The sequence below is a fragment of the Castor canadensis genome, chromosome 15 (genome assembly GCF_047511655.1).
Source record: "Castor canadensis chromosome 15, mCasCan1.hap1v2, whole genome shotgun sequence".
Lineage (NCBI taxonomy): Eukaryota > Metazoa > Chordata > Mammalia > Rodentia > Castoridae > Castor > Castor canadensis.
The window spans coordinates 29,628,667-29,696,540 of NC_133400.1; the positions used below are offsets into that span (position 1 = coordinate 29,628,667).

Genomic DNA, 67,874 nt, shown 5'->3' on the forward strand with positions numbered 1-67,874 from the left:
CCCCATATCTTAAGTTTTCCTCTACCTACCACTACCTGCCCAGGCTAGAGACCAGGCCAACAACACATGGGCCTTTGGGGGGACATTTAAGATCCAAAATATAGCATCTTTAGTGAGTTAGATCTTTGGAACACACTTGAGTGCCAAGTGTGTTTCAGAAATACACATTGTGACAGACACTGTACAAAATAAGTGTCCACCACCTGATTCTCTCTTGTCCCTTGCTGTGAGCACTTTTCCGTGCCCAGAGCTCTTTACAGTTGTGTGGATTAGCCTTGCACAATGACACCTCTGTCCCTCTGCCCATTCCTTTTCTACTGTCAACAGCATTCATCTTCAAAGTCCACTACAGATGGCAAGACCCTGCTCCATGTGGCCATCATGCATCATCTTCCTTCAGGTGGGCTGCTCTCTGGCTAAGTCCCAGGGCAGCCCTCAGCTCTTCACAGCCTTTCTATCACATTGGGTCCTGTTCTCCATTGTCATCCTATTGCAGGAGGATTTGGCCTTTGTCTTCATCTATTCTTCCTCTCAAATAAAGGAAAAGGCTCAGTTTTTTGCACCTTAGGTAATGAGCTCAACACCTTTCAAAGTTAGCTGTGTACCAAAAAGAATTCAAGTATAGATGTAGATAGATGCACATAGCCCATTCTCATTAACCACGGATTCTGCATGTGCAAATTCACTTACATACCAAAGTGTAATTATAACCCAAAATTAATACTGTGACACTTTTGTGGTTATGTGCACCATATGTACAGGGCAGAGACAGGTTGAGTTGTTTGATACCAGGTTCCCATCTTAGGTTAGAGAGGAAATACGCTTTTTGCTTCATTGCTGAAATCACAAGTGTTCTCTTTGTGGTCCATCGAGTGCCACATTTTGGCATTATTTGCTGTTTGAAGCAATTCTTCTATTTAATGAGGCTCTCAAGCACATTGGTGAAGACCTGTCCAGAGTACTCAATGACGGGAGGTTGTGATGTACCCTGTAGAGAAAATTCATGGGCTGGGTCGTGGCTTAAGCGGTCAAGAGCCTGCCTGGCAAGCACAAAGCCCTGAGTTCAAACCCCAGCACCCCTCAAAAAAAGAAAGAAAAGGAAAGAAAATTCATGTGATAGATGAGTCTCCTTCAGATTTGAGTTATAATTCTCCTGGCTGGGGCATCAGTGTTGATGACTCAACAACACAGTGTATCCAAAGACACAGAGGAGATTTGCCTCTCCTGAAGAGTGGTCATGTGGCACCATAGTGTGTGATAAAGTTTTGGAAAACTTGGAAAAGCATCTGTATTTGTGGAGTAATGAGTTGTTGAGTTTTAAAAAATATAATGGGAATAACGGTTTGAGACAGAAGCCAAAGAAATGTACAGTCATATTACCCTAGGCTGGGAAAATGTTAAGTCCATCCCAGTTGGTGCTTTATTATAAGTCAATTCTAGAGGTCACTAATTCTTTGTGAGAAAAGTTTATTACATGAAGTGTCTTTAAATAGGGACCCATCCATAAAACAAAGATGGTTACAACGTTGTGAACAGAGGTTCACAGAAACCTAACTTTGGACTTCTTGCTCAGTATTCATAAATTCAGCATTCACTGAATTTACAGACATAACTACTATGAAGAGCAATGAGAGACTATTATTGTGTGTGAAGAGAGATACATCAAGTTGAAATATATATATATAAAATTATTTATATATAATAAATATTTTAATTTGAGTAACAACTACTTGTCTTCCCTCTACTGCTACCTCTATCTTATCACCATTAGCTACCCAAAGTTTTGCCCTGTGTGTTACAGAAGAGACTGAGACCCTGAGTTTCTATGACCATCATGCACAGCCAAAGGAGTCTATAGTGCTGGCCTTTTACTCACAAAGGCAAACAGAGAAACATAGGTGTTTCCTGGGAAGGGAGTATCACAGACCTTATGCTGCTCTTTTCCCTAGAGATGTCCATTAGTGCCTATGACAATTGGTGGAGTGCTGCTGCCAAAGATACCACAAGAGATTCTGGCTCAAAAAATTTTTGATGCTGTCCCCTACATAGTGGAAATCAACAAGGAAGATTTTGTCTGGCTTCTTCCAATGGTGAAAATGTACTGACCTCTCTTACAGATGGACACCCTCCCCCAATGTCCCATGAGTTCTTTTCTTTCCAAGTCCTACTCTGAGTCCAGACAGCTGTTCCCATTGTCACAAGTGGGCATTTCCATGGAAACATTCTCCAGAATGGCCCAACTTTCCCTTGGGTGGCACAGCCCTGAGCACCCCTCTCCCCAAACTGTCTTTGTGATCACATTAGAGAATCCTGAAATGTTCAAGCTGCAAAGGCCTGTAGAGATAGGAATTGTGACTTGATAAAACAAAAGATGCCTAGAAAAGGGAAGGGGCTGGGAGTTCTAGAGAGTCAGGCCTGAAGCACAGCAGATTTCACCTTGGACTTGGAATCACATGTCTGTTAGCTCTCCACAGGCATTCTCATGGGTTTCAACGGCGATCTTCAGAACAAGTTGTTCCTTCTTGAGTTAAAGCTTACCTTTAAAAGGGAAGAAGGGGCTAGAACTGAGACTCAAGTAGTACAACGACTGTCTAGTAAGTGGGAGGTCCTGAGTTCAAACCCTAGTACTGCCAAAAAAAGTCCAAAAGGGAAGAAGGGTTTTTCCTCTGTCAATCACAAACAGACTGGTTAGACCTTAGTTGAAACAGGAGGCCAGGTTTTACAAAGTAATGTTGTTGTAATAGGGAAAAGATCGAATGGAACCTAAATTCAAATCCAACATGAAAAACTGGGGACCACTCAAGGCTGGTGGAAGCTCAGGGAAGGGACTGTGGTGTGAGAGAGTGGGTTCAAGTGGCTACACCCAGAATTCCTTAGTCCACGCTCATCTACAAGAGAAACAGACTTGTCTTCGTGACAGGAAGCAGAGCTGTAAGTTGAAGTAAGGTCCTCACTGAAATTAGGTCTTTATCCTTCCCTAGGGTCTGGCAGAGAGCTCGAGAGTTATTTCTCCAAATGTTTGTATTCAAAAAGGTTTCAGAAACTTACAAAAATTCATTCATCTCCAACAATTTTGAGTGGGAGATTTATATATCAAAGGGTGGAGAAAGGATTGATAATTGCAAGCTTTGTAAAGTAATTGTTCTAAGAGAGTGTTCAGGGGCCAATAGGGACCAAATTTTGGCTGTAGAAAATAGTAATTTCACCTGCAAGCATTGAGATTTCTCAGGTAGGCATTTTAGGGGGCTGGGGTCCTCCTAGGACATGGCCTTAAGTTGCTGGGGCCATGCTGGAATTGGGCCAGGTCTCTGCGTACAGAGGTTTAGACCGAGTTTGGCACATGCTGAGAGTTCTGCAGCTCTCATTGCAGAAGGATTTCAGAGGATATTGCAGTTGTGTGGTTTATTTTGGTTTCTTCATCACTGAATTCTTTAGGGTATGGCGTGTGTCCCCTGTGAGCCCTCAGTTTCTACACTACCCTGCCCAGTCTGGTGTTCCTCAATGTCCCCGTGTTGGTTGGGGCAAGCATTGTGCCCCATCCTGGTAAATACACACATTACAGGTATCCTCTTTGTACTTACTGAGTTTCCAAATGCAAATCCATCTGTTTCATTGATTTTTTAAAAAAATTAATGAAAGACCCACACCCATCGATGCCCAACAAAGAACCTCCTTCCTCATGGGTTGGTTGATTTTCTTGTTTGATTCTGCCTGTGAATTTTTGGGGACTCACAAATGCCCAACCATTTTTTTAAAACAGATGACAGGCTATCTACCGTCTGCAAACAAACTTGACTGCAGATGGCCATGTCAGTCCTTAGGAAGACTAGCCCCTGTTGTCTAAGAGTGTAAGGAATCACTGGAATTGATTGAAAAACAAAGAAAGACTAAGGGATTGCCACAAATTACAGACAAATTCAGTGGCAAAAAAGAGACTGGGATCGGAATTCTGTCCGCATCTTTCTGCCTTTCCCATTTCATTGCCTTGGCAGTGATTGGCACAGAGCTCAGGATGTTCACTGTCAATAAAGCCTTCTCAACTGGCCAGGGAAGCCATATTGCTCATCAGGTGAGGGCAGTAATTTTCTTCATCTATTTAGAACATCTCTGAGAGTCTCGTTCCAGAAGGAAATGTGGGGGTATGTGTAGAGATTTTCAGTATCTGTGGCTGGATCACGTCCATGTTGGTGTGCAATGCTCCCTCTGAGTATGAGGGCCAGGCTTGTGTTCAAACACTGACCCAAGGCTGTACATGGGGTTTGAGGTAACTCATGAGCTTGCCATAGGGGAGATGGCCCCTTCTGATTGCCATTTAGGGAACCTCACAGGACCTGTTTTTTTCTACCAGCCCTCATGCACCTAGAGAAATGATTCTCTGGACCAGACTTCTCTCCCTGATGTGCTGGAAGGGTTTTCAAATTCAGGGTGTTATAAGAGTGGTATAAACTAGCTGTAGTAGTCCCCTTCCACTGTTTCACTTTCTGTACTTTTAGTTACCTGAGAGCAGTCATAGGTAGAACAAAGAGAAGGGTGAGGAAGAAGATATTCAGTGGGTAGAGAGAGACAACACATTTGTATAACTTTTTAAAATTATAAATTGGTAATTTATATTTGTATAAATTTATGGGGTACTGAGTGATTTTATGGTTTAAAATACATTGCAGAATAATTAAGTCAAATTAATTATCATAGCCCCCCTCCTTAAATATGTTCTCTTGTTTTTTTTTAATGGTGCTAGACAATGAACCTAGGATCTCACACACGTTCAGCAAGTGCTCTATCACTGAATTGTGTCCCAAACCTTACTTTACATATTTTTGCTTTGAGAATACTTAAAGTTTCTTCTCTCTGCAATTTTTAAATGTGCAACATTCTGTATTAACTATGTTCCCTGCACTGTGCAGTAGAACTCAAAGAAAAAGCCATTCTTTCTATGCTTTTTGTGCCCTTTTACTATCACCCCCTTTCTCCTCACCACAGGCTTCTATAACCACTATTTTCCCCTATGCTTTTCTGAGTTCTATTGTTTTAGATTCCATGCATACATTGTATTGTGTGGTTTTTTATTTCTATACCTGACTTATTTCACTTTGCATAATGTTCTTCATTTCCATGTGTGATGTCACAAATGACAGGATTGTTTCCTTTCCTTTCCTTTTTCTTTTTGTGTGGTATTGGGGTTTGAACTGAACCTTGTGTTTGCTAGGCAGGTACTCTGTCACTTAGCCACACCCTGTGCCCTGTTTTGCATTAGCTATTTTTTAGATAAGGTCTTATGCTTTTTGCCTGGGGCCAGCCTCATATTGTGATCCTCCTGCCTATGCCTCCTGCATAGCTAGGATTATAGATGTGCACCATAATACCCAAATTGCTGAGATGAGGTCTCACTAACTTTTTTGCCCAGGATGGTCTGGAACCACAATCCTCCCAATCTCTGTTCCCCAAGTAGTTGGGATTGCAGGTGTGAACCACTGTATCTAACTTCTTTTTTAAAAGTATAAATACTATTCCATTGTATGTACATAGCACACTTTCTTTTTAATTTTTATTTATTTTTAAAATTATGATATTATTGCTGTACTGGGGGTACATTGTGACATTTACAAAAGTTCTTACAATATAATATAGTTGAATTGATCCCCTCCATTGTTCTTTGCTCCCCCATTCCTGGAATAGTTCCAACATGTCTCAGTTTTCCATTTTCACACATGAGTATATAATATTTTCAATATATTCACCCTCCTTCATCTTTTCCTTATAGCTTTCCCCCTCCTATTGGTATCAACCCCCAAATTGGACCTGTTTTACCTTCCTGTTCTTCATTTTTGAAAAAAGATATTTTTGTTTGTTTTAAGATTTTTTTGTTTGTTTACAGGGAGTTTCATTGTGACATTTCTATGTATATGTGTATCATAACTTGAATTGATTCATCCTTTCTATTTTTCTCCTTTCTACCTTAGTCTCTTTCTTATGGTGATTTCAACAGGCTTAAAAATTCTATATTCATTCTTGTATAGAAAATACATCAGCCATATTCACCTTCTTAACTTCTTTCTTTTACTCTCCCTCTCTTGTATGCAATCTCCCCTATGGTAACCTGTTTTTCATATTGCTTGTATTTGTATTGTGTCTATCTCCCACATACAGAGAAAACATGTGACCTGTGTCTTTATGATCCTGGCTAACTTCACTTAACAAGAAGTTAAGTCCTCTAATTAATTCATTTACCTTCAAACCACAACATACCACACTTTCTTTGTGTGTTCTTTTGTTGATGGACACAGAGAGATTCCACAGCTTAGCTTTTGTGAGTAGAACTTCAATGAACATCTGTTCAACTGATTTCAGATTCGTTGGGTAAACATGAGTGGGACTGCTGGATGGATCACATGGCAATTCTGTTTGTAATTTTGTTTGAATCATCTTCATCATGTTTTATTCATACCAATAGCATAAAAGGGATCCCTTTTTCTCATCCTTGCCAACACTTGTTTTTTAAATTTTTCTTTCTTTTTTTTTTAAGAAATAAACCTTATCGGAACTGGAAGAGATGATACATTGCAATTTTTTTTGCAAGTTCCTAATGATTAGTGATGTTGAGTATTTTTTCATGAATTTGCTTTCCATTTGCATGTCTTCTTCTGAGAACTGTCTACTTAGGTTCTTTGCCCATTTTTAATTGGTGATCTGGGGGCTATAGAGTTCATTGAGTTCTTCATATAGTTTGAATATTCACCCCTTTTTACCTGCATGGCTTGCAGTACATTGCTAATTGTTTTCCTTGCTGTTGAGGAAGCTTTTTGGTTTGATGTCATCCCATTTGCCTATTTTCCACTTGTATTATCCATACTTTTGGAGTCAAATACAAAGAATAATTGTTCAGATCAATGTAGTTTTCCTCTTTATTTTCTTCTAGTAGTTTATTTCCTGATCTTACATTTAAGTCTTTAATCCATGTTCTTAATTTTTTTGGCATATGGTATGAGATAAAGGTCCAGTTTTATACTTCTGCATGTGGAAATCCAGTTTTTCCAGCACCATTTATTGAAGAAACTGTTCTTTTTCCATTGCATATCCTTGGTATGTTTGTCAAAAATTTGCCAAGAATTTGACCATATGTACCTAGGTTCCTTTCTGGGCTATTATGTACCAGTGGCCAATGTGTCTATTTTTTTCCCAAAACTATACTGTTTTCATTACTATGTTTTATTAGTGGAGTTTGATACTACTAGCTTGTTCTTTCTTTTATTTTGTTTTGTTTTGGGTGATATGAGGGATTGAGCGCAGGGCCTTGTACTTACTAAGCAGGTGCTCTACCCCTTGAGCTGTGCCCCCAGCCCTTTGTTATTTGTTATTTGTTTTTTTTTTTTTTTGAGATAGGATCTTGCCTGGACTGAGATCCTCCTATTTGTGCTTTCCCATATATGTACCACCTTTCCTAGCCATTGGGTAAGCTGGGTCTTGTGAATTTTTTGCCTGGCCTTGTTTTAAACTGTAATCTTCCCGATCTCCACCTCCCAAGTAGCTGTGATTACAGGTTTGAGCCCTGTGCCCAGCTAGTTATTTTTGCTCATGGTTGTCTAGATTCTTTTTTGGTGCAGTTTCACATTAATTTTAAGGTCATTTTTTCCTATTTTTATGAAGAGTGATATTGGAATTTTGATAGGGATTGCACTGAACCAGTAAATAATCTTGGGTAGTATGGGCATTTTACAATATAATTCTTCCAAACCATTAACATGGTATCTCTTTCCATGTATTTTCTTCTTCAGATTTTCCCAGATTGTTTTATGGTTTTATTGTATAAGAAATATACTGCTCAGCTAAATTTATTGCTATGTAGCTATAATAACTGGATTGTTTTCTTAATTTCTTTATTTTTGAATAATCTATTGCCAGTGTACAGAAATACTACTGATTTTTGTGTGTTGATTTTGCATCCATCAATTTCACCGTATTCATTTATTATTTCAGATAATAGGGGTATTCTGTAGGATTTTTCAATATATAAGATGATGTCATCTGTAAATAGAGGCTGTTTCACATCTGTGTTTTGGTGCCTTTTATTTCTTTTTCTTGCCAATTTGCTCTGGCAAGGGCTTTCAATACTGGATTAAATAGAAGCACTCAGAGTACACATCCTCAATGTTTTTCAATATTGGGTTTAATATTAGTCATGAGTTCTCACATATGACATTTATTATGTTGAGCTACATTCCTTTTATTCCTAATTTGTGAAATATTTTTAATCAAGAGGAAGTTAGCTTTTTTTGTTCCAATGAGATGATAGTACGTTTTTTGTTCTTCAGTCTGCAAAACAATGTATCCCATTTATTAATTCATTTATATTGAGCTATTTTTGCATTACAGAGATAAGATCATATTGGATTATCTTTTTAATGTATCATTCAATTTTATTGGCTTATGTTATATATTTCTCATGTTTGTTCATGAAAGATATTCGCATAATTTTCTTATAATGTCTTGTCTTTAGTACAAGGTAAAACCGTCCTCATAAAAATAATTTGTAAATATTCCCCTTTCTATGATTTTTTTTGGAGTCAATTGTGAAGGATTAACATTAGTTCTTTAAATGTTTGGTATTACTTATCAGTGAAGCCACTGGGTCCTGGGCTTTTCTTTGATGAGACACTTTTTAATCACTGATCCAATTTTCTTACACATTATGGATATGTTCAGGTTATCTATTTCTTCTTGATTCAGACTTGGTAGGTTGTATTGGACTAATAGTTTATCAGTTTTTTCTAGGTTATCCAATTTGTGTGCATGTAACTGTAGTACTCTCTTATGATCCTTTGTATGTCTGTGGTATCTGTTGTAATGTCTTCTTTTTCACTCTTAATTTTTTTCTTTTGAATATTTTGTATTTTTTATTATTCTAGTGGAAGGTTTGCCAATCTGCCTTTTTCAAAACCCAGTTTTTGATTTTGTACTTTCAAAATAGTCTCTCATTCATTTCTTAACTGATTTTTATTATTTTCTTCCTTCTGATAACTTTGGGTTTAGTTTGTTCTAGTTCTTTGACATGTAGCCTTAGGTTGTTTATTAGAGGTCTTTTTCTTTTTTTTCTGGATATAGATGTTATTGCTATAAACTTTCCTCATACAATTGTTTTTGCTGTACCAAATAAGTACAGCATTGGTATGCTGTTTCCATTTTTAATTTGTCTCAACACATTTTCCATTTTACTTTCTTCACTGATTTTTTTGTTTGTTCTGGAGCATGTTGTTTAATTTCCATGAACTTGATGATTTTCCAAGATTCCTACTGCTGTGAATTTCTAGTGTTGTTCCATTGTGATCAGAAAACATCCTTGTTATAATTTTAGTTTTTTTTTGAATTAGCTGATACTTATTTTATATCCTACATGCTGTTCTGGAGAATATTCTGTGGGTGTTTGAAAAGAATGTGTATACTGTTGGTGTTGAATGGGTAGTCTGTATATTTCTGTTAGGTGTACCTAGTCCAAAGTGTTGTTAAAGTCTATTGTTTAAAGTGGGATATTGAAGTTCTTCTCTATTATTTTTTTTTTGCAATCTACTTCTCCCTCAAGATCCTTTTATATATTTAGGCTCTCTGACTTTGAGTGGACATATATTTATAATTGTTATATCTTCTTGATGAATTGGCACCATTATGAATATATAATGTCTTTGTCTTTTTTTATAATTTTGTCTTAAAGTCTATTATATGATAAAGCTATAGCTACCTCTTCTCTCTGTTAGTTCCCATGTATTTATATTATCTCTTTCCATACTTTCTATCTAGGTAAGTTTTTAAAGGTGAGGTAAATTTCTTGTAGGAAGCATATATACTTGAGTCCTTTAAAAAAAATCTCTCAGTCACTCTCTTTTAATTGGAGAGTTCAGTATGTTTCTATTGAAGGTAGTTATAGATAGGCAATAACTTACTAGTGGCATTTTGTTAATTGTTCTCAGGTTGTTTGGTAAATACTTTCTTTCTTTCTTCTTCTCTTGCTATTTTCCCTGTGTCTTTCTGCAGTAGTATTCACAGAAGCCTTTCTATTTCCATTTTGTATTTCTGCTAAAGATTTTTGCCTGTTTCTATAATAATTAGCATTATTACATGTTATACTTATGACAGCCTGTTTCAAGCTGGTAACTTTGATTGTATATAACAACTTTATACTTTTAATGTCCTCTCTCTCACATACATTTTGTTTTTGATGTCAGAGTTCACACTTTTTTATTTATTTATTTATTTTTCTTTTATTATATCACACTTTTTTATAATGATAAACTATTTTTAACTATAGCTGGTGATGTTTATTACTCTAAACTCTCCTCATGTAACTGATAGCCCAAATATATTTTAGTTAACAATTATTAGTAATAATTTTATATTTAACCCTGGGACTAAAATTGACTTATAATTGTCATGACAGTATAGTATATTAAATAGGACTGTTTTATTTCTATCATTGACTTTGGCCTTTCATATATCTCATGTTATTTGTTAATATGTTTTGTTTCAGTTTAAAGAACTGGTTTTGGCAATTCATACACATAAGTAGAAGTGATGAATTTCACAAGATTTTATTTTTCTGGGAAAGCCATTATTTCCCTCTCATTTCTGAAAGATAGCTTTCCCCCATGCAGTATTCTCAGTTGGCAGGATTTTTCTTTTTTCATTCAGTGCACTGAATATATCATCTTACTCCTGCTGTGTGGAGTTTATACTAAGAAATCTGATGATAGTCAGAGTGACAAAATGACAAGTCTTTGTATGGAGTGTTTCTTATCTCTTGATGCATGGTGCTGAGTATCAAACCCAGGGCCTTACATATGTGAGACAAGTGTTCGATCTCTGAGCTACGTCCCTAGCCTTTTCATGGTGTAATCTATCCCAAATTAGGAGAGTTTTGAGCCATAATTTCTTGAAATGCTCTTTTCATCATTTTCCTTTTTTCTTTTCCTATTATGCAAATATTTGGTCTCTTGTTGGGTCCCAGTGTCTCTCTGTCTCTTGTTGTTCCTGATTATAATTTCCCAAATGTATGCCCTACTTTTCTATGAAGTCTTGTACTGTGTTTATATGAATTTTCTAAATCTTAATGGTTTTAGATAAAATTTATAAAATGTGTTGAGTAGCATACTGATTAAAATAAGTTCTCTCATCCATAAAAGTTCTCTCCTCTATAGGGGCATCTGAGTTCCTTTCTAAAATGGTTGAATGGCAGAGGCAAGGTTAAATCCTCCTTCCAGCAAGTTCTGCTTGATTCTGAATAAGCTATTTAATAAGTGGATGACAGAGTCACAGAATGATTAGTTCTTCTTAAAGACACTTCTTGATGAACCAAGAGTGTACTGATGCAGACTGATGGGGCTAATTAATAAATCATTCTTTATTTTCATATTGTTAAATAATTTTGTGGATGAAAAGCTAATGATGTGAAGAAATGATTAGATTATATTACAAAATAGCATATATAATGCTATGCCAATTTTATATACATTAAAGGAATATGTGATAAATATTGAAGATGCTTTCTCTGAGTGATAGGATTATAGTGTTATTTTTAAATTTTTCTGCATTTTCAATATTCTTATATTCAATATTCTCCCTATGGGGAAAAGTTTTTAAATTGCTCCATCAGACCGATAAGAGGCCTGTCCTTTCCCTTCTTAAGAGTCACCCTTCTGTGGACATTATGACCAATACAATCTGCTGAGGTCCCCAGTCTGGGGGTCCATGATTTAGTCCTGAAGGAGCAGGGATTACTGGCTCCAATGATCCAATCAACAGGAAAAGTAGCATTTCCTTGAGGGCTTAGACAGGACATCTTTGGTGATGAGAGGAAGACAGAGGAAAGAAGGGAGATCAGGAGGGAAGCAAGTTCATTTTCCCTTGCCCCTTCTCTTTTCTGCTACCACTTTATCACTGTAAGACCTTAACACTTCCTGGGCTAAGCAGGAAGCAGGATGTGTGAGGTGTCTTAAATGTTAAATATGAGTTTTGTTGTTTCCTGAAACACAAGAGAGAATTTTTTATTTGTGCATTTATTTGTATTTAAAAATCCTCATTTTCAGACAAGCAACTTGGATTTCCTTCACTCTTCTCTGAATAGGCTAGAAAAACACTAGAAATGTTCAAAATGGATGCTGAATGGAAGACACCTATTAGGTTATAGATATTCTTGAAATGAATGAGCGCTTGTGTGTTATCAATGAAACATCCAGTGCATTTGCTGTATGTGTCATGTTCATTTATTCTTTCATTTAATAACTACCTGGCTCAAATTCCAGGTCTACTCTATTAGCTTCCAGCCCATGAAAGTCACTGGGATTTCCTCAAACTCTATTTCTCTCCTGTGCTGATAACTAGGGTTTTCCTCCAGAGCTGGAGTCCTTGATACTATACAGGTATGTGTTTGGTAATAAGCTGTGTATGAATCCGTATCTTCTCAGATGCTGGAGCCCCTACTACATGTATGAGTTTCAGTATCACCCAAGCTTCTCATTGGACCTGTGTCCTGAAATGGTGATAGGAGACCACGAGGATGAGCTCTTCTGAGTGTTTGACTCCATTTATAAAAGGTAACGAATGGCTTTCTGCTGGCTGTGAGGTTGGGGTGGAGGGTCAGTGTTTCAATTGTGGTTTGATGGCCTTGCACAAGCTCCTCCTCTCCTGATCTCAGTTTCCTGATTGCCTATAACAAGACTGAGTTACATTGGGCAGTCCCCACCCTTCCTCCTGCTTTAACATGCATGAAGGAGGACATGTATTCCAACAGAGTCACTCTCAGAATCCTGACCTGTGAAGTCAGTAAGACAGGCATGTGTGTGGGTCACCTGCAGAACTTGCTTCAGGGCAAGAATACCAGTGCTTAATTTGCCAGTCACAAGAACACTTTTCAGTGTGAATGAGAGGAAAGTTAGAATTTGTGCTAACTTTGAATTGAGGGTTCTATCTATCTATTGATTATCTATCTATGTAATTGATCAAACTTAGATATTTTCACTTATATTCAATAATATAATACTTAAAGAAAATCTTTCACAAATGAATACCTTAGCTGTCCAATTGCACATGACTCATGCCCCATTTCTGGGCTGTTCATGATGTACTAGTGCCTCTGGACTTCTCCCAGTTACTTGACTGATTAGGACCTTTGCAGTGTTAATATTTTTCAGACTCTATGAAAATGTGGGTGTGTGTAGGAATTTGAGAAAACACCCAAGAGCCAGCAATCCTGCAAGTCAAAGGTAACTCTGGGTTGTGGCATTTCAGTTCTGATGGGGGAGGGGCAGGCAGGTGGGCAAGGAAAACAAAGGCAGCTATCTCATGGATGGGCTGCATGCTCATTGGTGGGTCCTAGATCAGCTGTCCCCACCAGGATCTTCTTTAAATGCAGATTTTGACTCAGTAGGTGTGGAGAAAGGGCCAAGAGTTCAATTCTAACAAGCTCCCAAATGCTGCTGCTGCTGCTGGCTATAAACCACACTCTGTATAACAAATTTTTTTCTTTTTCCCTATAGAGGGTATATCAGAAGAAGAGAGGAACCTCAGCAAGATGGTGATGAAATTCTGGGCAAGCTTTGCTCAGAATGGTTGAGGGATGGTATGACATGATTTCTGCATAGGGATAGCTTCTAAAATTTTACTGACTAAAACCCTGACTCTGTGGCCATACTGTTCTGACAATGAGAGATCTCTAATAATGAACTGGCTGCCCAAGGAGGTAGAGAGCTCTCTGTCTTTGAAGGTACACAGGCATCATGGCAGTCACAAATCAAGGGATTCCTCCAAATCTCAAAGAAGTGTGGAAATCACACAGAAGCTTTGGGGAATTTTAATTTTGATTCTATTTCCAGGAACCCCAATGGGGAGGAATTTCCCCACTGGCTGGAGTATGACCAAAATGAAGGGTATCTGGAGATGGGTGGCGAAGTCAGTCCAGAGAGAATCCATTAAGCTCTGACTGGGAGGTCCAGCCAGCTTTGGAAGCTTGGAGCTGTCAAGATAGGTGTGTTGTTCTATAGAAGCTGTTTGTAGGCAAAAGAGGAATCTTATTGTGGAGGCTGGAGAATTATGTGCTGGGGGTGAGCAGAGGCAAAGGAGGGGAATGTTTGTACCTGTAGTCTCAATTTGTTGAATAAATGTTCTTTTGGAAACCAAATTAGTGTTGTTTCTTGGGCTGGAGGTGAATCCATCCGCCTCAGAGAGAGAGAAGGATGAAGAGAGAGGTATCATCATAGGAAGATAGCTGGCTCTGCAGGGGGAGGATTGGTGAGTGATTACCCTGAAATCTAAAGGAAGACAAATACACTGGTGGACAGTTAGGTTGTGAACATGAGCTTACTTTCCTTCTCCAGGTGTAAGACTTCATCATATATGTTATGAGAATGATTCTGAGAAGTTTACTAATGTGCTGAAAGCCATGTGGAGGCTAGTATGAGGTACAAAATCCCTGGGAACCACAGACCTAAGTTGGTGCTTACCCAACTTGGCCTCTTCTCTGTGGATGTGTGCCAGGTACTCATGAGTAAGATTGGGCACAGGTGGTAAGAGTGGAGAAGGCCTGTCTTCAGTGGTACACACACAAAGCACTACATAGACCCCTTTTCACAAATGATCAAAATCCTACATCCATTGGGGAAAGAGCAGCAATGTTTATCTCCTTCAGGGATGGTGAAGACCTGTTGAGGATGACGAAAAGGAGAGTTTAAAATTCTATACCTCTTAGTAGGGGACAGGAAGATATCCTAGGTCAAGATCATTCAAGATTATTTACAGCTGGAGAAAGGTAGGATCCCCAAGAAATCCCCATTTCCAATAGTCAGGAGCACAGGGTTCCCCTAAGATTGAGACTAGATCATGACTAGAGAAACCACTCTTGGGGGCCACCATGAGTCTAGAGATACCAGTACTAAGTACTGGAAATATGCTGACGGAGGGTGAAAGTGTGGAGAGAGTCTTTTGTAAAGGGCAATAGCATAGTGCAGGCAAAGTATGTGATAAAATAGCCTAAAAGATAGAAAATAATCATTTAAAGTTCAGTTTCTAGTTTATAAAATTACATGCAATTGATACTATAGGGTTTGAAAATATAATGTAATATTCAGAGGTGGATAAACTAAAAACTTTTTTCCCTAACTTCCAAATACAAGAGAAAATGTGCAATACTTGTCTTTCTGCGTCTAGCTTATTTTGCTTAACATGATGACCTCCAGTTCCATCCATTTTCCTGCAAACAACATGATTTCATTTCCCTCTATGGTGGAATAATACTACATTATACCACATTTTATTAATACATTCTTCTGCTGACTGGCACCTAAGCTGACTATTGTGGATAGTGTTGTCATAAATATGGGTATGCAGGCATTTCTGTTTAAGGCTGATTTCATTTCCTTCAGGTATATACCCAGGAAAGATATAACTGGAGAATGTGGTAGTTCTATTTTTACTTGTTTGAGGAACCTTAATACTGTTTATCATAGTGCAGATACTAATTTGCCTTCCTACCAAAAATGTGTAAGTGTTGTATTTTCTATGCATACTCACCTGTATTTATTAATTTTTGTATTTTTTTGCAGTAATTAGGATTAAATTACTAATTACTCATACAGTGCCTCATACATGCCACACAGTGATCTACCATTTAAGCCATGTCTTAGTCCTTTCATCTATATTTTGTTTTTGAGATAGGGTCCCATTAACTTTTGCCCAGGCTGGCCTCAAACTTGCAATCCTCCTGCCTCCACCTCCTGAGTAGCTGGGATTATAGGAGTGTACCACCATGGCTTAAGTTTTGTGTTCTTGATGATAGCCATTTGGATTGAAGTGAGATGAAATGTCAATGTAGTTTAATGTGCATTTTCCTGATGGCTAGAAGTGTTGAGCACTTTAAAATATATTTATTAGATATTTATACTTCTTTTTGAGAACTGTCCAAATCACTGCCCAATTATTGATTGTATTACTAGTTCTTTTGTTTATTTTTGAGTTCTTTGTATATTCTTGAATTAGCCAGATTTTCTGTTGCCTTGACAGATACATGACAGAAACAACTTAAGGGAAGAAATATTTATTTAGGCTCACAGTTTCAGTGATTTCAGTCCATCATGGCAGGGAGGACATAATGGAGAAAAACAGGTCACATCATGGGAACTGGGAAGAAGAGGGAGAATGCCTACACCATGGGCTTTCTCTTGTCCCTCCTTTTATTCCACCCGGAGCTCCAGGTTATGGGCTGGTGTTGCCCCATTCAGGGTGGGCCATTCTTTCTCAATTAATCCTCTCTGGAAATGTCATAAGAGACATAGAGGTGTGCTTTGCTAATCTCCTAGGTACTTATCAATATAATCAAGTTGAAAATCATGATGGAACATCACAAGTCCACCACTTGTCAACCTGACACTCCCCAAAACATCTCCATAAACCATAAAACTCCACCTCTGCACACAAAGGCTCATGTACATCTCATAATACAAAATGCACTCAGCCTAAGAGTTTTAACATAACATAGTTTTAACAGTTCCAATATTGCTTATTGTTTAAAAGTCTAAGCCTAAAACTAACTCTGAGAATCAGGCAAACTCCTAGCCATGAGCATCTGTAAAGTAAAAAACAAGTTGCATACTTTGAAGAAACAATGGCTCAGAGTACACATTTGCATCCCAAAAGGAAGGAATAGGAGCATAGAAAGGAGGGAGGGATGTGACTAAAACTGGATTAACATCCATCAGAGAAAACATTAAATCCTGCTCCATGTCTGGTATCTATGGCCCATGGAGCTGTAATATGAGCTCTGATGGACTTGGGCAGCCCTACTCTTATGGCCTTATTGTTTGCAGCTCAAATGCCCTATTCCTGGTTGGTTCTACTCACAGCATGCAGCATTCCTTGGCAGATGGCAAGTATTCTTGGCATCTTTAACTTCCTGGGGTCGCCATTGCTTGTTTGGATTCATCCTCACAGCTTTACGCATTACCATCTCATGGGCTGCCTACAAGTGTTCTGATCCTGCCATACCTTGCTTAGTCACCCAGGCCTTCTTTTGAAATCTGTGTGGAAGCCTCCTTGACCCCATAGCTCTTACATTATGTATCTTTACAAAACCAGCATCATGACACCAAGGTCACTGAGCATTCTAGCAATAGGAGGGACCACTTGAACTATGGCTGCAGAGGCCTCTGAGTACCTGGATGGCTAAACTGAGGGAAACACCTTCATAGGCAGCTCTGTGGGAGCAAGGCATGCTAGAGCTCTCTTCTCAAAGTGAAGTCTTTCAAATGCATTAAAATCTTTACACTCTTAAGCCTAAGTATAATGAGTGGGGTCTGGTCAATTCTTAAGATGCCGTCAAGCCATCTCTCCTATTGTTCCTTGTAAAGTACTTGGCTTCTCTCTCTCTCTCTCTCTCTCTCTCTCTCCTTTTAGATATAGATATAGATAGCAGTACTTGGGTTTGAACTCAGGATTTTGTGCTTCATAGGCAGGTGCTCTATTGCTTGAGCCACTCTTCCAGTATGGATTCTTTTTAATGGCTCTAATTTCTTCAGCAGCTACACTATTTTGAACTGAAAATTACATGGGCTTTCCTGATCAAACTGAAAAATTTTTAAGTATTTTTTCTCTTGATTCCCACTGCAAACCTGGCTAAAAGCAGTCAGTAATAATCATGTCACTGCCTGAATGCTAGACTGCCTTTAAATTTCCTCCACCAGATTAATTTAAAGGGGTCACCTTTAAATTTAGACCCCTATACAGCCTCAGGACATGGGCAAAACATAGTCAAGATTTTTTTTAATTTAAAAAATTTTTAATTTAATTTAATTTTTTGCCAGAATGCAACACAATGGCCTCTCATCCAGTTACTAATAAAGTTCTTATTCTCATCTATCTGAAGCCTCATGAGCACAGCACACTCCTATTAGCATTCTGGTCTTCTGAGCTCCCAGCATAATCGTCCATCAAGCTCTATTTGCAGGGCTCCTCTAGGCCACATCTCCAAACTTTCCAACATCCTTCCCACCAACCAGTCCCCAAGGCTTCTGGACCACATCATCAACAATAATCACAGTGAGGGCCTGCCTCCTGGTACACATTTTATGTGGTAATCAGACTTTCCATCACTGTGAAAACTATCTGAGAGAAACAGCATAAGGGAAAAAAGATTCATTTCAGTTCATACTTTCAGAAGTTTTGGTCCATCACATCAGGGAGGGCATGATAGAGCAGGGAAATTTACATCAGGGTGGCCAGGAGACAGAAAGAGACAATGCCTGCACTAGCGGACTCTCCTTTTTCCCCTTTTGTTTCATCTTATGGTATGACATTCAGATTAGTCCTCCTTAGTTAGTCCTTTCAGGAAATGTCCTCACAGATACCCCAAAAGGTGTACTTAACTAATCTCCTAGGCCTTCCCAATCCAATCAAGTGGACAATCAAGATTAAACATCACAATTCTAGATATTAGTTCCCCGTCACATGTATGACTGACAAAGATGCCCCCCCAATTTGTAGGCTGTCTCTTCACCATGATGACTATTCCTTTGCTGTGTAGAGGCTTTTAAATTTGATGTAATCCCATATGTCAGTTCTTACTTTTATTTCTTGAGGTATTGTAGTCCCATTAGGAAAGCTTTGTCTGTGCCAATATCTTGAAGTATTTCCCCTATGTTTTCCTCTAGTAGTCTCAAAGTTTTGGGTCTTACATTAAGGTCTTTCCCCACATTTTGAGATGATTTTTGCACAATGTGAGAGACAGGAATCTAGTTTCAATTGTCTGCATATGGATATACAGTTTCCTCCAGCACTATTTGTTAAAGAGGTTGTCATTTTTCCAACATGTTTTTGGCACATTTTTTTTTTGAGAAACAGTTGGCTGTAAATGTGTGAGCTTATTTCTGGGTCCTCTATTCTGTTGGTAGTTGTGTCTGTTTTTATGCCAATACTATGATACCTTTGTTACTATGGCTCTGTAATATGTTTTTGAAATAAGGTATTGGAATGTCTCTCCCATTCCTTTTTTTTTTCAGTACTAGGGTTTGGTGCCTTGAGTTTGAGTTTGTGGTGCAAGTGCTCTATCACTCGAGCCACACTCTCAGCTCATTTTGCTTTAGTTATTTTTCAGATAGGGACTGCTCCTGGATCATGATCCTCCTACCTGTGTCTTCTACATAACTGGGATTACGGCTGTGTACCAGCACACACATCTTATTTTGTGAGATGGGGGTTTGGTTATCTTTTCCCCTGGGCTGGCCTGGAACTGTGATCCTCCATATCTTTGCCTCCAAGTAGCTGGAATTGCAGGCATGAGCCACTGCCCCTAACAAATATTGCTCTTTATGCTTGAGATTGCTTTGATTTTTTAGGGCCTCTTGTGCTTCCCTATGAATTTAAGGATTTTTTTTCTAGCTCTGTGAGGAATGTCATTGGTATTTTAACAGGATTCAGTAAACCTGTAGATCATTTTTGGTAGTATGGTAACTTTAACAATATTAATTCTCCCTATCCATGAACATGGAGGTCTTTAGTGATCCTTCTCAGTTTGTTTCTTCAGTATTTAATGATTGTCATTGTAGAGGTCTTTTACCTCCTTAGTTTGGTTTATTCTTATGTATTTTATTTATTTTCTTCAGGCTATTGTGAATGGAATGGTTTTCCTGATTTCATTCTCAGCAAATTCATTGTCGGTTTACAGGAAAACTGCTTATTATTGGATGCAGATTTTTATATTCTGAAGATTTTTCAAAAGAAATTTGCATAATAAGCCAACAGCAGAGGCATAATAGAATCACAAAAAAAAATCTTCAATTATAAAGCAAGCAGAGAAACAGGAAAAAAGGAATAAAACACAGGAATGAAAAGAAAGATGCTGCTAAGGTGGCCAAATTTAATCTAACCATATTAATAATTCCATTTAAATCCATCAATTAAAGAGATTGTGAGATTGGCTCCAAAAGAAAGACCCAACTAAATGCTGTATAATGAAGATTCAGACTCTACTTTTTTGGGTCTGGTATATATATATATATATATATATATATATATATATAAAATATCTGGTATATATATGTTTTATTTTGTAGGACTGCACTTTTCTTTTCAGGAATCAGAACTCAAGTCTTCTCGCTTGCAAAGCAGGCCCTCTACTGTTTGAGTGACACTTCCAGTCCATTTGTACCTTTTATGTTTTGCTAAGAAAGTACAGTATAATTTTCACAAGCTGAGTGAAGGGCTGTGTGCCAGGTTTCAAAGGTCAAGCAAAGGCAGGATGTTGTGTGAGTGTGTGTGTGTGTGTGAGTATGTGAGTGTGTGTGTGTGAGTGTGTGTGTGAGTGTGTGAGAGTGTGTGAGTGTGTGAGAGTGTGTGTGAATGTGTGAGTGTGTGGGTGTGAGTGTGAGTGAGTGTGTGAGAGTGTGTGTGTGTGTGTGTGTGTGTGAGAGTGTGTGTGTGTGTATTGTGCTAAGTAACCAGAAACACCCTTGTTGTCTAATCTGGAGGCCCACTCAGATCATCTCATGTGCACAGAAATAGGGAGGCTTTTGATTGGAGTGCTCTTTAAAACTCACATTTCCTTCCTGGATAAAAGCAAGGGAGGAGCCCAGCCCAAGTCTGTCTATAAGAGCAGATCATCGCTGGGATTGATTCTAATTATGTCCCAAAGTCCTCATCCTCAGGATAGGGTTTCACAGCTTGTCACAGTGACTGGCATGAGTGCTAATGAGTATTCCTTTTTAAACCTGAGTTTTCAGAAGTTTCATTTCAGCCTAAACTTGTGGTCTTGGGCAGAAACCATGAGTTTCTCTGTGATTGTCATGTGCTTTATGGGCGCTGGTTGCTCAATCCTTCTTTATATCAACATTGGTCTGATCTGGACAGGGGCAGCTTGCTAAGTGACCTTGGGAAAGAGAACACATCTTGGGTTCCTGCCTCCTTCCCTGGTTTTTCCTCACTCTTTACCCTTCCGCTACTTATCTTGGGCCAATGAAATAATTAACAATGCAATTCTGTACAAATCAATGCATTTTGTTTCATAATAAAGCTTCCAGTTAGAACATCTTCCTGGTGTAATAAGTAAGTGAAGGGGCTGCCAATCACTATGCAGTGGAGGTCAAAAGCCCAAGTTCTGGTCCTGACTTTCAGATTGAGTTGATTTGTAAAGTTTGGTACCCTGTTACTCAGGACCGGGGCTAAGTTTCCTCTTGGTAAGAAGAAAAGCATTGGATTGGCTTTCTACACTAGTCTACTTAGGCTGCCATAGCAATGTATCATAGAATGGGTGGGCTACATGACAGAAATTTATTTTTCTCATGTTTCTTGAGGCTGGAAGTCCAAGATCAAGGTGACAGCAGGGTTGATTTTCTTTCAGACCTTCTTCCTTGGCTTCCCCCTTTCTTGCCTCTGCACATGGTAGGCCATCTAAGGACACAGGTTCTTTGTGTTTCTCATTCCTCTTATGAGGATACCAATTTTATTGGATTGGGGTTTACCATATCTTATAACCTCTTTTAAATGTCCTGATTTCCATAAAAATCACATTATGAGAAATTATGGGTTAAGGTTTTGACATATTAATTCTAGTGAATGCACAATTCAACTCATAAGAAGATATGTAGGTGATTTGACTGAAGAGATTTTGTCTTATTTTGTCCTACTTTGGGTTGCCCCAAAAGCAGGCTTGATGTAAGGACTTGAGTGCAAGTTGTTTATTTTGGGAGATGCAGAGAAAAGTAGTGGGAATAAAAATGAGAGGTAGAGAAGGGAAAGCAGACAGTTATGGTTAATTATGCATTCAGTTATGAGTATGGCCAGCAGAGCTTAACACTAGGGAAAAAAATCTGTTTCAAAGTTTTTCCACCAAAGAGGTGAGGGAAGTGAGATATTTATACACTGACTCTAGTTAGTCACTGACTGAGAACTACTCCAGGAAATGGGAGGATTGTGAATCCCTTGGAATTCTGATCAGCAATGCAGAAAATGGCTTTGCTCTACTTCAGGAAATCTCTAAGGGGAGAAGAAGCTTCTGGCAATTGGAAGTCATCTAAAAGTGAGGCAGGCTAACATAGGAAAAGTTTGGGACTCTTAGAACATATATGACTTAATGTTTCATTTCAGGTTGGATATTCTTCTCTATCTCTGAGACTTCTTTTCAATTGCAAATGTTTGTAAGTTATTCCCACCCTGGCCTAGGGACAACTGAAACTACCCCCACCTCAGCCCAAGGACCACTAATGCTCCTCCCAACTCACTGATTGTTGGTGGTTGGAAATCACCAAGTTCTTCCCTTCCCATAGGTTTTAAAAGCACCTGGAAAGAGGAAGAAGCTCCCTATGCTTCCACTTCATACCTGACCCTTCATGGCATTTTGTAACTTTTTTCCTTCACCTTTAATAAACTTTATTATCATCCTCCCTACATCTCCATATCCTCCTTGGATGTATCCATGTGGGTTATAAAAATATGGATTTTGTGTTTATTACCAATGATAGCAAAATAAGATCATATGGCCCCAGGAGAATGGCAGCCACTGATAGCATCTGCTATACTGTTTTGGTTCCAAACTCTATGAAAGAGATGGTATGAGTGTTTGCACACTAATCAGGCAAGGGACCAGAGATCAAGTTAACAAAGGCCTCTTACTGACTGAATTATTTCAATGCCTGTATTTGTCAGGGATCATACCCAAAAATAAGTCCTAGCTCAAATATAATAGAAATTTATTTCTTGCTCACATGAATTTAAAAACACTGTTGTAGATCACAGAGCAGCTGCTATCTGGTTACAAGACAGGGACTCTGGCTCTTACCGTCTTATAACTTTTCTGTCCCTTAAGGTCTCAGAGCCTTTGCCTCCCTCCAACTGGATGTAGAGAAAGAACCAGTGTTGAGAAAGCACAGCTGCTTCCTCACAGTTGGCCTGGAAACAACCCATCTCATGTTGTTCCTACTCCATTGGCAACAGCTAATCTTAGGACTCCAGTTAAATGCCAAGGGGATTAGACCATGTGATTTCTAACTGGGCACTGTCTTCCTGGCAAGAAGTCACCAGTGGTGGGATGGAAAACAGGCAGTCAGAGTGGTCAAGCTGTGCCTCTGTCACCCAGCCATGCACTCTCCCAGGAACCCCAGGGCTCCCATTCCCAATCACCTTCCCCCTCTGAATAGCTCCACATAGCAGCCAGTGTCCATCCTTCTGGAGATCCTGGAGGGTCTAGGAGAGGTCAGTAGAAATGCTTGGGTGGGCACTTTGATGGGGCAGAGATAGAGGAAATCCCTGAAGAGAGAGGATTTAGGAGATCGCCCTCAAGTTAATCAAGTGTGCACTTACTACACCCACAAAGTTGGTTTGTCAAAAACATTTCAACTGAAGTGTATGGGCTGTATGGTTGCACAGGTTTTGCCTGCTACTCAGATTTTCTTCTTATGTAATGTATCAGCCTTGGCCAGGGCATCTACCACACTGACACACCAGTATGCATTACAACTTTATTCTGAGCACTGATACCATGTGCACAAAACACTGAGCACAGGGTTTAACACACAGTAAGCCCTTGAGAAATATTTGGCAAATGAATGTATGTGTGGAAATGGTAGATAATGCAAATAAATAAAAATGCAATTTTAAGGTCAGGACATGACTGTTGTAATACTAATTACATATAAACCTTCTAGAATTTTTCCTGTTCCAATGAAGATATAAATACTTATATTATTAAGTTGGATCATATTATGTATAACTACTTAAAATCTTTATTTTTAAGCTATATTTCATACAATTATACCTTTTTAAGTGTACAATTCTTTGGTTTTAGTATATTAAAAAGATGTATAGACATGTTTTTTATATCCTAAAAACAACATGACTATCTAATTCCAGAGCATTTTTATCACTCCATAAAAAATTTCATTACTCATTTCCCCATATTCTCCTTTCCCTTGACCTTAGTGACGACTAATCTATTTTTGTCTCTATGGCATTGCCTATTCTGGAAATTTTATATAAATATAATCACACAACCTGTGGCCTTTTTGCTTGGCTTCTCTCATTTATCATGTTTTCAAGTATCATCTACAGATGGAATATTGTTCTTATGGTTCATAGTACTCCATAGTGTGGATACACAACCTTTTATTTATTCCTTCATTAGTTGATAGACATTATGTTTCCACTTTTGCTGTTATGAATAATATTGCTATTTTTGGACAAGTGTTTGTATGGCCCATGTTTGCATTTCACCTGGGAATATTCCTAGGCCCAGGATTGCTGGGCTATCTGGGAACTCTATGTTTAACTTTTAGAGAAACTGTCAAACTGTCTCCAAAAGCAGCCATAACAGTTTTATAACATGTATTTTCCCTGTTCACAATAGATGGTGTCTGTATTGTCAGTCAGTACATCGAGATGCCCATCACTGCATTGAGTGACTATGCAATACTTGCTTAGGCAGTTGTCCCAGAGTGTATTTAAATAATTCCCTACTGTAAGACATTTAATGATCCTATGAAGGAAAATCTTAGCATCTTCCTTGTGTCCCCAACAGTTTGCAAATCACAGTTTCCCAGGTGCATCCAGTGCACCGTATCTCCCTAATTTGGTGCTTTCACAAGCATTGCAACCCCCTCCTTTCTGTCTTGTTTCTTGCATGGAGACCTCCTTGTGAAGAAGGCCACATGTTGAATTCATCTTTGTATTCATAGCACCTAGCAAGGGCCAGACATTTTGATAAGCATTTAAAAATGAATGAAAAAATAAATGGATGCCTGGATGGATAGATGGATGGATGGATAAATGATTACAGTCAGGAGAGATGGAGTTCATTTGTTGTCAGAGTATTCTGTCTCCAATTCTTGCTCTGAAAGGTAGCCAGTCCCTGACAGAAGGCTAGGCCACTTGGCATGAATACCACAATGCTAATTTTGGTACTAGGAAGGAGAAAAGGATGAAATTTAAGATTGCTTTCAAATGAGAGAGCCAGAAACTCTACCAAATACCAACCCAGGAAAGCTAAGACATTTGCCTAATCACGCAGCTGAGCAATTTGGAGATGTGAGTTGCTCTAAAATTTTCCAGCAAGTAGTAATGACCCCGGACCAGTGTTTTGCCCCATCTAAAGATGTCTGCTTATTCTGCCTTCCTTTGGTAAGCTCACACTGCACAGATGTTAGCGACTTACAGGGAGAAACCTGTAAGAAGGTGTTGGACCAGTTTGTGGCCATCTGCAATCCAAGAGTAGAGTCCAGGCTATTCAGATAAAAGAAGACAACTGTTCACATAAAACAGGGTAAACTCTGGATGGGCATGGCTTGGCTATCGCATGAGAAAGCTACTGGAAGAGAGGGAGGTTTTCTTTCATTTTAGATTATGCAATAGGCTGGGTGGGTGTGATTCATGGGCAGGTCTCAGGCACTAGGGCGGGACCAGTGCATGTCCTCTTTTGCAACCAGACTAGAGACCTCACTGGTCCCAAGCTTCTGTCTTTCTACGATGTGGTTCTGTGCTCTCATCCTGGTGTCTCTCACTGCTTGCACAGCTTGGGGTGAGTCCTTCTGAAATACAAATATCAGGGGGCACATTTTGAAATACTTGTCCTGGGTGGAGGTGGGTGGAGTTGTGTACAGGGCAAAGCCATGACAGGTCCAGATCTGTTGTGGTGCTAACTCTCTAAACTTGGATTTAAAGTAGCCCAGCCAAGACAGCTCCGGGAGTAGACATGACAAGACTGGGGGGAGAATAACCATCCTAGACCCAGCAGCATATAACAGCCAGGGGAGGGCAACGAGCTAACTACAAAGCTCACACGTGAACAATTAAGAGCGCTTTTCTCCTTGATTATTAGTACAGATCTTACCAGATCATAGAAACCAGCCTCTCAGAATATTAACAACAACTCAGGAGCCACAGTGTGGTTCTAAATCCCAGCTCAGCACTTCCAAGCTGTATATCCTCAGACAAAATACTTCACGTTGCTATGCCTTGGTTAACTCATCTCTAAAATAGGAATTGCAATCAAACCTACTTCACTGAGCTATAACGAGGATGAAATGGATTGTTTCTAAAGTGCTGGTTTACAGGAGGTGTGAGAAATGGGTGGGTAAATAAATTGGGTTGATTTAAAATGCAAGTTATTAATAGAAAATTTGAGTTATGATCAGGCTAGCAAAATATGGAGTGGTTGGCTGCTGAAAAGATAATTTGTTATTCATGGTTCTGAGTGAATCAACACTGGGGTGTGGTATAGAAGCACCAGGATCAGTCAGGAAGCTCAGCAGCAGGCGGGGAGGGGGGGAGGCCCTGTGAACTAGGGCCTCAATTTGGGGTTTCTTCTGGAGGATGAGGGGAAATAGTAAGCAGGTGTAGGATTGGTTCAAATAATTTCAAAGGGCTTTTACAAGACTGGGTAGTGCTCTGGTGTCTGCACCTAGGTGATTAAGGCAGATGAATATTGGCCCAAAGTATGGATAAAAGATGTGAATTCTGGATTTGTTAGACTACTGAGAGTTACAGTTCACCCAAGACCTCACATGTCAAAGCATCAGATGCAGAAATTAAGCTCTTGTTAAACAGGGCTATAGCATTAGATCTCAATGTGTGTGTGTGTGTGTGTGTGTGTGTATCTGTGCCAGATATAAATATCTGTACCATTAAATTACCTGAGAAATTGAGACTGAGAGGGACATGTACTCTATGAAGGTCACCTGGAAAGTTATTCTCTGGTCTATGAAACCTTAATCCAGAGCCAGTGCTCAGCCATCAGTGCCTTAATAGGTCAGCTTCCTTCTGGATTTTGTTTTCTCTCAGGAGTGTGACACTGTGAGAGGCCTGGAACTGAGTATGAGGCAAAGTAAGAAAGTACACAAAATTGGAGTGGAACATTGCTTTACTCTTGGTTACCCCTGCAATGCCACTCAATTTCCATCTTTAGCAGTCTATACAGGTTGCTACAAATCCTGTCTGCTCATCTGTTAAGTGGGCATCTTAACACTACATAGCAAGGCTTATTGGAGTACTAATTTGAAGGAATTAGAATTCATATCTGGCACAGAGCAAGTGCTCACTATGTGCATGTTGCATGAAATGTAAGTGCTAACTACTGCTGGAAGCATTTTTGTTTATGCCTCCCACTATATATAACCACCCTTTTTAACCTGAGAAATCTGGCTTCTACCCACTTCATCTAGGTAGAATGTTATCCCTGAGCTAATAAAGGGCACACCTCATGATTTCTTGTCACACTTTGCCCTTTTACTCTGATAAAGCAATTAACTCTACTGCCAGCTCTTCCTCCTGTTCTCTCTGGGCTTCCATGGTGCTGTGTCCTTCTCCTGCCACTACTCTGGCGAGTGTTCTCAGTCTCAACTGTTTTTGCCCCTGTGTTTTATTCTCAGCTCTTTCTCTTTTTTCATACTGGTGCCTGCATTGAAGTCATATTGAACCATGATATGCACACGAACATTGAGGTTGTTGCCTGTACTTACGCTCTCACCAACCTCCTTCCATTTTGGGGCACCCTGTACTCTTCTATCTTCTTGCCAGAACATCTTACTGTTTTCCCAACTGCACCTCACTAACAAGGAGCCAGCATCACACAGCTTCTTAACTCTTCTTCTTTCTGGTCAAGGACCAGATCATCCTTCAAGATTCCTCATACCAATCTCCACATTTTTTCTACTAATTATAAAAAGTGGTCTACATCCAGTACCTAAAACTTGAAATTCACAAAGAAAAAAAAAAAGGAGCAATGTGCAATGTCATCATCCATGGGCACCCTAATGTATAAATTTACAAGGAAATTCATCTCAGTGATTTGGTAAAAATTAGTAACAAGAACAACTAAAAGAAGCCAGCATGGGATTTGTTCATAAAACATGAGACCCAGTATGGGTTTGTAATCTGGCTTTCTATACAGTTTCCAGTGTTATTAATGATTCTTTTCTACACAAACCTGTTCATAGAATTATTATAGGTTATATTCTGGTAATTTAATAACCTCAAAGTGAAAATATCATTAGTGAAAAATGCTGCTGAGTCAAAACATAATTTGAGCATCATAGGACAATGTCTGTCTGAAGCTCATCTTTGTGTTATTTGTAATCATTTGCAATGACAACAGCAAAAAATGACCTAATTGTCCACACTTACATACAGTATGTGACAGAGATATTGTATGTAAACTTGTTTCCTTAAAGAGTTTCCAATTTTATTGACTAGACTTCTATTACACCAAATCTGGAATTGTTTTATCTTTTCTTGCCATACACCGTGAAAGAGACATTGACATATTGCCTGCATCCAAAGCGGGAAAATTGGAAGGTTAAGAGGACAGAAATCATGTCTTGTGAAGGATGCTCTGACAAATTGAGGCTACTTAGGCCTGAGAATGGAAGACATCAGATGTTGCCATACCCAAGTGTGAAAATCCATCCACCTCAGGAAGGAGGGTCAGGTTGGCTCATTCTGGTCCACAGCAGGTAGAAACAGGACAGGTAAGGATGCTGCAGATAAATGAGGAACAAGTGTCTGCTACACGAATGCAACCAATGTGACAAACAGGAACCTAACATCCAGTATCTCTTCACTCTTGGTGACCGAGCTCAGAAACAGCAGAAGAACATTCTAAAAACTTATTATATCTATTACCCAATAACTGTTCCTGCTGCTTATTTGTCTACTAAGTAAAACACAATCTCTTAAACTGGTATTTGAGGCCTCCCTGAAATGCACATGTTCATGCAGGATTATCATCTACACCCCAGCTGGTGGGATTCATAGGCCACTTATCCTTCTCATTTCAGACCCTATGTTTTGCTGATTCTGAGCCTCTGAATTTTCTCTCATTCCTGCTTCACCTCCATCGTATCCTGGTTCCATCTTCTCTTATTCAGCCCTCCCCCTGCTCAATTCCCACCTCCTCTGGTGACAGCATTCAGAAGGCCTCAACCCCTTCTCTGACACTTGTAGCACCTTGCTGGTACCTCTCCCAGGTCACAACCTCTTTCTTCTCAGCATGAGGTCAAGTGTGTCTGTGGCTCCTCCCTATGATGTCAACCCTCCTGAAAATATGCTCATCCTCTCTTCCTGAATGCCGTTCCGCACCAGGAGCTTCATGGGTAAATGTTCCAGAGGTTTCTAGGAAGGATACCATGTGTCTTGCTCATTTTCAGCACCTCACCTTTTTTGCAGTGACACTTGGATGGATGTTGCTCTATCTCCAATTCAATTTAGTCCTTCCAACAGACCTGTGAATTAAGAAGAATGGTTCTTCTTAGCTTTATTTACAGGAGAAAAACTGAAGCCTAGAAGGTTGAGGTGACTTACTCAAGGTCACATGCCTAGAAATTGGAAAATCCACCTGGAAGCCAGATGTAACCTTTCCTCTGTGATGTAACCTCATTTCTTCTCCATGTCCAGCAGGTCACCCATTCTCACCACCTGTGGTGGACACTGCACATGGCAGAGTCCTAGGGAAGTATGTGAGCTTACAAGGATTTGCACAGCCTGTGGCTGTTTTCCTGGGAGTCCCTTTTGCCAAGCCCCCTCTTGGATCCCTGAGGTTTTCTCCACCACAACCTGCAGAACCATGGAGTTATGTGAAGAACACCACCTCTTATCCTCCTATGTAAGTCCGTGCAGTTCAACTTGACCTCTTTCAGATGGGGTGTTCCTCTCAGAATAATGCAGGAAGGAGTTAAGGCAACCCTCTGATTGGATATATTTTGTTTTAGAATTCCAAAGAGTATTTTAGAACTTTGAAACCTTCCAGAACTGACATAGATTTGTAGAGCCCTTTATTCAGCAGAGTTATGTGGGCACCTGTTGTGGATCCAGCATGTTCTAGGTTCTGAGAATCCAATAGTGAACCAAACTAAGGTTTTCACCTTCATGCAGCTGCTATTCTAGAGAGGGAGAGAGATAATAAGAAAAGCATATAAACCAATTCATGACTTATATGTCAGAATATATTAAGTGCTTTGGAAATTAGCAGCTGCTCATGTGAAGGAAATAAGAAGTATGATATTATCTGTTCTAATCTGTCTTGAACCTTGGGATAGCTGGAGAGAGAGGTGGGTGAGGATGTGTGTAGGTGAGAAGTATAATAGGGAATTGACTTTACAAGTTCTCCCTCCCAAGTGTGTCTAGCTACCTAGATACAAGCCAGTGTGTCTCAGTCACCTAGGCCCCCTAGGGCCAAAAGTCCAAAAATTTCACAAGGCCTCACCTCTATCTCCAGGTGAGGAAAATTCAGATACTATACAATGCAGGTACCCAGAGAACATTGCTGTTAACGTTTGAGATCATGCTTGCCAGGATTTTCTCTGCTACATACATTCTTCCTTAAAATGGATCATAAATACAGATCTTTTGGATGACTGCTTGGAACATTAATAAGTATAACATCAACATTAATCCATGACATTAAATAGAACATCCCAATGTTTAATAGCTCCATTAAATTAGGTTTGAACTGTCATTTACCCAATCTCTTATTAGAGTTATTAATTCTTTTACGTCCTTGACATTGTAACTAACACTATCATGAACATGTTGTAACTAAGTCATTACACACATTTGTGACTATTTTAGAATGAGTTCCATAACATGACATTTATGAACCAGAAAGTGTTTACCTATGGTTAAATTTCCCTCTAGAAATATTACATCTATGTAATTCCTTCCGTGGACACATGAAAAACTCCATTGAGCAGATTCTTGTCAATGCTTAACAATAATAAGTGTGATTTTGGTCTTCCTTTTGCTGTAAGTACTAGTGATGTTGAAGGTTTTCCCATTTTTGATATTTGAATTAACACTTTTATGAATGCTATATCCCTGGGTCTGGGTGATCTTGGAAAAACTCCCAGGATGGAAACATGATGTCATCTTTTGCTGGATCTGCTTCTGTCACTTGATAGCTATGTCATCAGCTCCTGAGCACCTCAGTTTCCTCTTCTATCTGCTGGGGGCAGTGATGCCTGCCCTCTGGGTCCATCAAGATCTGGAAATGTTCTTTAAAATTTATTTGCAAACAGAAGCATTACATAGCATGGGTCTTCCAGGCTTTGTAAGCATGGAAGTCTCTATGCCTCAGTTTTCTCACCTGTAAAATGGGGATAAAAAGTAGAATCCTTGCTTGGACTGATCTGAGGCTTAAATCAGTACATACAGAGAATGTAAATCACTTCCTGTCACACTGGGAGAACTCAGTAAATATTACCAATTCTAGTCTATGTTGGACTTTTGAGATCTCTTATTAAGACAACTAACAGGGATTACTAGGCTATGTGGATTATAGATCTTAGCAGGCCAGGGCTGCAAGACCCACAGAAAATGAACTCACCTCACTTGCACCTGAAAGATTGGGGTTCAGATGTAAAGGAATTCATCCCAGGTCCTTAGCAAATCAGTAGCTAAGGCAGGAGTAGAATACAATTCTCCTGAGGTTGTTCACAGAGATGCCACCATGACCTTCAGAGGCTGACTATCTGCATTGGGAGACGTCCTGGTTGACAGCAATCTCCCAAGCACTAGACCATGTTCCTGGTAGAGCAGCAAGGTCAACCTCCAGCCCACTGTGCACAGGCAGGGAGGTCAGGGCATGTCCTGAGAGCACTGGGAATGACATTTCCCAGGGCAGGTCAACATTTGAGTACTTCTTCTTCTTGACCTGGGGCATCTGGAAGGTTCTAGGAAGGGAAGAGATGCCAGGTCCTCACTCTGACAGTCTGGGAGAATCCAGACACTTCTCAGTGTTCTCACCAGGACCCCCCAGCCTTTGTAACCCATTGTATGTTTTTAAGTCTGGTGATGGTAGCTCCATATAGAGGACTGAGCCTCCCAGTGGCCTCTGTTGACACTTCCAGCTTCCATTTGGTGGAGCCTTAGGAGTCTTTTCTGCCTTTCCAGGTGCTCCCAAGATACAGTGGCAGGGCAGATGGTCAATGACCTTCTAACCAACAGAAAGGAGAAAATTGCTCTCACATTTTCTGAAGACTGCCTCTACCTAAATATTTACACTCCTGCTGATTTGATGAAGAACAGCAGGCTTCCAGTAAGTCTCCTGGTGAAGGATCTCCTGGTGCAGAATGAAGGGGATAAAGGCAGATGAGGGCAGAGGCACCAAGAGTCATGACTGATTCAAAGGCACAGAGCTTCCTTTCACCACAGGAAGTGCAAGTTTTCCTTACCTCAGTTTCCTCCAGTGAGACTAGGGGCCTGCTGAACATCTAGAACTGAAAATTGTCAGTTTTCAAATTCTTCAGAATAATAGAAGGACAAAAATGATTACTAGTAGTTATAAGATTAAGAATCTGATCCTCAGAGCAGTTAAGACATAATTTCCAATAAAGTTAGTACTGGAAGGAAGCTTAAGAGAAACCCTTTCCTGATAGAGAAGTTAATGCTCAAATGATGGAAGGGAGGGCACGTCAAAGGGTGACAAGACAAGACATTGGGTCTCCATATTTTCAAACCTGAGCTCATTAACAAGGACTAGAAAATGAGTACATGAATTGTCATTATACTCATACCACCTGTGAAAACTTAAAACATTTACTGTCCCATGACAACGTTTGGAAGGTGAGGTATGGACAGTTGCATAAGCATTTACCTTGACCTTTGCCAACAACATGGCATATTATTGTACCTCCTTTCCTTTCCTAATTGTCTTTGGCACTGGGAAGATGACCCAGTGGTTCAAAACCTTTTCCATATAAAAAAGGTTAGAGGTAAGGCAGGCTGAAAGTTTCAGGCCAGAGGGTCAGGGAGGGCTTCTGTAGAAGGATGTGATCCCTGGAGTAGAGGAGACACAGTGTCAGTATCCAGCCAGTCTCATAAGAACATCCTGGCAGGGAAGCCTGGAGTGGGGAGGAGGTTGTGAACTTGGAACTAGTATTTGGACCTACACCCATTCTGTAAGAAACAAGTATGTGTGAACAAAAAATAATTCACTCACTCTTTCATTTGTTCTTTCTCCGGTTGGGTACTCAGTGCCCCCTATACATACACAGTCATACTTGGAGTCAGGGAAAGGAACAGCACAGTCCGCCCTTCAGCACCTTGGCCTCTGGGCTACACAGAAACACGGTAACCTGTTCAGCATGTCACTGACCACCAGCCCTCAAGCTCACTCTTCACTTGGATATGACCTTCATTCAGGGGAGGAGAAATAAGCACTCTGGGATTTGGCATGCAGAAGATTCTCCAAATGTGGACATAGGTTGTAGAACTACAGGGTCTAGGTTTAAAATTCTGAGTCTGCCACTGACTGGCTGAGAGACTTGGATAATTTTTGACTTCTCAGCCTCTGCTTCCTGAAATGGGAGAGACCACCTGTGAGTATTAGTGAAGGCTATCATGCTTTCCTCCAGTGTTGGCTGGGCACAGGACTCAATAGCGATGATGCTAGTGACAGCCACAGGAGGAAACTTCTGCCCTCACTGCTGCTCACTCAGCCCTGGCTGTGAGCCACGGTGGGAAGCTCAGCACATGGACTCTGGGGCCAAATAGCCTGGAACACGTTCCGCCTCTACCACTTACCAGCTGTGGGATCTAGTGTAGGCAATGTGATCCAGTTCCCTATCTGTCACATGAGACAACATTACCACCTACCTCTTAAATGGGTTATTATTTGCTTAGAGCAGTTCTTGTGCATAGTTTGTGCTATGGGGTCTCTTAGTTTGGCAATGGTTTGCAACATTAATCTTTTATGCTTTCTCATTTCTTCCTTGAAATGTGAACTCTTTAAATCCATGAACCATAAATTATGAATTGCTGTACCTACTCTGATCCTCAAATCTAATCATACTTCCTGGCACATGGGCTCTCAGATTAAGTTACTCAAATAACTGAAGACTTCCAGAAGGTGATGGAGTTGAGCTTGTTTTTCAGGGTGGGGAAGAGAGGATTTAGGTATGCAGCAGAGGTAGAGGGGAGGGACATTAGGAAGTGGCACCTAGGGGGCATGGGTGCTTCTTAAGATAAATGCTTACACACTGGGAATTATAATTCACCACTGAAGTGTTCACTGAAATACAAGGGCTATCCATGCTTGTGTTCAGCCAGTTGAATGATCTTGAAATGAAGATGGTGAGTGTTGGGTAGTTCATGACATTCATGAGTTTTGCTCTTCTGATGTTCTCAGCCTGAAGAACCCCGAGATGACATGGCACTTGAGTGTGGGGAGAAAAGCAGGGAATGTTGATGGGATGACATGCTGGGACCATCTGGAAGAGTTGGAGCAGAGAGAGACTGCTGTTTGCAACTGTGCTAGGCACTGGTGGTTTCCCTGAGTCAGTAGCAGAATAAAGAGACCACACTAGCCAATTTCTGAGGAGCTTCCTAATCCAACTTTCTATAACTTTTTTGGTGTGTCCTCCTTGTCAGGTGATGGTGTGGATCCATGGAGGCGGACTGGTGGTGGGTGGGGCATCAACCTATGATGGACTGGCCCTCTCTGCCCAAGAAAATGTGGTGGTGGTGACCATCCAGTACCGCCTAGGCATCTGGGGATTCTTCAGGTAATCTGTTGAACTCTCTTCTCTGTTAGCCCCTGTATCCATCTGGTTTTGGTGAGATAACAAAAGATCCAATGCTGGGCAATTAAAAGGAATCAAACTTACTTAACTCAGTCTTTGGGAGGCTGAAAGTCCGAGACTAGGTAGTTTCATGAGATTGGCATCTGGTGAGAGTCCTTGACTGAAATACAACATGGTGGAGGAACGTAAATGGAATCTGGGCATGCTGAACACATCTCATGGTGAGACGATAAGCCATAGGGGCAGAGAGGGAGGGAATTCATCTTACTTTTTAAATAACAACTTTCTCTTGGGAACTAACCAGGGTGCAATGAGCAATAAGCAGAGTCCTTCTAAGGACAGTCAGTGACCTTATCAAACCCTTCCACTTGACCTTACTTTTCGTTAAGTTTTATCACAACTTAATACTGCCACATAGTGATCAAGGTTCCAGTATATGGACACTTGGAGTCAAACAACATTCTTCTCCTGTCCCTGGCCACCTCCCCACCTCACTGCTGCTCTTTCTCAGCTCTTCTCTGTGCCTTCCCCTCCCCACCCTCATAGCTCTGGGTTTATAGCTCTCCCTCTTCACTATTTCCCCGAGTGACTCCAGCATCATATTCATAGCACCCAGTTTTCCTGTTTGTAGTCTTACTTGTCCTTTGACCAGCACACGACCCCCCACCAATGTGCCATATTGAACTGCACCATTTTGCCTCCATGGATGTCAGCAGTGTGCCTCCCACTTACCCCTTGATGCAGGTAACACACCAAACAAGACATTTCTCCTTTTACCACAAGGGCATCCGGTCCTGCTGGCAGATCCATGCTCCTGGTTGCTCAGGACAAAGACCTTGTGGGTAACTAGACTCCTCTTTTCCTCTTTGTGGCTCCATCTTTAAATTATGTTCGGTAACCATGTTCTTCACATCTACTATTCCCATCCACCTGATCAATGCCCTGAGTCTCTGAACTGGATTATAGCTATACCCACTTACTTTCTAAACTTGCTTTTTTAACACATATTTTTATTAGGATACATTTATAATATGGGGGGATTCATAGTGACAGTTCTGATTAGACTTATATTGTGCATTAGTTACATCACCTCTCACCCTCAGCCCCCTCCTCTCCCCACTTAAAGCAATTGCAAGAGGTTTTCTAATTCTGTTTCAAATAGGTATATGAAGTCATCTACCATATACCGTCACCTTAATCTCCTTAGTTCTCCCTCTCCCCTCCCATTAGTACCCCAGCCTCCACAAACACTATGCCTATTTTAAAGTCCTGGTTTTCATAACTAATATTTGAGTTGACATTCCGAAGTGTATCTCAATGTACGCCCTCTGTGAGTGTGCTCAACTTTGGTCTGTTCCATCCCTTAGAATACTCTCTCATACCTCTTTACTTCCCACCCCCTGTTTTTCAACACCTTTCAATACACATTCTTATATCTCCTACCTTCACATCTTGTGGTTTGTGATATTACTGTTGCTCTATCATTCTCTTTCCTTTCTTTGTTTCCCTGAGTTCCATAGAGTAGTTCCAATGTTACAAACTGTTCTACAAGTGAGTTTGTATATGCTCATGTTTGTTTTTATGTATATGTTTATCTTTGGATCTATCTTCCACATATGAAAGAAAACAGGTGTCTTTGTGTTTCTGATCCTGGCTAACTTCATTTAACATGATGTCTTCCATTTGCACCCATTTATCTGCAAACTCCATGTCATTATTCCTTGTGGCTAATATATATATATATATATATATATATATACCATAATTTTCTGATTCATTCATCAGTTGCAGGGCATCTGTTTTTTTTCCAGAGCTTAGCTATTGTGAATAGTGCTGCTATGAACATCAGTTTACAGGTGTCTCTACTGTGTATCCTGTTTTACATTCTTTTGAGTAGATGGGCAGGAGTGGTTTCACTGGATCGCATGGTCATTCTATCTTTAGTTTTTTGAGGAATCTCCATACTGTTTTCCATAATGATTCTACTAATTTGCATTTCCACCAGCAGTGTGTAAGTGTTCCTGTTTTTCCACATCCTCCCCAGCATTTGTTGTTGCTACTACCCTTGATTCTGGCCATTCTAACTGGGGTGAGATGAAATCTAAGTGTTGTTTTGATTTGCATCTCTTTTATAACCAGGGAATCTGAACACTTCTTCGTGTATTTACTGGCCATTTGTACCTCTTCCTTTGAGAATTCCCTGTTTAATTCATGTGCCCATTTCTTCATTGGACTGTTGATTCTTTCTTTGGGGGCTGAGTTTTTTGAATTCCCGGTAGATTCTGGATATTAGACTTATGTTGGATGAGTAGCTGGCAAAGAGTTTCACCCATGGGCTGTCTCTTGTCTGTTAATTGTTTCTTTTGCTGTGTGAAAGCTCTTTAGTTTAATGCATTCCCATTTGTTCATTGTTTCTCTTAGATGCTGGGTCTTTGGAGTTCTGCTTAGGAAGTCTTTCCCTATACCTATCTGTTCTAGTATATTTCCTTCTGCTTCTTGGAGTTGTTTCAAAGTTTCAGGCCTTATATTAAGGTCTTTGATCCACTTTGAATTGATTTTGGTATGGGTGAAAGACAGGGATCTAGTTTCATTCTTCTGCATGTGGATATCCCACATGCAGTTTTCTCAGAAGCATTTGTTGAAGAAAATGTCTTTTCTCCATTGTGTGTTTTGGGCTCCCTTGTCAAAGATCAGCTGGCTATAGATGTATAGGCTTATGTCTGGATCTTCTATTCTGATCCATTGGTCTTTCTGTCTGCTAAACCTGCTATTTTAATATTGTACTGCTCTACACAGTAGCCAGCATGATCTCTGAGACATAGACTGGGGCATGTGTGCCTCTCCAGAGGATCCATTGTTAAGTACAATGACATAAAAGTCTTCACTCAGGCCCCTCAGCACTTCTCTTCCTGTATCCTCACATTAGCTGCATTCATAGTGTTGTTCCTATGGCCTTTATACCTGCTGTTTCTTTTCAGCTGGATGACTTTCTTATTGGAATGCCCAATGCCCTTGCCTCAAAGTTCTTCCCTGGTCATGAGAACTGAAAAACTACCCCACAGTCCACACTTGCTCTTTCTTCAGCTGATTGGGGTTCTCTCCTAGCTGACACTATAGATCTTTCTGCTTATGGTCAGCAGTGTGAGCTTAGTGCAGTAAAAGATTTTGCCTGTTTTGCTCTCAGATGTGCTCTAACTCTTCTTAGACCAGAGTAGAACACACACTGGATCCTCACTAAACAGTTCTTGGAAGAATGAAAGTAGAGCCCTATACAGAATGAGAGGCAAGGGGGAGACAACTTTTTCAGGATGCAGCATCCACCCTTATTCTGGAAGGCTCACCCAGAGCCCTGCCCACCTGTGATTCTGAGAATCATGCCATGACAACTCTGTCCCAATCTCACCCGTTTTGTCTTACAGCACAGGGGATGAACACAGCAGGGGGAACTGGGGTCACTTGGACCAGGTGGCTGCACTGCGTTGGGTTCAGGACAACATTGCCAATTTTGGAGGAAACCCAAGCTCTGTGACCATCTTTGGAGAGTCAGCAGGAGGTGAAAGTGTCTCTGTTCTTGTAAGTATTCCTGACACCGGGCCCCAGATCCAGGCTTGATGTGGTCAGTGATGCGACCTCTGGGACCACTGCTTATAAGACCTGAATTTAGGTTGACTCTACTCACTGCACAGCCTCAGATGATGGAGATCCAATGCCCAAACTCTCCTTTGCCCCTAGGAAGTTCAGAGCTTTATGTCCTGGGGTAGAAGTGACAGTCCTCTTCTCCTCACTTGTCTGAATTCTCTTTCCCTTCCTTATCATTTTAATATTAGGATTCAATGTACATCTCATGGGATTGTGTTGGGTATAGACTATAATAGGGAAGACAGAAGGATATAAGGGAGAATAGGTGTCATTAATTGGATCCAAGGAAGATGTACATGTTGAGGAGATGCCAGCACTGAGAGCAGAATGGGCTTCCTCTGAGGTAGCCAAATGGCTGCCTATGGCCAAAAGGGAGGACAGCAATCTCTGGGACTGAAAGATGAGGTGGGCTAGAGAGGTTGGTGAGAATTAAGGATAAAAAGTGGAATGGGGTGGGATGGGACAAGTGTTGTGGGCCACAGACACAGCTTGAGTCATCTTGCTGGTGTGGAGATGGAATTGGGCAAGGGGTTGGGGGTGGGGACAACACTGAGGGTAACTATGAGGGTTCTGGGGCCATTAGTAACCCTCCAGCTACTTTACAGTTGAGCAAGGGATCATCTCAGTACTGTAGTACTGTATTCTTCAAACACGCATTTGTTGAATTCCCAGAGGTAAACACTCAAAATTTTATTTTGAAGTTGAGAAAAAAAGAAAAATATAGATAAACCCACAGGAAAAATGTCATCCAAAATTCCACTACCCAGATATAGTCACTGTGTATATTTTGATATGTATTCCTCTAGTCTTTAACCACAGTTTTAGCTATCATTTATCTATTTATCATGTATCTATCTTTATCTCTCCATTCACACTCTCTCTGTCTCACTGTAATCTACTTCTGTGGGGTTTTTGTTACAAAGAAAAATGTGTAGTGTGGTATAAATATTTTCCTAAACATGAAACATTCTTGTATAACATTAGCTTTTACAGTTTCACAGTATTGCATGGTAAGAATGAAAAAAATATTTTTCCAATCTCCTGATATTAGAACCTTGGGTTATTTCCAATTTTGATACTATAAATAGCATGATAACTTTAGGTATCTTTGTTTAATTTCATGAGCAATTATGTTACTTTTTCGTGTTGCTGAGTGTTGTAGTCTGGGACTTGGGCTTGTCTTGCAAACACTCTACCACTAAGATAGAACTCCAAGTGGTTGTTTTCATAAGATAAATTGTGAGTAATGGAAATGCTGAAATTGAATTTGTAGCTAGGAATTACCAAGCTGTCCTCTTTTTTGGGAGGAGGAGGCTAAATGTTCTGCAATTTATTTATTCATTTTGTATCCATTTAAAATATCCATGGCATTTGAATAGTTTCCATTTTTTGACTGTTACAAAAGTGATGCTATATATCATTATACATGTCTTGTGGTAGATACCAACAGCTTCAAAGTCCTACCAATTTATGAAAATTCTCAGTATATATGAGAATTCTAGTTGTTCCATGTTCTCTATAGTAGTTTTTTTTTTGTCTTTTTTTTCCTGTGCTGAGGTATGAACGAAGGGCCTTGGCCTTGCTAGGCAGATGATCTACCACTTGAGTCATGTCATAGTTCTTTTTATGGCAAGCTCTCTTCTAATACTTTTGATTACCACAATGGACACTTGCCATATCCTTCTTGTTTTGCCCCTACTTTTGAGCTATGATGTTATCTTCATGACATTTTCTTGAGGAAGAGTGTACCAGGTGGATCTGGGATGCAGACTGGAATGGATGAGAATCTGTCATGTCCACAGATCACCAGAGTCCCATAGAAGAGCAGGTGGAGGGAGTCTTAATGATTGAGAGAGTCACTGACCCCTCCTGTGAGCATCAATTCTCCTCCTCTCCTTTCCCTTGCCAGGTGTTATCTCCTCTGGCCAAGAACCTCTTCCATAGGGCCATTTCTGAGAGTGGTGTAGCCCTGACTCCTGTTCTGTTTGGGAAGAATGTCAGACCCTTGGCTGAGGTAGGTCTCACCCTGGATGGTGTGGTACCCTTCCTCTGCTGTCCTGGAATCTTCAGGGGTCTTTCTTCCTGTGTGATTTATCTGAGATGCTCAAGGAATCCCTGAGGTGAGAATGGCTGAGCAAGAAGTGCATTTTCAGGGCTCACATTTAATTCACATTCCACAATTTTTGAACCTTCTTCTTATGAATCATGTTATTCAGACTTCTTGAAGTTCAGCAGTGGAGTGTGTGGGAGACATAATAGCCTCCCGAGCATGTCACATGTATTAAGTCTCCTTCTACAATAGGTGCAATCATCACCCATGTCTGTGAGTGGGGAAATGGAGGTTAAATGGCTAGGAGTGGAGGCAGTGGTTTTTAAACCAGACAGTGGGATCCCACATTCCTTGCTTTACACTCTTACTCTCTAGGGACTCCCTTTAGACAGTCCACTTTGACAATGTTGTGCTCATTTCCAACGTTACAAGAAATAATCATAAGAAATCATGTAATTAGCTCATATCAAAATTCCAACTGGTAACAGAGGCCCAGAGCCTCCACTCACGAATCTAGCATATTTTTATCTTTCCTCTATTCTCTTCAGTAACTAAGCTTGTAAGAGAACCCCCCCCCCCACTCCCTATCTACACTGAAGGAGAGAACAGGCTGTGTTCCTGACCTCTGCTATTGCCTGTGTCTGTGCAGCACATCGCAATTACTGCTGGGTGTAAAGCCACCACATCAGCGGTCATGGTTCACTGCCTGCGCCAGAAGACAGATCAGGAGCTCTTGGAGACCACACTGAAGTTGGTAGGTGTGCTCATTCTTATGGACCAAACCTTGCCTTGTGTAGTTGGCTCCATACTTTATTCATTCAGCTGTCCTCTGGCCCTAAACCAACTACCTGTGGTAGTTTCTCACCTCTCAGGAACAGTGTCAGTCTCCTGGTTCCAGTTTGGAGTTCTGTTTTTCCTTTTTTATTGTCAAATATCTTAAATATAAAAAATTTCAACAACATGATGAAAAATTAAATAATAATCCTTCAGTTCTTTCAAAATGTAATTTTCAGATGTATTTTAAGGAATTAAACAGTCCATATTCCCAGAAGTAACTACTGTTATGAATTTTAAGGATGGGGATATTAAGCACAAAGTTTTAAAGGAAAGCATCACAAGTTACGTTGGTTGATTTGGAAACTAGGCTGTAACAGTAGTTTCTGAACTTTCTAGTTTTGTGACACTGCAGCAGTTGGGATTTCAGGATACTTATGTCTCTATCCATTCATTCATCTATAGTCCATCCATCCTTCCATCCATCCAGGCGTCCATCCATCCATACTAAGTATATGGAGGGGAGGTATCAGGAGAGGTGACAACAGAAATATATTGAAATTTGTCCCTGCTCAAAAAGAACTATCCAAGGAGAAACATAGCCACATACTTGACCAGTTAAACGGGGAGGGAGTACAGAGCAGAGACACATTCATTACAACCAGCAGGGGTCTGCTTCTCAGGGAAAGTGACCTTGAAGGATTATGGACGGTCATGACAGTTTGGCATCACACAGAAACTCAGCAAGACAAATAACAGAGAGAAGAGCACCAGGGCCACTGGAACTACCGTGTTTGAGGAAGAATGTGTTAATTTAAGCTCATGAGTTTCCTGAGCCCTGGCCTCTCTATCTGGGTTTTGGATACTGGCACATACTTCTGGACTCTCAGGACAGGCCCCTTGCACTGTATTCTGCCTGTACATCCACAGGTTGATTCAATGTAACCTTGGGTATTGGGTCTTGACATCCATCCATTCTCTATCTATGTCAGAGAGTTAAGACATAGATGTTTCTCCTCCTCCTTGGTTTTTTGAGGCAGTGTGTCACTACTTAGCCCAGGCAGCCTAAAACTTGTGATTCTCCTAACTCAGCCATCCTTAGTCCTGGGATTACAGGTGTGTGTGTCACCATGCTCAGCTCACAGTTATTTTCTAATACTGGAGAAAAGACAAATATTTCAGCCATTTTCCATGTGTTACACGAACACGCAGCTTTTGTAAGAGTACTTGATGATTTTGAGAAAATTCATAGAACAAGATCTCTGGAGATCCTTCTGAGGTTTTTTGAGATCTTGTGGAAGTGCTCTCATTTACACACACACACACACACACACACACACACACACACACACACACACACACTCAAAACACATCTGTGCCTGATGGGGCCACAATATACAAAGGAGGGATCACTAATGATAGCTTCTAGCATTTTCCTTTTAGAAGCACACATTCCTTACCGCTCCATGTGATGTTCTAAAAGAGACCTGGTAACAAGGTTTAGAATGTGAGACAATGTTAAAAAGGAACTCTGGTTAATATATCCTGAGAGTATCTTCCAGCATTTTAATTTGAGAAACACATATATTTACTGCTTATTGTGCACCTACAGAGGTCAGACCTGTTAGCTAAAGTGTAGCATTGCAATCACGGCAATCTTGCAGAACTCACTGCCAAGAAAAGTGCAGGTTGGAAGGAGTTTCAAGAACATATAGAAGTTAGATTTTTCTGATGCAAGATGAGAAAACTCATTTCAAGGTGCCTTGAACATTAAAAAAGAAAATGTTGTAGCAGAATCGTCAGGAAACTGGAACGTTCAGGAGCAGATGGAGAAGGATGTGACTCTGATGGCTTAGAATCCATGTGCTCTGAAAACAATATTGAGAATGTACCTTTGTCTATCCCTCATCTTTCCACTCTTCTTTATTGACTTCCCTCTGAAGCTGATTGATCCTATGGAAGTAAAACAAATAGGTACTTCTATACTTATATCCTATCTGCTTATAAAGCTTATCTCCTAGAAACTTCAGCGGTAGTTTAGGAGGTAAACTCTGTTGGACTGACACCGGGATGTATCTGTCCTTAAAGTAATTCCTATGTTCAAGGACATGGGGACCCCAGGTGTAGGTACCCAAACCCATGAAGTGGGAGTGGAGAAGATGGGGAGGGGAGGTTCTCTCCTGCTGGTGTATCCCACCTGCAGCCCCAGCTCCCCTCAAGTTGCCACATTCCTGACCTTGTTTTCACTATTCTTCCAGAGGAAAATTGAGGTACTATTGCCAAGGATAACAAGTAGAGGGAAAGGATGAAGAGGAGGGCAAGCATAAACAGCAGACATCTCCAGAGCTCCAGTGACTCTGACTCTGGGTCCCAGGGTCAGTCCCCTTGTCAGTGCCTGTCTTTCCCTCATCCCACTTTAACCTGCAGAGCCTGTGTAGTCTCCTCGTACCCCTGGACCCAGCCAAGGAGGAATCAGTTTGGAGAACCTAATATCTCAGGGGTACAACTCAAAGAATCAGCTTTTATACCAGGAGATCTTCTTACTCATATCATTGTGTTTGTCTTCACAGAATCTTTTTAAGTTTAATTTACGTGAAGACTCTGAAAAGGTAAGTACCTTTGCTTTCTAGATTGCAGGTATTGAGTCTTAACACTGTAAAACTCTGATTAACTATGAATAAAAGAGTTCTCTTTTATGGAATCAAAGTCATTCTTTGTGTATATACTGCTGAGGACTAGAGAGGGGAAGTAACTTTCCAGGTAATACAGCCAAGAAAACCACTCCTGACTCCCAGGCAGCAACTTGGTATCCTTTGGAACAAGCTATCCTCTTCCCTCATACATTTTCTGCTCCTAAACGGCTCTGTGGGAGGAGGCTACAATAGAACCTTCCACTCTCATGACCCAGAAATAACTGACTAAGGGGCTCAGGAGCCTTCACTGAGGAGCACAGATCTCCCTGGAGGCCACAGGATTGGTTATCTGTGTGGACTCAGAGTCTAGGGTCCTAGTCCTGAGGACTTCATCCTCCTAAGGGCACCTAGGAAACTTCCATTGTACCCACCCAACACTTGCCAGGGTCTGTTAACATAAGCTGTGCAGCATCTTACAGTCCTGTCCTCTCTCTCCCTCCCAGTGGATCCCAGCACTTCCCTTAAATGGAAGAAATGAAACACTTTCAGCCTTTCAGGAAAGTTTAAAGAAGCACTTACTATGTGGCAAGATGTGAATAAGGAGTTGGCATATGGCAGTGAAATAGATGAGATTCCCTGCACTCCTGTAGATTTCCATTTTTGTGGGGTGTTAGAGTGTATGGGGGGAAAGGGCAGCAGAAAAATAAAATAGTGCATCTTTGGTGTATCTCATCATGATCAGAATTTAGGTAAAAAAGAAGGTGGGAGATTATGACAGAGTTGGCCAATAGTTTGAATATAAACAGGGTCAGGGTGAACCAATCAGCTGGGCTGGAGTCCTTTCACTCTACAGGGATAGGAATCATGGGTAGGTAGGGAGAAGTTTCCCAGTGCTGACAGTCTGAGGACCTTATGTGTTCATCACCTCTTAGCTGGGCTGGCAGACTCTGAAACTAGATCAACAAATGTTGAGAAGACAGGGGCCTATTCCTCCAGGCTTTAGAGGCCCGTGGCTTATGGCTCTAAGAAATCACTTTGAAGGCTTAGTCTCTGATGGCTACACCAGCAGTCCTAGCACTTGACAGCTTCTGCTAGAAGCCAGTAGTGGCAGCAGACAATAGAAAACAGCAGTAGGTGGTGTCTTCTAACCTTACAGTTCTCTTGTAGGCCTTAGGTGTTGGGACCCTCAGCCCTACAGCATGAAGTGTTACAGGAAAGGCTTAGGGTGTTTGGATCCTCATTCCTTGACAGCAGGAAGTGCTATACCTCTTACTCACAAAGTGTCTGAGACCCTTGGTCCTTAAAGCTCGCAGCTTTCTGGAACTCATCCAGTGATCGGGGCCCACAGTTTTTCTTCTCTGGCTATTTACAGTCTTTTATCTTTCTTTGTCCTCAGCTCTCAGGCCTCTCTTACCCTTTTTCTACTTCTCCTGTCCCTGATTATCTCTGCTGCCTCTTTTCCCATCATTTTTGTCCTGACCACTCTTTGAAAGTCTTCAACTGCCTCTTGTGTTGCTACTTTCACATCAGTGGCTTCCACTGATGCTCCCATCTCTGCCTCTGCCACTGCCTTCACTCCACTATTGCTTGGCTGTTCCTTCCACTGCTCTCATTTCCCCTCTTAATGTGACCAGCTCAGCCTGCTTTACTAATGATGAAGATCAAAAGTAGGCAAGAAAAGACTAGCACAGGAAAGTGTCTCCAGGTGGTCTGCTTATGTAGCCAGAAAGGGGATATGGGAAGGGTATCTGCACTGATCAAGGCAGCCCTTCATGCAAATGAAGGACTGTGTTTGCACCAAACACAGCAGTTCCTTATGCAATGAAGGAGTATTGGTACACCAGTCATAAGCCTTCCTTCTGGGCCACTAGAGGGAAGTGCTATCACTCTGGCCTGAATGGAAATAGCTGCAGGGTAATCTAGGGTTCAGTGAGGTATATAAAGGCAAAAGGTCCTGTGTAAGCTGTTTGAACAATCAAATGGGAGACAGTGCCTTCAGGAGTCTAAGTTATGCTTCAGCAGTAAGTAAATGTGGCTGTTGTGTAGCTTCCTCAAGGTGTCTGTGGAGTGTTTGATGCAGCCAGTGCTGGCATGAGGGCAGAGTAACGGGCTACTGGGCTGATAGTCCTTTTCTCAAGACAGTCAGGCACCAAAGATAAGCCTAAAAGCTATCAATTACAGTGAAACCACCCCATCCCCCAAAATCTTGGCTTAATCAAAGGATAAATATACATTAAAAATGATACCAGGAAAGACCAATTGTGATGCCACACAGGCTAAGCTTGTCAGGTTCTTGTCCAGGGATGGTTGAAGAATGACAAGCCTGGACAACAAGTGAGTAGCAAGCAAGATAAAGTTTATTAAGGTACAGAAAGACAGAGGACCTGCCCAGGTATGGTCAGAAAGACTGAGCCATTGTAACTATGACAACTATGGGTTCTTAGGGTAAAGTTTGCAAGTCCCTGGAAACAGCTTCTTGATATTTTGGTCCTAGTTTTGTTTCTTACAAGGTCTTTATTCATTTTTGCCCACATCCTGGTGACACACTTAGGGGGAGTGCTGTCTGGGCCCACATCCTGCTGTCTTTGCTCTCTTTGCCTTCTTCTGATTCCTGGTGACTTTAGCCAGCTGCTTCTTTCTAGCCCCCCGCCTGACTGCCTGTGGTCAAGTTAGCCTATACTAACAACAGAGGTGCTTACAATAAGTCTTACAATTAAGATTAACAGTAACTTTTCAGTATTTACAATGCTTTATCATTGTGGCCCCCAAGGTAGAGAGCCTGCCTGGCAAATGTGAAACCCTGAGTTCGAACCCCAGTACCACTGAAAAAAAACCATTTAACTCCCTCCCCAGTGCTGTAGGGAGACTCAGTCTCTGTAATCTGTCAAAAGATGGCTTGATGAGTAGATGTCATCTGAGTTAAGCTCTGGGAGGAGAAAAGTAAGCTGGCTTGCAGGAAATTTATGTTACTTCTGTTTCTGGCTGTTTGAAATGGAGGCAGTGAGGGTTGAACAGGGTTAAGGCTGAGGAGGTAGTAAGGGTGGGAGGGGTGCTGATCACTGAAACGACTTGGATTGTGATTCGACAGGAAATGGAATGTGTTGAGAGGAATTTGAACCAAGAAGTGACGTGATGAATTTACAAATGTCTCACCATGTGGAAACAGACTCCATGGAAGGCGCAGAGAGACCAGCCTGGTGGCCTCTGGGTGGCAATAATACAGGCAAAGGATACTGGTGATTTATGCCAGTCAGACTGAAGCAATGAGGGTGGTGAGATGTGTTTGGAGTGTGGATATTTTTGAAGAAATAGCTGACAGGACTTGAGGATGGACATTATGTGAGAGATGAATAAAAGAGAGGGGAGAAGGATACATTTAACTTGTATCTGACTTCTCTGACTCAAGCAAGCAATGCACGTGGCCCTCATGCTGCATCTTCAGCACCCACTCAGTGGACAGCAGCAGTCACTGTGGATTTTATGGTTGCCTATGTCAGTTTTCCTCTGTGGGTGCTACACCACGTTAGCCCTAAATATCTCTGTCCTAAATTTACTGCTTTTGCTACCACTTTAGCTTCCCCACTCCAGCCTATGGTATATGGTGCAAAACACAAATTAGAACATATCACCCTCTTCTTAAAAGCCTAACCTTGCCTTTAAGACAAATTTCTTTGCTTTTTCTGTAAGCCAGCTTGCTGTTACTGTAGTAAATACCCATAATAATACCTATAATGAGGAAAAGATTGTTTTGGCTCACAGTTTTGCAGGTTTAATTCCATGATAGTTTAGCCTTGTTGCTTTGGTCCAGTAGTGGCACATCATTGCAGGAGCCTGTGTGGGAGCAAAAACACTCCTCTCATTGCCAGACAGGAATGAGAGGGAGAGGCAAGGCCTGGAGGACGTTGTGCTTTAAAAGTGTGTCCCCAATGACCTGGTGGACTTCACTAGACTTTGTTTCTTGTAAGTTCCACAACCTCTGAATCAGCACTGGTTGGAGACCAAGCTTCCAAAACATGGGTTTCAAGACATTTAATGTCCAAACTATAGCACCTCCATTGAATTAGATTTTCAAAACACACCTGATGGCCTATGTTGGACAGATATTGGAAAAAATGTGCTCCAACACAAGATCCTATCTCTTCCCCTGCCCTGGAGTATCTCTCCATGCTCAGGAATCTTTGGTGTTCCTAGGATAAGACCACAGTGACACCTGTCCTTTGGCTCAAACCCTTTCCTACCACTTGGAAATTTCTACCTCTTTCTTCCCCTTCAATACCTTTGTCCCAAGAAAGGGCAAAAGCACTTTCTTCATGTGGCCAGATGAACTGCTTCCTTTGCCAGATGATAGGACAGCCCTCTCTGCCTGCACAGCTTTTCTATCACACCCAGATCTTGTTCTCCATTGTCAGTCTATTGGAGTAACATTGTCTTTGTTTTTTAATCTTCTTAAGTATGGATTATGTCTCAGTTGAGGCACCATGAGTCATGAGTGATGACTTTAATGTCCCTCAAAACTGTGTATCAAAAAGACCTCAAGTTTAACTATTGATAGATACGTGAAGCCATCCTAAAAATATCATTAGTTCTGCATTTGTGAATTAATTTCTTTGCTAAAATATATTTGTAACCCCAAATCAATACTTGTGATATTCTCATGGTCATTTGTACCTTATGTGCAGAGTGTTAAGAAGTATGAGTTCCATGATACACATGTTCCTCTCTGAGGTCAGAGAGGAAATATTCTGTCTTGCTGCTTCATTGCTCATGCTGACAAGTGTTCTCCTTTGGTTCACTGAGTGTCAAATTCTGTCAGTTATTTGCTGTTTGAAGTGATTTCTCTGCTTCAGATGGCTCTCATGCATAGTGAGGAAGAGCTGTCCAAGGTTCCCAAGCACAGGGTGCTGTGACGTGTTTTGTGGAGAAAATTCATGGAATAGATGAACCTTCTTTAGGCTTGAGTTCTGATTTCCCTGGCTGTGACATCAGTGTTGTTGAGCCAACTATATAGTACATCCACAGATGAAGAAAAGGTTTGCTATCTGTAGATAAGGCCATTCTGGAGAGTGGTAATGTGATGCCTATAGTGTGTAAGAAAGCTGTGGAAAAGATGGAAAAGTAACTAAACTTGTGGATTCATGAGATGTTGAATTTTTAAAAGCATGGTGGGAAGCATGGCTTGAGACAGAAGCCAAAGAAGTGTATAGTCTTGTTACCCAGGCCAAGAAAATATTAAGCTCTTCCCAGCTAGTGCTTTATTATAAATAAATTCTACCTGTAACTAATTCTCTGTAAGAAATCTATATTACATAGTACATCTTTAAACAGATCTCACACAGAAAACTAGGACTATGAAAATGTCTAGACCAGAGTCTCACAGAAAACAAACTCTGGACTTTCCCTTTCAGCAATTGCCCAGTATTTGCTAGTTAACATTTACACAACATTACAGATTTAACTGCTAGGAATTGCAAGGGTCATGTCTAGACAATATAATATATTACAGATTAAAACATATATTATATACAATATTAATAAAATGAAGAGCCCATTTCCCTCCTCCCTTACCACCACCACCTTACCACTGATAGGCACCCAAAGTTACTCCTTTAAGGCTCACAACTTAATCCTCTTCTTAGGACCCTGAGTATCTCTGGCCACTGTGCACAGCCACAGGGACCTATGTGATTTCATCACATTTAGAATAACAGAAAGAAAGATGCAGGTATTACCTGGATCAAGAAATCAAACACATTTTGCTACTGTCATACCCAGAGCCATCCCTTCATGCCAACTGTGGTCGATGGAGTGTTGCTGCCAAAGGAACCTGAAAAGATTCTGGCTGAGAAGAATTTCAACACTGTCCCCTATATCGTGGGAATCAACAAACAAGAATTTGGGTGGATTATGCCAATGGTGAGAATGTACAGCCTTCTTAGGCAGATGCATCCTTCATCCTTAGACCCGTGATCTATGAGTTCTTTCTTATCCAAGTCCCCTTCTAAGTTCAGGCACTGCCCCTGAACATTTCCATGGAAATATTCTCCAGGACGGCCCAACTGGCCCCTGCATGGTATAGCCCTTGTAACTCCTCTCCCCAACTTTGTTTTCTTATTAAATAATCCTGAAATGTCCAGAGAGGGAAGACCTGTATAGATGAAAGTTGTGCAGATAGGAAAAAATAGACATACACAAAGGGTATGGAGCTAGGGTGGGGGACAGGAGAATCATTCTGGGGCACAACAGCTTCCACATTGGATCTGGACTCACAGTTCACCCACACTGTCAGGTGCCTCATTGCACAGATTCAGGAAAAGTTACTTCATTTTGGGTTAAAATTAGGTTTCAAAAGGGAAAGAAGGTGGCCTTTTCTCTTCAAAGATAAACAGAAATGGATACGAGTTAAAGCAGCAGGGTTGGTTATGTTCAGGAAAAGGATAGCAAGAAGGGAAAGATTAAGTGTCATGTGAACTCAAATCCCTAACACCAAGGCTGAAAACATTCCAAAGCTGAAGTGAGATCTAGGAGGCTCTGTAGTGTGAGGAGTAAGTCCATGTGACTGGAGACAGCCAGAGAATCAGACTCCTCTTTCTTCATGACAGGAAACATGAAACTGTAAGTTGAAGTAAGGCCTCATTGAAGTTAGATCTTTATCCTTTCCTAGGGAGGTACTGATAGAGACATCAAGAGTTAGCTCCCCAAATGTTTACATTTTAAAGAGATTAAAAATTGTCTTAAATAATCTCTCAGGTCTTTGAGAAAAAAGTTTTGAATAAATAAAGGATCGATAGGGTAAGCTTTCTAAAGTAACTGCTCTAAAAGAGGGTTCAGGAGCCAGTCTGCCCATCACCAGGCTGGAGAAAATAGTAATTGAAATTTCTCAGGCAGTTACTTTAGGGGGCTGGGATCATCTTAGGACATGGTCTTAAGCCACTGAGTCATGATGGAGGTCTCTGAGTGCAAATATTTGGACAGGGTCAGTACATACAGAGAGTGCTGCAGCTCTTACGTCAGAGGGAATAAAAGGAATGCAGTCATGTTGATTTTGGCTTCCTTAGTTACTGGAATCTTTGAAGCATGGCCTAAATTCTCTGTTCCTGGGCCCTGACCTAAATGTTCCCCTTGAGCCTGGAGAACATTTTGCCTCATACCCTGATAAGTACATATCTTTAAGCTATCCTCTTTGTACTCCTTAGTTTATGTACTTGAAACCATCTCTTTCAGATTTTTTTCAATTTGATGAAGGACCTATGTCCATCAATACAACAAGTGAAACCTTATTCCATGTTGGTTTGGTTGGTTTTCCTGTGAATTCCTGAATATTTATAAATGTTTAACCATTGTTTAAACAGATGATGGGATTTCCACCCCCTGAAGAAAAATTTGACCCGAAGTTGGCTATGTTTCTCCTGCAGACGTTTGACTCCATGCTTGTAAGCATCTAGGGAATCATGGGAATTGATTGAAAGACACAAGGGATGAGGGCTTACCCCAATCACTAGCAAATTCAATGACAAAAAAGAGACTCAGGACCAGGTTTCTGCCTTTCCCACTTTACCAATTCAGGAGAGATCTGCACAGGGCTCAATAGGATCACCATCAGTGAAGCTTTCACTGGGAAGCCATATTGCTCACAGATGAGGGTGGTGACTTTCTTCATCCTTTTCAGACATTGCCTGAGAATCTGATTCCAGTGGTCATTGAGAAGTATTTAGGAGGGACAGACGACCCCATCAAAAATAGAGCCATGTTCCTTGACTTGATAGCAGATATGGGTATTGGTATCCCATCTGTGATTGTGTCCCGTGGCCACAGAGGTAAGTTCTAGAGTTTGACAGAAGAGAGAGACACTGACTTACCAGCTCCCAGATTCCTCAGGTGTTAAAACTGCTGAAGGTTAGGACTTAAAACTGATTTCTTATGGCATGGGGAAGAGGGCTTTCCTGTTTATTTTCTGTCAGTTTCAGACCACATGGATAGGATCCAAATGCAAGTTGTTAATTTAGAAGATGATTCCAGGAAGCTGCAGTCAGAGATGAGGGCATACCACAGGAAACTCAGGGTTGTCTTGTCTGAGAGGCAGGGGACCTTGGTATTCATCCTCCAGTGCCCACTTGTTCTTGGTTGAAGGCTATTCCAAGGGATTGTTAGTTGGTTGGTGCTTTGATCTGTAGAGCATGGACATGTGGTCTTTAGCAAGCAAACGAGGCCCTCAGACAATGAGAGCTACTGAAGCTCAGGTGGAAGTCAGGTTGACCTGCCAAGATAGAAGATATGAGTGTGGCACCAGCAACATCTGCCACAGAGCTCCTTATCTGATTATGGTGTACATCAGACTAGAAGGCACATATTGGCAGATGAGTCTTAGAAGTTTTCCTAGGTTACAGCTAGTTATAAACTGGGTTGCTAGAAGGTCAAAAGGAAGTGGAGATAGTAGGCTTGGAGGGAGGGGTGTGATTTTTAATATCTGTAGCTGGGTCATGTCCATCTTGGTTTGTAATGGTATGGGCAAATTGAGGGCCAGACTGGGGTCTATGATAGGACATTCCAACATTGACCCAAGGCTGTACATGGAGTTTAACTTTAGAGATACATGAGCTCACCCTAGGGAGGTAACCTCTTCTGATTGCTGTTTTAGGGAGCCTTATAGTACCTTTCTTTTTTTCCAGCCCTCCTGCACCAAGTCTTTAAGCTGGGAAATCATTCTCTCATCCATCTCTCTCTCCTTAAAGTGCTGGAAGGTTTTTCAAATTCAGGGCATTTGAAATATGATATAAACTAGCTGTAGTAGTTCCCCTTCTACTGTTTCACTTCCTGCAATTGCTGTTATCTATGAATTAGTAACTCCTGCTAAGTAGAGAAGGGTGAGTACATTCCAATAAAGTATTGAGAGAGAAATGAAGAGGGAGGGAGGGAGGGAGGGAGAGAGAAAGATAGATAGATAGATAGATAGAGAGAGAGAGAACACATAAAACTTTAAAACTATAAATGATGGATTTTATATGTATAAATTTATGTGGCATAAAGTTATATTATGAATATGATGTAGAATAATTACATCCAACTAGTTAAAATATTTGTCTTCTCAACTAGTTAACATTTTTGTGGAACACTTGTTATTTCCCCTCAGCAATATTTAAATGAACAATACTTACTAAGCAGATTCTTTACACTATGAAAGAGAGCTCAAAAAAAAGAAAGAAAAAGACAAAAAGTTTTCCCTTGTCTGTATATTTTTCTCCTTTCACTATCATCCCCTTTTCTTCTCACCCACAGCCTCTGTAGCTATTTTTTACTCTATTTTCTGAGTTTTATTGTTTTAGGTACCATGCTTAACAAGTAACATATGGTATTTTATTTCTATACCTAAGTTCTTCCACTTAGCATAATATTCTCCATTTCCATGCGTGTGGTCAGAAATGACAAAATTCTTCTTTGTTTAAAAGGATAAATGGCATTTCATCACACTTAAATACCACATTTTATTTATGCGCTCTTCTGTTGGTGGACACAGGGTGATTCCATAACTTGACTTTTGTCAGTAATGCTGCAGTGAACATGGGAGTGCAGATATCTGTTCAAGCTGGTTTCATATTTTGGGGATAAACACTCAGCAGTGTGATTGCTGGATCACATAGTAATTTTTTTTAACTCGGAATCACCTTTGTCATGTTTTATATTCATGGCAAGAGTATAAAAGGGATCCCTTTTCTCCTCATCATTGCTAACACTTGTTATTTTTCATTTTTTGTTGCTATTCTTTTATCTGCCCATTTAGTGAATATATTTTTGAGCACCTGTAACGTGTCACTCACAGCACAGTTCTCAGTTTATTTTTCATTGTTTAAATATTTCATTTGAACTGGGAGAAATGATATCATATTGTGATTTTAGTTTGTTTTCTCCTAATGATCACTGATGTTGATCTTTTGTTATGTATCTTATTCATTTGTATGTCTTCTTTTGAGAACTGTCTGTTCAGGTCCCTTGCCCATTTTTTGGGTCATTTTGTATTGTTGTATTAGAGGTATATTGTGACATTTACAAAAGTTCTTACAATATATCAGAATTGAATTCACCCACTCCATAATTCTCTTTTATCCTCCCTCTTCCATTCCTGGAAGAGTTTCAACAGGTCTCATTTTCCCATTTGCATGCATGAGTTCATAATGTCTCTACCATATTCACCTTCCTATACTCTTTCCTTATATCCTACCCCCTTCTACTGGATCTCTTTTGAGGTTCTTTGCTCTCTGTTTAAAGAAAAACTTTTATTTTGCTTAATATAGCTATACAGAGTATTTTATTGTGACATTTCCATGTATAAATGTATTATAACCTGAATTTGTTCATCCCCTTTAATTTCTCCTTGCTGTTTTAGTCTACTTCTTATGGTGATTTCAGCTGGTTAAAAATTCTATATTTATTTTTGTATAGGATGTATATCAACCATATTCACCTTCGTAACTTCCTTCTTTTACCCTGCCTGTCTCGTATGTGACCTCCCCTTAGTGTGACCTGTTTTTCATAATATTGCTGTATTTGTATTATGTCTATATTCCACATATGAGAGAAAACATGTGGCCTTTGACTCTCTGAGCTTGGCTAACTTCACTTAAAATTATGTTCTCCACTTCCATTCACCTGCAAACGGCAAAATTTCACTCTTCTTCATGGCTGTATAAAATCCCATTGTACATAAATACCACATTTTCTTAATTCATTCATCAGTGTGGCCTTGTTGATTTTTTATTGGAGTTTTTGTTTTCTTATTATTGAATTGCATAAATTCCTTATGATGTTTGTATATTGATTCCTTATTGCATGTATGCCTTCAAATATTTTTTTCCAACTTGTAGGTTGACTTTGCATATTGTTAATTGTTCTCCTTGCTGTGAAGAAGCATTTTAATTTGGTATTATCTCATTTCTTATTTTTGTTTGTGTCCCTCCACTTTTGAAGCCCCAAGAGTCATGGCCCAGAAAATGTCATGTATATTTTTCTTATGTTTTCTTTGAGTAGTTTTTGAGTTTCTGATCTTACATTTAAGCCTTGACTCCAATTTTCACCTGTTTTTCTTATATCCTATATATTGTTTTCCCTTTCTGAATACTTTTATTTTAGAAAACTCTTTTTCTCATTTTGTATTCTTTGAATGTTTGTCAAAACATGCCTGGTTTCATGTCTGTTCTCTTTATGTTATTCTCTTGGAGACCTTTACATACTTTCCCTTCTCTCCCTCCCTCCCTCCCTTCCTTCCTCCTTCCTTCCCTCCCTTCCTTATTCCTTCCTTTCTTCATTCCTTCTTGTTCAGATTAACTATTTAGTCTTGATTTGGTCTTTATAGGTCCTATTGGACTAGGAATTTATTTTCTTCTACATTATTCAATTTGTATGCATTGTAGTAGTCTCTTCTGATCCTTTCATTTTTTTATGGTATCAGTCACAATATCTTCTCATTCATTTTTTTATTTTGTTTGAGACTTCTCTCTGTTTTGCTTGGTTATTCAAGCTAAAGTTTTGTCAATTTTATGTATCTTTCAAATAACACAACTCTTGGTTTTGTTGACCTTTTGTAGTATTTCATAGTCTCATAACTCATTTCTGATCTGATCTTTAATATTCTCCTCCTTCTGCTAACTTTAGGCTTAGTTGTTCTTCTTTTAATTTCTACAGCACAACATTAGGTTATTCAAGTTATTTCTTTAGGTGTTTATTACTATAAACTCATACAACTGCTTTTGCTGTGTCCCTTAAGTATTGATATGCTGTGCTTTCACTTTCAACCTACTTTTTAACTTGCCTTTTAATTTCTGCATTGACTCATTGGTTGTACAGGATCAGGTTGTTTATTTTCTGTGAATTTTCCACAATTCCTCCTGCTATTGATTTCTACTTTTATTCCATTGTAGTTGGAAAAGATACTGGCTATGATTTCAGTCTTTTTAAAGTACCCAAAGCTTGTTTTGTTTCAGTCTTCTTAAAGTACTTAATATGAAATTGATTCTGGAAATGTTTTATGAGTGCTTGAAAATAATGTGTATTCTGTTGGTGTTTGTGGAATATTCTCTATATTCTGTTAGGGTCATTGGGTGGAAAGTGTTGTTCAATGCAAAATTTGCTACTGAATTTTCTATCTGGGTGAACTGCTTATTTTTGAAGTCCTCTTCTATTGTTACATCGTAATCTGTCTCTTCTTTCAATGTTGGGTGAATATATATTTAAAATACATTGTTAAAATATATTGTATATTGCTGAACTGACCCCTTCACCAACATGTAATGTCTTTACTTATCTCTTTTTACAGGTTTTAACTCAAGGTTCACTATTCCATATAATGATAGCTACCTTTATACTGTTTTGTTTCCCTTTGTGTATAATAATTATTTCCATTCCTTTATTTTCAGTCTGTTCATCTTTAAGGGTGAGGTGAGTCTCTGTAAGCAACATATGTACTCAGATCTTATTTTTAACCCATGTAGTCAGTCTCTTTTTATTGGATAATTTAATCCATTTATATTGAAGATAATTATTCAGAGGCAGGAAATTACTAATGCCATTTTGTCAGGTTTTGATAGTTATTTTGTAAATTGTTTCTATTCTCTTGCTGTCTTCTGTTGTGATTTAATGGTTTTCTGTAGTTATACACTTTGAATTCTTTCTGTCATTATTTTGTACTTCGACTAAAGGTTTTCTCCTGCACTAGCACTCATCAAAGAGGATGTATGCTCATGTGCCCCAAGCCATAATGACTCTCAGAATAAGGCTTATATAGAACCTTTCACACTTAGCTGATATTCAACTGATAACAACTTAAGCTTGAGTGCGTACAACAACTCTACACTTTCACCTTCCTCCACACACTTTCTATCTTTGGTGTCAGAATTTACATAATTTTGTAATGACTATTTTATCTATAGTTGATAATTTGTTTTAGTTATGGTTGTTAGTAGTATTTTTTACTTTTAATCTCTGTATTGGGAATAGAACTCTCTACATATTGTTATACAGTCTTAGGTGTTCTGAATATGGCTTCGTTTGATTTATATCATCAACTTTTGTGCTTTCATATGTTTCTTGATATTCATTAGTTTTTTTTTTTGTTGTTGTTTCACTTAAGAGAAATCTCTTTAGCCATTCCTGTAAGACCTGTATAGAGGCAAAGAATTCCATAAACTCTTGTTTGTATGGGAAAGATTTTAATTTTTCCCACAAGTTTTTCTTTCCTTTTCTTTTTCTTTTTTTGGATATAGGGCATTGTTATGTAACCCAGATGTGCCTTGAACTCATGATCCACCTGCTTTAACCTCCTGAGTGAGTACTGGCATTGCAAAAGTGCAGACCATGCCTAGCTTTCTCCTTCATTTCTGAAAGATAGCTTTTCTCAATACAGTAATGAGAAACAAGACACGTTGTTCTCTCTTTACTTGTATTTGTACATAAATATCCACATTTTCAGACAAGGCACTTGGATTTCCTTCACTGTTTTCTGAATGCATGAGAAGTATACTGGAAATGCTCAAAATTAGGTTGAATAGAAGACACCTATTACTTTGTAGATCTTCTTGAAGGAATGATCACTAGTGCATCCTCAATGAAACCTGCCCAGTGTATTTATTGCATGCATTTTATTCATTCATTCTTTTGTTCCACAAACATTTGGCTAAAACCTCACATCACATCTACTAGCTGTGCAACTCAAGGAAGTCACTGGGATATCCTTAAATTCTGTTTCTGTCCTATACAGGTAGTCAGGAGCTTCCCACAGGGCTAGATATCATTTAGGTATGTGTCTGCTAACTTGTACCATGCATGAATCCATGTCTTCTCAGATGCTGGAGCCCCTACCTACATGTATGAGTTTGAGTATCACCCAAGTTTCTCATCACCCATGAAACCCAAGACAGTGAAAGGAGACCATGGAGATGAGATCTACTCAGTATTTGGTGCCCCATTATTAAGAGGTAATAGTCATTTGCTGGTGTTATTCTGGGAGACAGGAAGCCTGACTTCCAGCCTTGGTTTGGTGGCCTTCGTCAAGCTTCTCCTCCTCTCTTGCTTTCCTGATTCAGTGTAACAGGGGTGGTCTACATTGGGCAGTACCACCCTTTCTCCTTTTTTAGCACTCAGAAAGGAGTATGTGTGTTTATGTGCTCCCAGTCCCAGTCATTCTTAGAATCCTGACCAATGACATCTGTAAGTGAATTGTTGGACCACCTGCATTGTCATGCTCAAAGACAAGAATGCCACTATTTATTACCCATTCAAAATAACCTATCAAAATGTTAGTGAGAATAAGGCCAGAATTGGCATCAACCTTGAATCAGATGTCATGTTTGTTTACTACCTACAATCTAAACATATATTTAGAATTCATATACTTTATATTACCAATATAATATTTAAAGAAAATCTTTAACAAATATCCCCAATACTTTAGCTCTTGTAAGTTGCAAATGAATCATGACCCTCCCCCCTTCCCTGGCTGTTCATGACAAGCCAGTGCTTCCATCTGGGAATCACACAATTTGTTGACTCTTAAAACTTTTCCAGTTGTGTTTTTTTCCCATACTGAGGTTTGAACTCAGGGACTTGCACTTTCTAGGCAAGTGCTATACGACTTAAGCCACACTGCAGATCTTTTTGTTTTAGTTATTTTTTAAGATAGGGGCTTGTATTTTACCACAGATTGGCCATGGGCCACAATCCTCCTACCTATGGACCTGGCATAGCTGGGGGCACAGATGTGTGCCACCATGTTAGGTAGACTTAAGCAGTTCTAATATTTTTCAGATTTTATAAAAATGTGGATGTGTTTAGGAGATTGAGAAAAGACCCAAGACACAGCAGTCCTGTGAGGCAGAGGAAACCCAGGGTTGTGGCACATCTACCCTGAGTTGTGACAGCTTGGCAGGTGGGCATGAAAAATAAACACAGCCAGCTCGTCGATGGTCTGCATGGCCATTGCCAAATCCTAGCTCAACTATTCTCACCAAAATCTTCTTCAAATACAGATTTGACTCAGTAGGTATGGAGACAGTTCCAAGACTGCATTTCTAACAGTCCAAGTGATGCTGAAGCTTCTGCATCATGAAACACACTTTGTACACCAAAGATTTTCTTCTTCTTCCTGCAGAAGGTGCTTCAGAGGAGGAGACCAACCTCAGCAAGATGGTCATGAAATTCTGGGCCAACTTTGCTCGGAATGGGTGAGATTGGTGGCAAAGATAGACTAGGGTTCATGGGCAAGGAGGGATACTCTGGGGCTGTTCATTTGAAGGGGGGACTTCTAAACCTTGTGATAAACCCTTGTCCCTCTGACCATCATGTTATGACCTGAATGCTTCCCATATCTGAAGGGTACATAAGTCTCTTCAGAATGATAAACTAGGCCATTCCCACAAATCTTAGAGAAATGTAGGAACCATACAGCAGCTTTGTGGAATTCTATTTGGTTCTGTTTCCAGGAACCCCAATGGGGAGGGGTTGCCTCATTGGCCAAAGTATGACCAGAAGGAAGGGTACCTGCAGATTGGCGCCACCACCCAGGCAGCTGAGAGACTGAAACAGAAGGAGGTAGCTTTCTGGAGTGAGCTTCTGACCAAGAAGTTACCACAAACAGAGCACACAGAGCTGTGAATGGGAAGCCTGGACAGTTCGGGAGACCAGAGGAGCCAGGAAATCATGTTCTACAGAAAGTATTTGTAGGTCAAAGGGGCATCTTACTGTAGAGGATGGAGAATTGTGTGGTGGGGATGGGCAGAGGCAAGGGAGGGAAAATGTCTTTACCTCTGGCCTCTGTTAAATAAATGTTCCTTTGGAGACAAAAATCAGTGCCTTGTGCTGGAGTTGAACCCACCCTTTTCAGAGAGAGAAGTATAAAGAGGGAGGCACCATCATAGGAAGATGGCTGTGCAAGGGGTGGCTTGGTGAATGAGCACCTGAAACCTAAAGGAAGATAAGTACATTGTAATAGAGATGGGATGCAAAAACTGACTCTCCTCCCTACCAGGTGGAAGATGTCATTGTGTGTATGAGAATGATTCTGAAATTTTGCTAAAGTGCAAAATCCCAAGGGAAGTATAAAATCCCATCCCATCCTATCGCCAAGGGGCATTTACTCCCATCATGGACTGTTCTCCATGGATGTCTACCAAATTCTCAGAAGAAAGGTGAGGGCAAGTTGTAAGAACATAGAAAGCCTGTCTCTAATGGTGTAGGTAATGAAGCTCTGCTCAGAGTCTTTACACTTTTAACCGTTGGGTACAATGCAACTAACTTTCTCCCATCATAGGTTTGTGAAGATTTATTGAGACTGAAAAAATGGAAAGAATTAAGACCTGTGCACGTGGTGTTGGCTGTGAAACTTCCTTGGGAAGAGATCACTGTCTTCTACTGTGGGGAGGATCAGGTCACTGAGAAAACCCATGTTCAATATTCAGGAACACAAGGTTTCCTGGTTTTTGTTTGAGTCAGGACCAGGGCTACAGAAACCACACCTGGATTCCCCCATCAAATCATCAGGGACCAGGTACCAGGTACCAAACACCTAAAAGTGTTAGGAGAGAGGATAAGTATGCAGCGACAACACTCTGTGAAGGTCAGGTGCACAGGGTAGGTCCAAAGCTGAGAATGGAGAAAGAAAATAACAAAACCCTTCAAAAACCAGACCTCGCACAAACATACTAGACAAGCATTAGTCAAAGATTACAGTAGATCAATTTGAGGAAGTGATGCAATTAAGACATCCAAGCAAGAGGAAATCAGAACCCCTCCTCACATTCTGTAGTAAATTGGCTTCACTCCCTAACATAGATACATAGACATGTGAACACATAGGCACACACAGAAACACACAAGCACACACATGCACACCAACACAGAGATTCACAGTCTTATCAGTTTAGTAGAATAAAAAGCATACCCACCCTCACACATAAATCCTATTTACTTCAGTTTCTTATTTTCTATTATTAATACAAAATTTCAAGCACATAGCAATAAAAAAATCTAAGGCACAAAACAATAAATAGAGCCAAATTCAGAAATAAACTAGGCAATAGAATAGACTAGGTATTTAAAATAAATATATGGAAAACTCACATGGACATGTGGGTATTTTCAGCAGGAACATAGACACTATAAGAAAGAATAGTAAGAAATCACTGCTCTGAAAGTCAAAGGTCCTTGCATTTTCCTGACTCTGTGAACCCATTGCAAATATTTAATCACTGACACAGGAAGATTCAGCCCTGGCTATGGGGAAAGTTTCTGAAACAAAAGTGCTGAGAGATTTATCTAGTAGGAAATCAGTCTGTGATGTGTAAAGAAGCAGAGGTTGTGTTCGCTTTTAAGACCAGCAGCTGGGGAGAAGCAAGTGATCTCATATGGTTAAATGGTCTTATATGGTTAGTGGTATTGGGTGGGGTGCACATGTTTGTCCCTTAGGTGCTGACAGTTGTGACCCCATAGCATCTCTCAGACCCCCCTCCACGAGAAGGCAAAACAAAAGGTCAGAAACTCTGAGGTACTGCAGCCACCAGTGACCAGCCTCAGCTCTGCCCTAGGCCTGTGAAGTGAAAATAACTGCTGGAGTAAGTACCTGCCCTCCGGAACTCTCACTGGCCATCAGGGTCCCTGAGAGGTGATACACTGGGTCCACTCACAAGCTGCTCTTATTGTTCTGTGGGGAGCCACACCAAGAAAGGAAGGAAGGGTGAAAAATCTAAGCCTATGCTTTAAGGGGCACTTAGCTTAATGGTCACTGGAAGCAAGTGGAAAAAATCTATTCCTTTTTTGTATTGAAAGCAACACTTAATGGGGTTAAAATTATTTACAAAAACCCAAACACATAACTCACGAGACTGGTACAAACTAGTTTTTCCTACATTGGTTTTGTTCCAAAGATCATTGCTGAGAAATACTGTATAAAAATAAATAGGATTGATACAAATAGGATTTATGCAAAATACTCTACTATTCTTATTTCTAACTGATAGTGTTTACAGAAATATTTATAGTATTTAAAGTTTACTTGAAAAGTTTATTTTATTTGCAAGTCAACCTCAGGTGCCCTAAATGAGAGTTCCTTGAGGATTAATATCACACACACATGCACAGTAGTGGATGGGGTGGTATCTCCCTCATTGGCTCATTTCCAGCAAAATTTGCATCTTGTCAGCATCCACACAATGATTTATTTAAAAATTAAAGCACAATAAAAACTTAAACAGTGAAGTAGATCAATTCTCAAATGATTACTTGTGCAACACAAAAATGTGTTTCGGCCTGATTGAGCTCATTCAAAATGTTTTTATTGTTCTTACAATCTGTCTCGAGTCCATTTTACCAAAGATTTTTCATGTCTCCAAATCCAATAGCTAATAAATATTAATGTTAATATAACTTGACAAAATATATCTTACTAATTTACTTTTAATTTTGTAGATATCATTTCACTCCCATGCTTTCAAAACAGTTTGTTTGAGTGAGAACCTCCATACTTGCCCCCCACCCTAACCTCTGACTTCCTTGGGCCAGAGGTAACTTTTATTTTAAATTGTTTTATTTTTATTAAGACTTTTTGGTTATACTTGATATATATTTTCCTTCTTTTTCTTTTTCTTCTATTACTCTCTTTATGTCTTCTTTTAATTTTTAGTTTCTTCCTTTCTTTCCTCTCTCTTTTTTATTTTATTCTTTGATCAGATAGTTTCTTTATTTTTATACTTTACCCTTTAAAATATTTTGCTTATTATAATAATTATTTATTTTCAGCTTTATTAATTCTCAGTTTATTAGAGTATCATATATTATTTTGCCCATTTATTTTCTTTTCCTATTATTCTTGAATCTTTCTTTGTTGTCTTTAATTGGTTATTACTGCATTTTCATATCTAGTTCTAGTTTGTTTTCATGTTGTGGTTGTTCCTCCTGCTTGTTTTCTTCTTTCTGAGTAGTGTGGTGGATCTTGCCTGGTGCCTTAAACATGTTTTGTGGATTCTTTGATGCTCAATTATGCTCCCAGCCCAGTTGTAAGAAATTGTATCTCAATCCAGCTTTAACTTACTTCAACTCAAATCCTGGCAGATAACTTCAACTTAAAGAATATAAAAGACAAAACACCCAATTTGACAATATGGCTGGGACAGGGCCAAAAACCCTCCACTTATCTTTCACCCCAATATCAATATCAGAGAGAGCAAACTGTTCAAGATACACATCTTATGAGAGACTCAGCATAAATCCTTCCCATATTCTTTCAGATCACAAATTGCTGACCATATAGGAAGAGTAACTGTGGAGGTTTAAACCCCCAATACTTTGTCCTGTACAACACACCTGTCAGAACATCCAGGACATCATTCTTATAGCATTTATAGAGAAAGTGGGTCATTCAGGTTGCAAAATAACATGTACGGCACCAAAACCTACTACCAAAGTCAATGAGGCCAAAAGGGATCCTACATTAAAAATTCAATTTTGGATTAAACTGAACACTATACAACAAACCATTCTCTCAAAACACATCAGCAAAAGAAGACTCCTAGCTGGGCAATGGGGGCTCATTCCTGTAGTCCAAATTACTCAGGAGGCAGAAATCAAGAGGATTGTGGTTTGAAGTCAGCCCAGGCAAATAGTTCACGAGACCCCATCTCAAAAATACTAATCACAAAAAAAGGTATCATAGAGTGGCTCGATGTATAGGCTCTGTTTTCAAGCCTCAGTACCACCAACAAAAGACTCCTCTCCAAGTAGGGTCTCAAATCAATGGGAGAGATTATTGCCTGAGCAAATGAATAAATCTCAACATAGAAACCTAAGAAATATGAGAAAACAAGGCAAAATGACTGTTCTAAAAGTTAATAACTCTACAGTAATTGATTTCGAAGTCACTGTGTTAGATGAAATTCTGGACAAAGCATTCAAATTCATGATTTATAAAATGATCAGTGAATTCAAAGAGGATACAAATAAACTTTTAAATGAGTTAAGGAAGACAACGAAGGATATTAAAGAGCATAACAAGATAGATATTCAGAGAAAGAACCAAACAGAAGTAATGGAAATAAAAGCTTAATAATTAAAATAAAAAATTTAATAGCCATTGTTACAATAGACTAAATCCAGTGAAAGAAAAATCTGACAGCTTGAAGACAAGTTTAATGAATTATCATATTCAGATAGCAATAAGGAAAAATGAAAAGAACAAACATCTGTTGGCCACCATTAAAAGACCAAACTTATGCGTAATTGGAAAATATGAGAGACATGAGCTGTAGGCTCAAGGTATAGAAATCTATTTAGTAAAATGGTTGTAGAAAATTTCCCAAATCCTGGAAAAAATATGAACATCCATGTCCAGGATGCCTTTAGAACCCCAACTATACATGACCAGAAAAGAACCTCTCCATGACACATAATAGCTATACTGACTGAAGTATTAAATAAAGAAAGAAAAATAAAAGATGGAAGAGAGGGATGCCAAGTCACATATAAAACAAAACTCATAAGAATAATAGATTTCTCAGCAGAAACTCTAAGGGCCAGTTAGTCAAGCAAGAAAATAACTGCCAACATAGATTACTGTATACAGAAAGCATTTGTTCAAAATTGTAGGAGAATAAAGACCTTCTAAAATAAGCATAAGCTAAAGGAATTCATGATCAGTAACCCAACATTATAGGAGATGCTTAAAGGATTCCCACATCTATAAGAGGAAGCAATACAAATACAATCATGAGAGCACAAGAAAAAATAAATCTTTCTAAGAGTAGGTAAGCAAATGAGACTTGAGAAAGATTTAAACATTATTAAATCACAGAAGCATTAAACTTCTGAGATAAATAAATATTAAACAAACATGGATCATTCAAAATAACCATAGCAAAACAGCAAAGTGATGGGAACTAGTACATAGTTTTCAATAACAACCCTGAACATTATTAATTAATCAATTAAAAGATGCTGACTGACACTGACTGGAAAAAAAATATCTGACCCAACAATTTTCTGCTTGCAAGAATCTCATCTCACCCTCAAAGACATTACAGACTGAAAGTCAAAGGATAGAAAATGATATTCCATACACATGTAATTCTAAAACAAGTAAGTGTAGTTATACTCATCTGACACAACAGACTTAAAGCCAAAATTGGTCAGAAGAGACAAAGAAGGTCAGTTAGTACATAGTTATAAAGTGAACTATGAATCAAAAATATATAGTGATTATAATTGTATATGCACTGAATAATGGAGCACCCAGTTTTATAACAATCACTGCTGGATGTAGAGGGAGAGATATGTCCCAGTACAATGCAGTAAGTGAACTCAATATTCCAATCTCACTAATAGATAGATTACACAGAAAATAAATCAACAAATAAATATCAGAGTTAAATTACACTAATTATCAAACAGACTTAGTAGAAACTCACAGAATATCCCATACACCAACTTCAGCATACCTATTCATTTCATCAGCTCATGGAACTTTCTTCCAAATAGATCATATTTTAGAACATAAAAGAAGTCATAGAAAAACAATTGAAATAATTTCTTGTACCTTTTGTGATCATAATGGAATGAAAGTAAATGTCTATGAGAAACAACAGAAGCTATACAAAAGAAGGAGGTCATGCAATTTTCTTTTGAGTGAAGACTGGGTCATTGAAAAATCAGGGGGTAATTTAAAAATTGCTAGAATCAAGTAAGAATCAAAACACAAAATATAAGAATATGTAAGATATACCAAAAATTGTACTAAGAGGGAAATCCATAACTAAGAGTGCCTGTACTAAAAAAGAGTTCTCAATAATCTTATGATAGATCTCAAAGTCTTTAAAAAACTAGAATAAACTAGACCTCAAATCACTGGAAGGAAATAAATGAGAAAAGTCAGAGCAAAAGTAAAGAAAATGGAGACAAAATAATAATACAAAAGGTCAACAAAACAAAGAGTTGATTCTTTGGAAAATTAAACAAAATAGACAAGTATTTGTTAACAAAGAAACTTACTAGAACAAAGAGAGAGAAGACCCCAATAGATAAAAGTAGTGGTAAAAAATATGATATTTACAGAATATGATTTTTATGGTAATTTTTGAAAAATTGTATTTCAATAACCTATACAATCTAGAAGAAATGAATATATTTCTACACATATTATCTATTGAAATTGAACCTATAAGAAACCTAAACAGATCAAGCAATGAGATGAAAACAATAGTAAAAAGTTACAAGAAAGCCAATCCCAGAAGCACAGTTATTCACTGCATAATTTCACCAGACTTTAAAAGAAGAGCTAGTACCAATGTTTCTCAAACTATTCCACAAAATAAAAATGAAAGGAAATTTTCCAAGCTCATTTTATAAGGCTACTATTATTCTACTAACAAAACCAGATAAAGGCAAAAGAAAAGTATAGATCAGTATTATTGATGAACATTAGAGTAAAATTCCTGGGAGAAATACTTGCAAATCAAATTCAAGGACACATAAAAAATCAAATGCCATGATCAACTTGATTTCATTCTGGGTTTGTAAGGATGGCCCAACATATGCAGATCTACAAATGTACATAGTATAATCAAGGATAAAAATTTTATGATTCAACATCTTTTTGTGGTAAAAAATCTGGTAGAAGTTAGGTTAGAAGGATCATACTTCCACATAAGGAAGGGTCTATACAATAAACTCATAGCCAAAATCATACTGAACGGTCAAAAACTGACAGTATTCCTCTAAAATCATGAACAAGACAAATGTGTTCACTCTCCCCACTCTTACTCAATATAAGTCCTCAAATTTTTTAGCAAGAGCAATCAGGCAAGAGAAAGAAATAAAAGGGATAGAAACAGGGAAAGAAGAAAGTTAAATTATACCTGTTTTCAAATTATATGATTCTATAATTTGAAGACCTTAAAGATTCTGCCAGAAGACTCAGAACTAATAAATTCAGCAAAGTAGGAGGATAATAAATCAGTGCACAAATATTGTTAGCTTTTCTGCACACCAATAACAAACTTGTTGAGAAAGAAATCAGAAAACAATCTGATTGAGGAATAAATGTAACCAAAGAGTTGTAAAAAACTCTAATAAAAATTTAAAAACACTGAATAAAGAAATTGAGGAAGACACTAAAGGAGCTAAGACCTTTAATGCTCATGTATTGGGAGAATCAATATTATTTAAATGGCCATATTACTGAAAGCTATATTCAGATCCAATGCAATTCACTTCAAAATACCAATGACATTCTGAACTGAACTAGAAAAAGTCCTAAAATTCACAAGAAAGCACAAAAACTCCAAACAACCAACACAATCCTGAGCATAAAGACCAATGCCAAGAGGCATCACAATACGTGATTTCAAAATGTAAGGTGAACCATGTAACAAAATAGCATGGTATTGGCATACAAACACACACACACACACACACACACACACACACACACACACACCTTGGAATAAGACAGAAGAACCCGTACAGCCACGCTTCTGCAGCCACCTGCTTGACAAAGATGCTAAAAGCATGCGTTGGAGAAAGGACAACCTCTTCAACAAGTGGTGCTGAGACAATTGAATATCTATATGGAGAATACCAAAACTAGACGCCTACCTCACCTGTATAAAAAATCAACTGAAATGGATTAAATACCTTAGGGTAGTGTGTGAAACTCTGAAACAACTAGAGAAACATATAGGGGATACTGTTCAGGATACTGGCAAATAGATTTCATGAATGAGACTGAAACAACTCAGGAATTAAAGGCAAGAATTGTTAAATGAAACTACCTCAAATTAAAACCTTCTGCACAGCAAAGTTAACAATCAGAAGAATGAAGAGACTATCTACAAATGGGAGAAAGAGTGCCAGCTCGTTGTCTGGCAGAAGATTAATATCCAGAATGTATGGAGAACTAAAAAAGTTAACTGCAGAAGAACTAGTAGCACAGAAAATAAATGTCTAAAGACCTCAATAGACACTTCCCTCAAGTACAAATGGTCAATACACATACATGAAAAATTCTCAACATTATTGGCCATCAGGGAAATGCAAATCAAAACCATGAGACTGTATCATTCTAGTCAGAATGGCCATTATCCAAAACGCAAAACTAAAATGACGGCAAGAATGTGGAGGGAAAAATCTGTACACAATATTGGTGGAAATGTACTCTAGTACAATCACTTTGGAAATAGTATGGAGGTTCCTCAAAAACAAAAGTTGTAAATACCTTATGATCCAACT

At 39.5% G+C, this 67,874-nt stretch overlaps 1 protein-coding gene and 1 pseudogene across 3 annotated transcripts; both read left to right on the plus strand.

Moving 5' to 3' along the window:
* Positions 1–2,105, plus strand: part of LOC109694654 (carboxylesterase 1D-like) — an 18,620-nt pseudogene extending 16,515 nt beyond the window's left edge.
* Positions 2,106–25,373: 23,268 nt separating this feature from the next.
* LOC109694658 (carboxylesterase 1E) lies at positions 25,374–59,449 on the plus strand. Of its 3 annotated transcripts, none has more exons than XM_020176743.2 (14): positions 25,374–25,531; positions 29,404–29,611; positions 31,897–32,041; positions 34,375–34,508; positions 37,946–38,099; positions 40,075–40,179; positions 40,865–40,969; positions 43,560–43,598; positions 49,395–49,535; positions 50,972–51,052; positions 51,289–51,436; positions 57,452–57,583; positions 58,756–58,828; positions 59,087–59,449. In XM_020176743.2, the coding sequence occupies exons 1-14, from the start codon at positions 25,384–25,386 to the stop codon at positions 59,256–59,258; spliced, it is 1,785 nt and encodes a 594-aa protein (XP_020032332.2). In that variant the 5' UTR covers positions 25,374–25,383; the 3' UTR covers positions 59,259–59,449. The 3 variants fall into 3 exon arrangements, with proteins under 3 accessions (XP_020032332.2, XP_020032335.2, XP_020032333.2); XM_020176744.2 differs by having other exon boundaries at positions 25,378–25,531; positions 29,407–29,611; XM_020176746.2 differs by lacking the exons at positions 31,897–32,041; positions 34,375–34,508.
* Positions 59,450–67,874: the final 8,425 nt, after the last annotated feature.

Coding starts and splice junctions, on each gene's coding strand:
- LOC109694658 (XM_020176743.2), top strand. CDS start 25,384: ATGGGCAGGTCTCAGGCACTAGGGCGGGACCAGTGCATGTCCTCTTTT. Junction 25,532..29,403: donor CACTGCTTGCACAGCTTGGG/GTGAGTCCTTCT, acceptor CTCCATGTCCAG/CAGGTCACCCATTCTCACCA. Junction 32,042..34,374: donor TGAAGAACAGCAGGCTTCCA/GTAAGTCTCCTG, acceptor CCTCCTTGTCAG/GTGATGGTGTGGATCCATGG.